Here is a 71279-nt window from a genome sequence, read left to right as displayed (position 1 = left end):
GCCGTAATGTCAGTCATTGGGCTGCACATAGTGGCGTATCTTCCATGATAAGACCCTGAGCGATTGTAAGATAAGATAAAAAGACATTGCATATATGTCTACACCATTTATATACATAATGAAATTTTAATTGCCCCAATGTTGTGCGTAAAATTTTTTCAGTTGTAGTGTAATGGTTCGGAAAGGTTTCAAAAGCTTTAAAGACACCACATCTTTCTTATATACACACTACTAGTTTTCAGTAAAGTCAGTTCTTGGGCTAGTTGGTATTCTTGAGTCACATTCATGGTATTCCAGCGCAACGGCACATAGCCAAAGAAAGGAAGACGGAAAAGAAGAAGGACGAACACAGCGTTGTGTTCGTCCTTCTTTTCCGTCTTTCTTTCTTTGGCTATGTGCCGTTGCGCTGGAATACCATGAATGTAACTGCTAGTTTTAATCACCTTGATAAAGCGAAAAGCTTACTGTGTGAAGAGTGCATATTTTTATGTTCTGTGATATCACAGAAAATTTTTCTCTACATTGGCAAGGTGACATCTGCAATAATTGTTGGCTCATCTGGGATGTACAGCTGTTTATCATCTGGTTCATACTGCACAAAGCTAATGTTACAGTAAAAGCTCGTTAATTTGATTTTTAAGGAACCAAGAAAAACATGTGAATTATCCAAAGTTCGAATGATTGAATGACTCCAGAAAAAAACTGCCGAAAACGGTTCTCGTCACCCTAAAATTATTTGATGAAAGACTGGGCATGGTCGACCACTTTTAGATGAGAATTGCGCAGCAACAACTTTTTTCACACTTCCATCAATGGCTTATTGCATTTGTACTGCTGGGAATGTTGAAACTTAATGCCTGCAAAGTGGTAAAGGCCCCTGAAGAATCATAAATTTACAGTGCGGCATGGTAGCAGTGGAGTCTCTTTATGTGTGGCAGCATCGTGTGTGAGGAGGCTTCATTGCGCAAACATCGAACAGTACTGATAAGCGAACACCTTGACGAGTGCAGTTTCGGTGCGCTCAGTGAACAGAAAAATGCTGCAGACAGAAGCAAGGGAGATGCGCATTGGTACCTGGGCAAGGGGACAACAAATGGAAAGAAGATATACCAGTGATGTGCCAGTCAGCATTCAGATAGGCCCACATCTGGGCTTGGTCGACTGGCCAGTGCATAGGTGGTAGCCACTATCGCCATGGGCTGGTGCAAGGCTCCGAAGAGTGAAACCGATGCAAAGTGGTGATCCAGGCTAGTTTGTTCATGGCTACAAGGAATGGCGGCAGCGCAACGAAAAAAAAGTGGACAACATAAGTCAGCACTTGTGTTTGTTCATTTGTCACTGAGCTGTAGTCGTTCCTTGTAGCCATGAAACCAGGGCCTTCCGATTGTCATCACGTCTGCCATTGTGTGCATGTAGTAGGTGCGCGGGAAACACTGCACCTTGCAATTTAGGCTTGAGAAAGGCCGTTTTGATGGTTGCTTGCCATTCCAGCCATCGCTCAAAGCAGCGTTCCCCCGGGAGCGCATACAAATTAACTGATGCAAGACCCGCAGCATCCAAATTAGTTCATAGACTTATATGGGTGTTCACTGCTCGTTCAAGGCTTTGACGGCTGTCAGTTATTCGCATTTCTAAATTAATGTTGCAGAATTAACAATCTTTGATTGCAGCAGCAGAAAACACAATATCCTGTATCTCAGGTATGCTATCTGGAGCAGCAGGTGACAAGTGTGCTCATGTTCGCCAAGTAGAAATCCTTGCATCTGATGAGAAAATGTGTCCAGAGGAGCTTGTTTTATTACCTCTGTGTTACCACAGAAGTTGAGTTCTATGCTGTCTTCTATGTGCAGGTTCCAAGGCCACAGTTAAGCACACCACAGACACCGAGCAACGAGATCAAAGTGTTCGCAGCAGCTCCCCCAGACTACCTGGGAATCGTGCACAAGTTGGCAGTGGTCTCACCTACACCCCAAACTGCCTTGGGTGTACTCACTGTCGGAGGATGTGTACGTGTTTGCATCTACTTCTTCCTGAGGTCACCAGTGGCGGGGTGCATTTGAGGTGTCTGTGCAGCAAATGACAAATTGTGCATGTCAGAGCACTTGAAAGCAGCAGAAAGCAGCAGAGCTCAGAAAAGCTGCATTGCACAGAAGCAGCCGTGGAGAGGGTACGGCTGACAGAATCATGGTGAAATTGCTTGATTTAGATGGCTGTAACTCTAGCGTTAATGATTTCCTTGCTTCGCAGTTCTCCCCTTTTTCATGCAGTATTGATTCCTTTTGATCTACTCCACTTCTAGTGTTTAGACATTAACTTGTAAAGAGCTTGAAAGCTTGGCAGTTAACATCTCTGCACTACAAAACTAGCCACACACCTACACATTAAAATCCCCACAAATCATGTAACTAGTTGTCTAGTTTCGCAGTGTTCCACACCTGAGTGTGTGTACAAATAGAGCATGCTAGCAGTTCTATGCAGTCACTGACCTTATTGCCATCTCCTGAAAGGGACCTGTTCCAAGCCTTTTGGTTTCTTGTGCAGATGGTGCGGGCCATTGGCTGGAAGGTGATCGCCGTGGCCGTGGGCACGTACGGGGCACTGTGCCTCTTCGAGCGGCTGACTTGGACGAACCGTGCAAAGGAGCGCTGCTTCAAGCGTCAGTATGTGCAGCACGCCACCCGCAAGCTGCGCCTCATTGTTGACCTCACAAGCGCCAACTGCTCTCACCAAGTCCAGCAGTGAGTGGCCATGCATACTGTCAGCTTTCTTTGGCGTTTTGTCTTTGCGCTTTGTTATGTCGAGTTGTAAATGTGAAAGGCTTAGAGCTGGGGTTGTGCAAACATTGCCGAACTGACTACGAAGCAGCAGAACTCAAAATTTTGTCAGCACCCTGAGGGTCATCAACTTTTCTGTGCTCTCGGCTTTGAACTTTGAGCAATACTCACCTAAGAGGTAAACCAGTAGCTTTCTTTGTAAAGGAGATTAAAGGAGTATTCTTTCCAAACAAGGATGAAAAAATAGAGGTGTGTTGCTTGAAAATGTTTGCTCTGTAAAGCGACCACTGAGGACAAACGGTAATTGGCCCGTATCAATAGGTTACTGCGTTTGGTGACAAAGACTACTTTCACCGAAAACGGACCATTTACGTATAAGCTAGAAAAGGCCACAAAATTAAATGCTGGCATTGTTGTCATCAGCCGATTTCGCAAGGACACCATGCATCGACAGTATTTTCTTGCGCAGATCACAGAGGCCTGTCTAACCACCGTTAACTTTAGAATGACGATCACAGAGTCCTTATCGGTGTTAATGTCATGAATTTGAATCAAGTGGAGGGAATATTTTTTAAATGCAATTTTCTGCAGAATAAATTCATCTTTTGTTGCCAGACAATCATTGCCATAGCCAGAAAGAGCGAGATATCCAATTTTTACTAAGAACAATAATTGGATGGAGTTGTCCTCAGTGTTCAGAGCATTGGAAGAAAATATCGCTCTTTGTGGTTTTGGACTGTGCTGATGCTGTAGTTCAAGCTCTTGATATATTTCAGATAGGTCCAAAAGAAGTATATACTCAGTTTCTTACATCAGGTGCAACGCTGTCAAAGCTAGTGCTCTTGTTTGCGCTGTCTGCATCCGCGACCAAAAAGTAGTGCGCTCCTTGTGATGAGCGAAACATAGTAAATGCTTTACCTGCAGGCTTACTATTAATGACACATTTGTCGTCAGCTTGATTAAATGCACTCTTATTGCTGGTGACACACTGTCGCTTTCTCGTGCCTTAGACCAATCGGCGAGAGATCTCCTTTTATTTTTCCGTGCGGACTACTTCCGCACGTTTCACAGCATTGCACCTGATGTATGGGCTGTTTGCTTTTATTTTCAGCGCACTTTTGCAGTAGGACAGACATTATGGCATTACTGAACAGCACTCACTAGTTTGATATGCGAATTTGTGCATTTGTCACGCAGCAGAACTTTCACAGTAGAGTTAGACCTTGCATCTCTATGTCAGCCTGATTGGACTCACCAAAACAAATGTGTTGAAGGCCATCGAGAGCCATAGCACCATGGCCACCCCCACTTGTGGATTAGGTCATTGGGTCATTCCAGTTTGCAGTCAGGGATCAGGGACAGGCAGTGAACAAAGCTGCCAAAAAAGCAAATAGATGCCACTGTTCCTTTGGCTTTGTATGGAAACAGAACTTGCACGTATCGGAGCAGTTGAAATGGGGGCGTGCTTGTGCTTTTGCAGTGTTTTCGCAGCAACTTGTTTCATTCTCCTAAGGTTTTATCATGCTAGAAACTACATTTTTTAAGCCTTAATGGACAAGGAATAAAGTGGATGACCGAAGCAAAAACTTTGAAGCCAGTCTATGCAGCTATATCTCATACAGCAACGTTGTCCATGCGGTGTGTCCCACAGTGTAGTTCCGCTTTTGCGCATTTAGTTGTGTGCACTTACTGCGTTGCAGCCGTGCAACTGCGTCAGCAACCACAGCAAAATGCATGCCACTCGTAAGCATGCGAAGCATCATTTGGAAAACATCTTGAAAGTTTCTCGAACTGTTTCTAAAACTGAATACCTTTTAAGCATGCTCTAGATACATTTGGATGTGGAAGCCTCTCTTATGAACGATTTGAAGCAGCTCAAAATTTGTATGAGGAATTCCAGCATTTTGCTAGCACCAAGGCTCAAACCATTCAAGCGCTGTTGATGTGCTAGAAGAAAAAGCTGCGACTGAAATCACTGTCGTGATTCTTGTTGAAATGTAGCAGCATTTGCAGGCTTGTGGCGGAACTTGTAGTACAGCAGAACCAATATTTAAGGGATGAAGTCGGGAGCGCCATTTTGGGGTGGCTTTGCTCATCTGTTGCGTTGCCTTCACGTGTCATGAAGGAGTGTAGAAGGGGTGGTGCTGATTGCACTTATAGCCTAAGCTACCATTCCTGGTTTGTTATGCTAGTCATCTTGTTGCATTTCAGCAGCAGTGTGCTATGCCATTATCACTCCCCCAGTGAGGAGATTTAGATACCAGGCACTAGAAGGAAGAACCCTTTTTCTTTATCTGAACTGTGGTGAGTCGAAGAGTCTCTCTGCTTGCAGAGTTTGTTGAGCAGCCTTCAGTGCTTCATGAGAGCATTTATATTAGGCCCCCTTGTAATGTAAGCTTACAGTCAAACTGCATTTTTTTCCCCAGAACATAATTATGTTGTCTGAATGCACCCATGCTGCATAGTTCCCACTGCCCTCCTTATGATGATGCCCAGAAGGCAGGAGTGTGCGAATAGTACTTTTTCCAAACTGAGTCGAATATTAATAGTGTAGCTTTGCTGCCGAATCAAGTAGGAATAGTTTAGTTAAAAACCAGTTGAATACGAATAGAATATTTTTATGAATATTTGCTACCAGTGCAAATATTCAATGAGAAATTGTGAGAAACAGTAAAATGTTGCTTTCGTTGTTATAGCTGTACCTGTTAAAATATGCAACATTGATCTCCATTTGGAGGGTCGAACATGAAGTCCGTATTAACTTTATCATTGTCATATTATGCTCAATGGAAAAGTGCCTTTTGCTCTTGATAACGAAAGATAGTAAACTAGCGCCACCTCAGTGCATGAGATGGGCGAGAGCTACGTGTGAGGCATGGCCTCCGTGGTCAGGCATAAAGGCTGGGTTTGCTGAACTTGCCTGGCCCTGCCTCATCATCCAATCTCTGAGGGCGCATACAGGGATTGTGAAGACATCTGCATGAATGGACAGCACCACGGCGCTGAACCCTCTATCCCACGTGTACTGATTGCGGCAGCATGGTACCTGGCATATATGGCCCCTGTTTTTGGAATAGTCGTGAAAGAAAAGTACAACAGGCCTTATTCAAATTTCGCGCCAATTATTTGAAAAGTATTCAAAAACTTGAGGACATATTCAATTCGTTTCAAATGATTTTTAGTACGCACTATTTGGTTTGGTCAAATAATCGAATGAGAGGATATTTCATATTTCCAAATATTCGCACACCCCTATGAGAAGGTCTTAAATGTGTAATAATAATGATTATGATGATGTGTGCAATATTTGCATACAACAGATACGTTAGTTCTGCTTTCTTCTGCTTCTAAAGGGCTTTGTTTCTAGTGTAAGTAATGCGGATGTGTGAGTATTGAAATTTTGTGATACAAATCAAATACAAACAGGAAGAAAAAACGCCTTTGAATATCATATAGAATGTTCAGTATGTGTTCAGTGTGAAAAAAAAATTTCAAAAGAGATAAGAAGGCAGATGTTGTCGTCCTTGAATTTTTTTTAATAGTATAGTCTTAACAAACGTAACAAACAAGTGTAGATTGACTGTACACATACAAAAATTAAAGCGTGTATTGATATGTACACTGTTTGATTACACTGCGTGACTGTATGCATCCTGTACTGTGGTCGTGCAAAATAAGTAAGATAACTCCATGAATGGCATATGGCTGGCATCTAAAAGTAACATTATGTTAGTAAAACCTTATTAAATGGGACTTCATGGGACCAGGAGGAGTGCCCCAATTATCCGAAGGTCAAGTTATTAAATGCCTCAAGCAAGCAATTTCGGTGTCCCGGAAGAGCAACACGCATGTAAACGAGAGGAGCGCACATTTTCGTCAGAACGGCAAGACTGCTTATAAAAAAAAGATATGACCAGCGATGTGCCAGTCGGTGTCTGAAACCGGCACGGCACGCAACTATGTTCGTACGGCCAGCAAATGCATGGCCGATACCACTGTTGCTGCGGTCTGGTGGTAAAGCGCAGGAACAATTAAACTATGTGTCCGTGCTATTTTTTGGCCTACGAACAGGGGCCTTCCTGTTGTCACGGCTGCTATTGCACGCAGGTCAGAGGTGCACAGATTACAATGCACCATGCAACATCAGTATTTTTACGCATTCGTTTGCAATACTGGTGACACCTCGACTCTGCCATCGTGCAGACCCGCCCCCCGCGAATTCTGCAAGGGGGCTTTCCTGCATATCATAGTTGAGCTAAACATGGTGGCTGAACTTACGCTAGAAGAGTTGTGAAGGCAGCAGAATCAGTGCCATGGGTGTGGGTGTTATGTGTGTAACACATTATGGAAGGATCAAACAAAAAAAGACGCGTTGTGGTTGTTCAAAGCAGGTGATCAGTCATCTTGTTCTCATCATGTGTTATATGTGGGAAAGCTCATTTGCGGAATTTCGCATGAGGTCCAAGCCTAGCAGCGTCCTCCGAATGTGATCCATGCGATAAATGACGAAGAAGAAAATGAAGACGCCTTTGCACTCTTTTCCAGCCACTTTAAACCTGATGTTTGGTTTTGTCATGGTGAGGTTTATAAATGTCAGCGCGGTTTTTGATCGCTGCCGTATATTTGGAAATTTTCGGATTTTGAGAGTCCTCGAATATCAGTTTCTCAAATCGGATATGAACCGAATAATTAACATATTTGATTTGTATTTGAAATTTCAAATATTTGCACACCCCTTTTAGCTTTTAGTAGCCTTTCTTTTTAAGTTAGGTTGGCGGATAAGATAAAGAAGTTTGCGGGGATAGGGTGGCCCCAGCTGGTGCTGGACAGGGTTAATTGGAGAGATATGGGTGTGGCCTCTGCCTTGCAGTTTGGCTTCATTTGGGTTCTTTTCTCCTTTACTTCACTACGCAGCATGCTACGAAATACAATAGAACCCCTTGATTTCAAAGCTCGCCGAAGCACATCAAATATTCGAATTAAGCGGATTTTTGAATTTCATGAAAATGAACCAAAACAAAAAGGGTAAGTGCAAAGTGTTGTTCAGCCGCCTCTAGTACGAACTCAGCAATTAATGTATAGCACCCCAGATTTTTAAATAGGCCAAGCTGGGGCAGGCTGCTGCCTCTAATTAACCGACCTCTAATTATTGAGATTTTGCTGTATATTTGTGGTTTTAAAGTTTTGTGTGTCAGCTTTGCTTATGAGTTAATACTTGTGACTAAACTTGTTTTGTATTTCCAGAGAGCTGTCGAGCACATTTGCTCGCTTGGGCCATGTGGTAGACGAAGTGGTGAATGAAATGGATTCAGACATCAAAAAGCTGGACAAGGAGATGGCCAAGATGGAGGAGGCCACTACCAACGCCAGAACTCTAAGGTACTGTTTGTCAGGCTGGTGTGCTGAAACTTTAGACAAGTATTATTTGATTGGGTTTCATACCCTGCGAGCATATGTGGTGATCACTTTCTCTGATCAATCCTCAATTCCTTGTTTTCTTTTATTCTCTTTCAGAAACAAGGCTGGTTACCTGATGAGTGAACTTGAGACGTTTTCCCAACAGTACCTCCAATATGACCAGTAGAGGATGGGAGCATAATTTGACACAGGCGCTTAGTTGTTTGTTGAATCCGGTGGCAGAGACTTTTGTTTCTCTTGTCTTTGTTTTTCCATTCTTTTTTGTTAGGATATTGGGAAGTATGCATGGTGTTCAACCCTAAATTTTGTTTTATTTCTTTTTGCATTGCATGGCCTTGTTGTGATCTGTTGATAATAGACATGATGATGAAATGCATGAATAGAATTTGAGGAATCAATGATGGATATTTTAATTTTTTTTCTCTCAGCTTGCATGAAAGTGTTTTGTTGACTAACCTGTTCAGGCAGTAGCATTTAAAGCTCAGTCTTTGCTGACTATAATTCTTGTCTCTACTCGTACTGGCATGCATATGGAAAAAATGTTTGGTTTGCATTTGTTGCAATGTATGTATTTTGCAACCCATTTTCTTTCCCCCGATTCTGAAAGCATGCATGAGCTACGGAGTGGGGCATGGTTGCAGGTATTTTGCTCTGCGCAGAACTTAGGTTGCTTTTGTTTTGACTGAGACAAATATTTGTTGTTTAATAAAATAATAAATCCATCAAGTGCTTACCTCCTTATTTGGGTACGGTTCACAACTTAAAGGGCCTCAGAAGGGGGCTCTCAGTAAAGTTGCGGTATGTATAAAGGACGCCGCTTCATAAATATCCTCCTCCAGCAAGAATTTTTGGTATGTCTTGTGGAAGCTGTGTTATATGCTGAAAAATTTTAACTTCCGCGTCTTCGCGCTTTTCCCTCTCCCCTAAACAATTTTCACACGCCAAAACAGCAGCACTCCTGCGCCGGCTCCACCCACTTGGCTTCTCCCCTACCTCCGCCTGCTGCTGATGCACATGGAATGGACGTGGCAATGGGAGCTACGTGACGTCTGAAAGAATTTAACACGGCGAACCAATGATAACCCCCGGCTGCTGACGTCACCTGCGCGATGTGACATCGTATGCTAGGTTTCGTGTGAAAGCGGGCATTTTTAAAAATGTATTTTAAATTTCCTGCCCGCTTTTGAGGTCTCCTGCATCGCCTGAATGCTCGGTGGCCTGTACTCTACATAATGCAAGCATTTTAAAACCAAGCTCAAATACCCTTTTCTACGGCCCTTTAGGGAGGTTGTTCATCACAACTTACTGACAACCGGCCAAGAAGTTTATTTGGCTAGGTCGGTTTTTGACAAGAGTGATTTTTTCTACCTCTACAAGATGAAGCAGGCAATTATCAGCTCGAAGTCTGTTGTAATCAACGCAGACTGCAAGATGGGATCTCTGTGCACAAGATGAGTGTAGGTGTTGGAACCTGGACTCTGTGATAACGAATTTTTGTGGTTTCCAGAGTGAAGATTCTGGACTTGAGATAATGCATAATGGATGTACTGTCAGTCACCATTCAGTCCGTCACATTGACAATTTTTGGATTGTGCTGGTGCTGGTAGTAGCATTAAGTGTCAAGCAAGGTCAGCAAATTGAATTTGTTGACAATTGCTCTGCCTGTGTTGCATAGTCTAACCGAGGTGTTCTCAATCTTATTAGCCTTGGGGAACCCCGAAGGCTTTCAAAAGGTGCTCAAGAACCCTGGATTTTTTGGCTTCCATCCCTTACAGCCTGACAAACATGCAGAAAGCAGCACACAGACATACAGCACCTCAAGAAATGCCCAAATTCTGTTAATAATAAGCAACGCCATGTATAACAGGAAGCACTCTACAGAGAGCAGTTGGTGTTATTAGTCCCTCAGTGACATAGGTAAAGGAAAGGTGAGGGTTGAGGCATGCGTAGGTTTAGGTGCTCGGGGAACCCCAAAAAGCACTCCGAAAGAATCCCAGGGTTCTGCGAAACCCACTTTGAAAACCCCTGGTCTAAACAAAACGTAGCTGCTGCAACTGCCCAAGAAGGCCATTGCCCTGTAAGGATTTCAGTAGTGAAACTATTGCTGCACACCTCTAAGTTCATGGACCCTCGGGGAACACCACGGATGGCTCTGTCCAGTGGCATATTGTCTCCTCGGGTTGTGTTGAATTGTGCATATATATATTCTTGGGCTTTCATGAAATTTCTTGTGGTGATTGATGTGCTATTATTTAGTTACGGTAAGCCCTGAAGGTTCTGGGAATTCGCAATGTGGCAATACTAATAGTGCAGGGTTTCACATGCAGAAAAAAAATTAGCATTTATGCAAATGGTGTATTATTTTTGCATATATATCAAACATAATACATACATATGGATGGCTTAATTACTTCCTCGTTGAAATCTCCATCTTTTGGGATTCCCCTAAAATACATATTGCGCTAACTGTGCCATAATGGTACTAATAATGACAAGTAGGTCACTGGCAGTACCAAGGAGGTAAAAATATTTCACCTCTTTGGCTAGCACCGCCTTTCATTGATCACTGTGCTTATGGGCCGCGAGCACGGCGAGTCATACGATCGAAGGAAAGAAAACATTTCTTTCTCCTTGGCGAAAGCCTATATGCGATCGTTTCAATCGCATAACGCCACCCGTGAAGCTTGGTGGAGTCATGGAAGTCGTATACGCGGATAAATTGCGGTAGAATAGTTAAAAGGTTACGCTAATAAATTAATCAGAGGCAAGATTTTAGCGGACTGTAACACGGGTGGAAGACAAGGTCGAACGCGTTTCTTCAGCTCGCGACGAACGCGCATGCTTCGAACGTGCGCACGGGGTCTGGGTTACAATTCTCCTGTCGTCCGGTGCCGCATCACCAGAATGAATGATTTTTATGAGAAGCTCGCACCGCATGTTGACAAAATCGTAATACCTGGAGGTTCAGATAAAATTCACAAGGATGAGTGCGTCTTCTCATTCGATACGCCGGTAAGTTTCCGCGAACTGCTGCCGTCTTTCGTGCGGTCGAGCGTTCGACCGTCGAGAAGTGAATGAGTGCTGTGACAGCGCCATCGTGGCCGTGATCCGAGTTTTCATGTCGGGATAGATCAAACGGGTGGAATCCTCGCAATTTGTAAAGACCCGGGAAGCAGGCGAAGTGTCTACCGATGTGGCCGATATGCGAGCGGCGGCGCCGTCGTGGCGCGCGTCTTTGCTAAACTGGTGAGGTGGCCTGGTGGCCTAGCTAGGCCCTAGGTGCCTCATTGCAATCGTTGTAATTTGTAAAGAGCCGGGAAGTAGGGCAAGTGACTACCGATGTGGCTGATGTGCGAGCGGCAGCGCCGGCGCGGCGCGCATCTAGGCTTAAGTGGTGGCCTGGTGGCCTAGGCCACCCCCTGGGAGCCCCTCTCTGGCAGCGCCTAAGTTGGCCCCACATGATGGCCAAGACTCGGCCCTGGCAAGTAAAACGTGCCACGTGCTTTCACGTAGGGGCAGATTCACTTTTTTTTCGACAGAGGCTTAATAGCTTCCACGTGACGTACCCTCCTGTGTTTTTGTCCTCCATGGCCGCTGTGTGCATGCAGTTATCTAGTGCTTATCAGGATCAGAGGCTGACGTGATGCATGCATGAATAAACCGAAAGCGTAAGGTTCTGCGCCTGGTTATACTCTGGGCCCCGGCCATCCAGGGCTAATTATGTAACCTTAGTCATGGCCTCCTGGAGGTCATGCCTACAGTGGGGCACTACGTGCAAGGATGGAGTTTATTTTCACACTGGTGTGGACCCCTTGTGTACTCCACTGGGACAGCCTAGAGGGGAAATTCATAGTTACTCACTGAAGAAAATGCGATATATATAGCTCGCCACAGATAGGAAAGTAGGATTGTTCTAGGAGACTGCATTTGGCAGTGGCTTATGCGGCCACCGACAGATATGGACCAAGCTGGATCTGCAGTCAGAGCCAAAGGATGACTTGATGGTGTTTAGCACAAAACATGGTATAAAAAAGGGATGCAACTGTAAGTATAACTTCTGTAATGCATCTCACCTCTTCTTCACTTCAAGGCAGTCTATAAACCGGGCTTAGTGCAAAAGCAGTGCTAGTTTGCGTAGTTTCTTCAAAAGCGCATTTGGCCCAGAGGTCAAGCGTGCATATGATGCATGTACACTCCCAGATGGTCGAAAATGCTGTTCTTCCAGACTGTCTCTAGCATGGAATACCATTCATTGTACCATATAGCCCAAACTGCATGCATTAATTGCATATAAGATTATAACATATGGCACATTGTTAGAAAACTGTACTTAGTTAACAACTGTATATGACAAGTATAAGAACCAATAACAAGTAGCAATCTCAAGTAGCAGTACGTGCAAGTGCTCCAGACTGTGCCTGTCAGCAAATTTGTGAAGTGTTCGATATCTGAAGACACTACTGTGTAACTATATGGAACTACAAGTGACAAAATGTCTACAGCTAAAATGAAGAAGTAATGAAATTAAAAGCTAGCCGAAGTGATTATTATTTTTGAGACCTGTGCAAAAATTTATGCTAATCAACAGATTTTGTATGCAGCTCCACTTGTACAAAATTAACTCTGTTGGCAATTACTGCAAATACTGCCAGGCTGTTGTCACAGTACAGAGGCTTTAATGTGTGTCGGATGTTTAAAAAGCCATAAATGGTGAGCACAGAATATTTTTTTTGCTAATAAGAAAGCAGTATTGCCATGCTGTTGAAACGTGATTTCTTGGTAATTCATTATGACAAAAAATTAGGGCATAGAATGAAATGTTTACTGACGAACTTAGTCTTCTAGGCAGTTTTGTTGTGGGAAAGCAATTTCATTTCGTTAAGTTTGCTGGAGTGTTCTTTTTTTAAAACAAGAATGAAAAGCTCGTAGCAGCATATTTGACTAGTACTCTTGCTGTTTGATTTTTTTAAGAGGTGTGTGTCACACAGGGTTTTTGCATATTTGCTTCGATGCACTTACCAGCTTGCTTGACAACTAACTTGGTGGCCCAGTATAGATATGGTCCAGGTCTTGTGGCTTAAGAATAATCTCAAATATTGAATTCATCTTGCAATTACACAGAAATGCAGCAGCACCTCACATTTGCTGGCGATCATGGCAACTAAAAGAAAATTAACAACCATAATTTGCCCATGGCATTGTTATTGGGCTTGGTCAGAGCCTGGTTAATTTGGCACAATTTGAGGCTGAGCTAATTGAAACATGCTTGAAGGGGATAGTACAAAAAGGCAGAACACTAAAAGGGGGTAAACTGGTGTTGTGCAACTGAAACTTCAGCACTGAATATATATCAATGCGCAACAGACTTGCTGAATATATATATATATAATAGGTTATAAATGGACACGAAATGAGACAAAAAAAAGGTGCAAAATGATTTAAAGCTCAGCTAGTTGAAAAACTAATTTCGAGCACTGAATATAACCCCAAAAAAAATGCACACATGAAGAATACAGTAGGCTGATTCTAAAAAGGACAGCACACAAGAATGTCTATAGAAAGGCACAGGCCTGACAAGTGCTGGTGCCATGCCTATCTTTATCTAGTTTTGCATCTTTTTGCACTGTTACTTTTAGCATGTACTATTAGCCTAGTTTTCTATCTTACTTCAAAATGCAAGAGACTCTTAAAGACCATCTCACACAAGGTTTGCAGCTCTCTTTTTAATCAAAACCTCATGGTGGCAATGGTATGTGCATCAGCTAGCCTTATTCGGCATCAGAAGGTAGCATTTTTGAAAGCTGGATGCAATAATTAGTGCCAATTGTTTCTTTTGTTTCATTCTGACAATTGCTCATTCTGTTCTTCGGGTGTGTGTTTGTGCTTTGTATATCGTCTGTGTTTTTGGGATAAAGCTTAGTTGCGAGCAGTTGTGAGACAGTGCTTGTTTGTCCGATTTGTGTGTTCCACCTTTTAGCTCCATGACTCTTCAAATTGCTGTAAGTGTATGTTTATGTGATGAGATTTGTGCATTAACCTGTTGATTTCAGGAGTCTGAAGGAGGGCTCTATGTGTGCCTAAACACGTTTCTTGGATTCGCAAAGAGGCACGTTGAGAGGCATTATGCAAAGACTGGAAATGCTGTCTACCTTCACTTGAAGACTGTGAATGTGCTGGTATGTGCGTGCTGCATTGTGAACTTTTCTCAGGTGATGGCCAAAAGACAGCAATTCTTTGCATTTTCCTTCTAGTGAAGAACTATTTTTTGTTGCTTATTAAGCTGCAACCACGGTGATAAAAAAAAATTAGGATTACCAGCTTGATTATATAGAACTGGAAATCATGTCCAGCTGGAAGACCACTGAGGTTGAAACATCTCCTGGCCATTTCTTGCTAGCTCCAGCTGGGTTGTTTGTTTGCTTCCATCTGGAAATTTATACTTGCAGCTAGTTTAAGCTGAAATCTCTTCAAATTCCAGCTGGAAAATGCCATTTCTGGCTACCCCAGCTGGAAATGTTGGATCTTTAATCTCATGTGGATTTCATTGCTATGATAGTTTTTTTCTGCCTTCATCTTTTCTCTTTGAATTTGAATTGTGCTAGAATAACAATCCTTTAGTCGACTGAGCCTGCCACTATACAGATAGAGAAGTTGGTTTTAAAGTATTCTTTAGCTTTTTTATTGTGCTGCACCAGCAGGGCTAATTACAGGGTAGGCTAATGCAGGTTACTTTCTGGTTGCATAAAGTATTGAACTAGTTCCAGGTTGGCGCTTATGTTGTCCACTTTAACAACTAGTATGCGGTGCAAGGTGCAGTTGGCCAGTGTACCACAGGTGTTGCATTATGATATGTAATAACTGTAGTTTCCTTTTTGTCTACTTCTCTATGATAGACAAACTTTTGGTTACAGGAGCAAACGGAAGTTTCAGACCAAGGCAAGAAAAAATACGAGGACCACAGGTCACTCGTTATACTTCCAGACTTCGATGCCATTCCTCTCCCAGACAGAAATCTTCCTCAGGCAGTACGTTATGGTTATCATTTCTGCCTCACTATTGTTGAGCATTGAGCATGCATGAGCAGAGTGGTCATGAGTGCGTCCATGTTCATTTTTTCCTCTTCTAGGTGCAGCTTTCCATCGCGGCTGTTCTTTCTGCTGACTCTGCCACTGTAATTGCTGAACGAGAAGCCTTGGAAAGAACATCGCAGGAAGCGTACGCTGTGTCATGGTAGGTTATGGGCCTTTTTGCATATCAATACGCATCCATTTGTTGTGGGCTGCGTATATCTACTTTTGGTGTCTAATGAAACGCATGCAGGGTAATTGTTATGCAAACACGAGAAGACAGATATTAGCTGTTGGAAAAGAAATACAAGCAGGATCTGCTTCTGTGCAGTGTCTTTTGCAACTGGAGTATAAATCAAGTGCATTAGTATTGTCTCGCTGAACTCATCATCATATATATATATCATCATAAATATATATCACCATCATAAATACAATCATCATCATCACCATTTTAGTTTTCTTGTTTGCACTTCACTTGGTGCTGATGGTTCATGCCATATGATACTTCTGAGATTACGTACTAAGTGTTGATCTAGATACGAGCAGCTGATATGTTCTTTGCATAACTTCTTTTCCTAGTCTTTCTGAGTTTTGAAATTTTTATTGTTGTAATCTTGCAGGTGAAATTTATTGCTGAAAAATTTGGCTGAAATTCTTTAGGTAACATTAGTGTTAAGAAAAAATAAAGGATATTCCAGTACGGTTCCCCGTGTGATGCTGTGAGTCACACAAGGCATTCTTGATGTTTTATTATTGATCTCAACATACAGTTTTCTGTTTGTAAAATAAGCCCCAGGACGTCATGTGGAATGCCAGAAGTCACGTGGGGTGTACTTGAAGGCTATTATACTGGTCTCTGTATAGTTTTCTCCATTTTAAAATAATTAAGGTTCAGATCATCTGATAACTCTGAAAGACTACCCTATAGTTACAAGTGTACACAGAAATTTGGGACAAAATATCCTACTGAATGCAATACTGTACAATACGATGCGATACAATTTGTTTATTCAAGCTTCTGGACGCGTTGAGCAGTTGTGCTCGGGGCACATTGTTTCTCAGTGCGATTTTTGGCACCATAGGTCAGGGTAGAGAACTGTGATTAACAAAGTCACCTTCTCCATACCCACCGAGGTAGAATCAGAATAAAAAAACAGCACAGTAAAAAATGCAATGTTAGAAAACAGTGAGCTCGGAAGAATGCATTACTCAAACCCAGAATAAGGTCCTAAAATGATATACTATTAATCTGTCTATGCAAGTCAAGTGCAGAAGAAAAATAATGTACGGCATGTAACAGGTGGCATGCCTTTCATAAACCCATGCTGGACAGTACTTTATGCTAACACAGTTTCATGCATGTATTACCCAGCCCAGTGGTTTTGTGCCTATGACATTCGACCGCTGAGCTGAAGGACGTGAAATTAAATTGCGGCCACAGTGGCTGCATTTTGATGGAAGTGAAATGCAAAAACACCAAAATGCTGTGTGATGTCAGCTCATCTTAAAAAGATCCTAGGTGTTCGAAATTAATCTGAAGACCTCCACTAATGTGTTCCTCAAAGCCTGTGTACTGCTTTGGGACATTAAATCTGACATACTGTGTCACCATGTACAAAAGTTGCAATGACATGTTGTGACAGTTTACTACAATCGCTTGTAATAAATGCAGAGCTACAATTATGTACTAATGAACATTCACCTTTTTATGCACTGGCACCATGCAAGCCATCCTCCACTAAGTTGACACTGTGGCTATAGCTAATGCTAAACTAGAGAGCTCAGATGAAAATAGTGCTGAAAAAATTAGTTCATTTAATCCAAAACATAACCTGCTCCAGCTGCTTCTTGGTGCTAGGTTTCAACATCTTTCTCTTGTTACCATGATATCATATGTTCACAGATCTGTTGGGATCCTTTGAGCAGGCTTCTGAAAAAACTTTGAAAACAACAGTTGAAGGTTTCTGCAATTTTAATTCCATCCATCACAGTTTTGTGGTAATGCAATATATTTTACATATTTTGTGTAGTTTCACTTGTGCATCGCTAAATTATTTCTGAGTATAACATTATATAATGCAATCCTCAGGAAATTTGATCGAATTGGTTTGTTAAAAAACATATCTCCAGCCTGTTGTACTGTTAATAGCTTATATCATACGCTCGGTATATGGCAATGCCTGTGTTCTGTGTCTAGTTTTTTTTAACCATGTGAGTCCATATTTCATGGGCAGAAATGCCTAGTAATCCAAAAATTTCTATATCTCATTTTCGTCTTTCTACTGGGTACAAAGTTTCAAATGCGATATTCTACGGCGTCATGAAAAGTATGCAGCGATGTATCATCAGTACTGTTATTGTCACTGTGAAAGCACATATCTAAGTAATTATATATTTAGTGTTATCAATTAAACTAGTTTTATGACTAGCTGAAATCTTTTGAATCCTCAACCTTAGTCTAGCAGAAAGGTACACATATTGCTGCCATGAAAAGTCTATGGCATTCGCAGATCTGAATAATTGTTACATGCATGGTTGCCACCAAAGCAGTACAGATACAAGTGAACACTTCTGATGTATGTGAGCACATTATGCTGTGTGTTTCATGCTTTGCTTAAAAGAAAAAATGCATGGCAATTATACTTGACTGCCTTACTATACTGACGGTTCAGCCATTCGTTCTTTGTAATCTGCAGGTACAGTGAATGGCTGGAGCAATTGGACAATGGTGTGCAGGTGCCATCCAAGGGATGGAAATGCGAGCAGTGTGGTGCGGTTGAGAATCTGTGGATGAACTTGACTGATGGCTCTATACTGTGTGCCCAAAAGACCAGCTGCGACAGCGACCATTTAACTGATCACTTCCAAAGGACTGGATATCCGCTTGCAGTCAGACTGGGAACTATCACCCCAAACAGTGCTGGTGAGCCAAAATCTCGTACCAATCAAGGAAATAATTACTCATTAGCATCTACCTTAGTGCAGCTATACAGCTAAAAAGTGGAAAAGCTGTTAGCCCAATGCCAAAATTACATTGGACTAAAAATTTTCCCGCTTTGTTGATCAGTGCACCCTCATCTGACAGCTGCTAGCCATTCATATTAGTTTTGTTTGTCGAGTGGCTCCTTCGACAAGTATTGGTCTCTGGTTAAGTCCCAGAGCAGGATAAATGTTTTCAACTGTGAAAATTCTGACAAAGTAATGTAACCTTATAGCTGCACTCAGGTGGCTATTGATAGGTAATTACTCCCTGAATCGAAAATATGCTCCACTTTACGAGGTTCTCCTGAATGCTAAATTGGACTAACTTGAGTATGACACTGAGAGGTGTGAGAATCCAGCACATTTTAAGTAGCAAGATAAGTGCTTGGGACATGCACTGTGTTCATTTCACTGCATCGTTTCTTATACTCTTTCAGATGTCTACTCATTTATTGAAGAGCAAATGGTCATAGACACTAATCTCGCCAAGCATCTCAAACATTTTGGCATTGATATGGCTACTATGCAAAAGGTACGGTCATTTGCAGCTTGTTTTTAGCCACCAATGCTTTTCCACATACCACAAGTGTGCACTGGTTCAATTGGAGAAATGACAGGGACAAGATGTTAGGGCCCGAGATCCATCATTGTAACATCATTCTGCATCTGTTACACCTCCACCACATTTTTTTGTGTTTCTAGGATGCTGTACTGTTTTATTGAATCTCAGGAACAATATGCCACTATTGGCTGGTGTCGTTGCCGGCAAGTAAAAGCATATTGTCAACTTTTTCTGATAAAGACATTGTGAGGGTCAGTTTCCTGCTGTGTGATTGGCTTGCTGTATTAGCAGCAGCACAGGTGCTTTACTATATATAGGCATGCTTTTGTAGCTCGCAGCATGTTAGCATTGTTGATAGAAAAGAGAAAGCATCAAGTGAAAAACAAAATTTACAGGCGATCGGTGGGTCAATCCAAGGGAAATGCATGGCATTAGACTTTCATTTTCCTTAGGATTACACAACACATCACAGAAATGGGAGGCGGTTCACAGGTGCTTTAAATTAAGAGAGCTGTCCATTTGTGTGATGAGTGATGTGTGTTCACTCTTCACCATGCAACTGCTCACAGGTTTTCATTCGTAGTTCTTGCTTGTGCAGATCTTTTAGTGTTTAGTAACAACACTTAAATGCATGGCATCTGCATTGGTAATAATAGTAAGCAAAACTTGATAGCTGCCCTTAACGTACAAAGCAGTAATCACCCAGTGCAGCAGCTGTTGTAGTGCATGCACTTCATTCATCCTGTGGTTTGAAAGAGCTTGCTTCTGACATCAGGTATAACAAGTGGGCCACAGTTAACGAGAACATAGTTTAGTAAAAGGGCAGCTGCCAGTGTGGAGTCACGAACAAGGTTTGGGTTGATGATGGCGGAATGCAGACAGAAAAGACAGCCTTGGAGCTACACAACGAAGCGAGCAACGAAAATGAGGCAGCAATGATCCAGGCAGAGTTTGGCCAAGGGTTGGAGCGACCATCTGGTCCCGGCTACACGGGCTTGACAAACCTGGGGAACTCGTGCTACATGAATGCCATCATACAGGTCATCATGAGCATCCCGGACTTTAAGAAAAAGTGAGTGTTTTCAGTACAAAGTGCTCAGTGGTGGCTCCTTGCATGTTTTTTAAGAGGAAAGCTAATCGGAACAGAAGTGCATGTCACTCATAATTTGTGCAGCCATACTCTACAGCAGAAAGTTGGTAACCGGGCTTATCCAATGCAGTGCCCCATGTGCTGTGTGATGTCAAGGCACATTAGGTAGTTGAAATTAATCCACAGCCCCTCCTCCACTGCAACAGCTCTCTCACTCTCTTTCTCCTTTCATGCCCTCCTTCATACTTTCCCTCATGCCAAAGTATGAGTGTTCACCGTGAGACAATTACTGTACCTTTCCTTATAACCACTTATTATTAATATTATTTTGATGAGTTCTAGTAGTGCTCCTTCAATTGATTCCTTTAGATTTCATCTGCTTGCCTCCATTAAATGTGGCATAAAAACTGCTACAAAATTCTGTACATTTTCATGGACTCAAGCAAAGCTTAAAGCGACACTGAATATAAATTGAAGTTGCCTTGGGTCAATAAGGTACTGGGCACTAGTCACAGAGACTACTCTCACCAAAAAGTGGAGCTTTTAGGAGCTAGAAAGGACCAAAAGACGAAATAGAGGTGACGCCTCACTGGCCGATTTTGCAAGTATACTGCTTGCATCGACGCCGATATTTAGAAGCATAATTGCCGTGGTGGCTCAGTGGTTATGGTGCTCGGCTGCTGACTCGAATGACGTTGGTTGGGTCCCGGCTGCGGGGGCCGAATTTCAATGGGGGCAAAATTCTGGAGGCTCGTGTACTGTGCAATGTCAGGGCACGTTAAAGAACCCCAGGTGGTCAAAATTTCCAGAGCCCTTCACCACGGCATCCCTCATAGCCTGAGTCGCTTTGGGACGTTAAACCCCATGAAACCAAAACTTTTGGAAGCAGATACCAAAGGCTAGACTAAACCATCATTTCCCTCAAAACGGTGTAAACCAGTCTTTTCCTGTGTAGGCATTGCATAATCGAGTGGCGGAAGAATTTTGTGATTCAATTTTCTCAGCCGTAAATGTGCCTTTGAATCTGCACTTTTGTCTGGGCTAGTTGATGCATTGCTAATTTACGGAAAATATGGCACGAAAGAATATGGAATTTATGAAAAATGCAGCACAAAAGGATGTGGATGAGACAGCGCCCATCCTGTCTTGTGTGTTCTCTCTTGTCCACATTCTTTTGTGCTGTGTTTTCCATAAAATGTCTTTTGCCGCTGGAAAAATGCGAACATACCCCTAAAAAGAGCCAGGAAATCAACATTTACTGAGAAAAATAAATTGATAGAGTTGTCCTGAGGGTCTCTCTAACAAAGCCTATATCTGGACAAGTTGGTTGGTGTCTAATAAAAACATATAGCGTGACTTTTTGTGATTCACATTAGTAGGAAAAAAAGATGACCATCCCCACCTCATGTTATTGCTTTTTCGTCTTTATTTCTATGCGTGTCAAATTAATTTTTGCTATTGTGTTTTTTATTAGCAGAGTTGCTGAGTGAAGCTATCAGTTTTATTTCAATTCTATCTCAGGGAAAAGGAAAAATATCAGCCTTTTCCTGTTCTTTAACTGGTATTGCCTTCCCAATTCATATAACTATTCATATAACTTTGGCTCAGACATGTTTTAGGATACCCTTTCCTTTTTGTGAGGTGCACAATCCCTCATGTATGACTGCTAAAAAATAGTGAAATATAAGACTAATAATTTAGCAGTGCCGCATTGTCTTTCTAGTGGCACACGCTGCAGTGATTTGAAGACATTGTATATTTGGCCTTATTCACATGCTTGTTCGGAGTTCATACACTTACCTGAAAGGTGCTCAAGCTTGTGGTGTAAAATATCACATCACCGCACAACTTCGAGCATAATGTCCTAATACTGGATTCATGTATGTTGGTAGACCTCATCCTTTATAGCGTATTAATTTTTGCCACCCCTGTACTTCACCTCAACCAAAGTTAACATAAGAGGGAAGCTGTGCAGCTCTCTCACTGCTGGCTTACAAAGGCCATGTGCATTTTCATGTAGTTTGCTCAGGCTTACTTTGGTAGGTGTATTCTGCATCCTATCAAAATGAAGTGGCTTCATAGCATAAAAAATGATAATTTCGTTCTCTTCTGGCACACACGTAGCCATAGAGAATCAACTGCTGCAGGCTTTTTAATGATTGTTTAATCATTGCTGTTTTCAGTCACAAGGTACTGCCTATAAACAGTAGCGGATGGTTGCACATCATTCCACATAAAATGCAAGTCACTCATGTTGTCTCACTGCAGTTTTCTTGAGCCAGTTTAGCTTAATTGTGATCTTTTATTTATTTTATTTATTTTCATAGGACTGCTGGCTTTGATGCTAATCTTTGAGCCAGAGTGAGGCCCAAGGCAACATGTTTTGTAAAAAGAGAAAAAAAAATCTGGAGCCCTCTACTATGGCATGCCTAGTAGTCCCCACAATTTATTTAGTTGTGCCTCAAGAGCATTCTATTCAAATATGGCTCACAGAGAAAAGCAATTTTCATACACTTGAGTTCAGCAAAAAAAAATTTATCACTTTTAAGGTGTGATTGATCGTGCTGATTGTGTTTGCATGACACAGTTTCAAAGGAGTTGTTGATAGCATGCAAGCATGGAATTCAAATGTACAAAAATTCTAGCAGAGGTTCCATTGATGGTCTTGATTGGGTGTGGTGCATTATTTCCAGTAGGGATAGTTGACTTTGCCTGCAAATAACTATGATGCTGAGCATTTAACCTGTTAGAACCTCCACAGGTGCAACTCATGTTTGTATTGCTGATTATAGTTATTCATTCCTCTTTGTATCTAGGTACTATGACGCTGCAGATCAGGTTTTTGACAATGCTCCATCTGACCCAGCTGAGAATTTCACCGTTCAAATGTGAGTGCTCTCTTTGGCATATTAAGGCCAGCTAGCCTCCACGTGTTGTCGAATTGAACCTAAACGTCATGCGTAGGTCAGGGGATGTTTGGTGCTAGAGCTTCTGACTCAATGTTGACATTTTGTCTTATTAGCCAGGAGCAGTGACTGCTGTTTTTCTATAAGTTCAGTTTATGCATCAAAAACATAAAATTCTGGGTATGCTTAAATCACCTTAAAAGTGTAATGCCGTAAATTTGCAAACTAAGTGGTATGAGGCGGCCACACAAAGCACTTAAACTATCGCACTGAATGAATGTTCCTTTGTGGCTTTAGGGTAGCACACCCAGCTCACGACCCAAGGTGCAGCGGTTCGAGTCCTGCCTCGACCATTTTAATTTCTTAGCAAAATTGCTTTTCTTTCTTCAGGGGCGTACATAATGGTGGTGGAATGATGTCACAAGCCTGTAAACAAGGGAGGAGTTGTGTAGTGATGTCATCGCTGTTGTACTTTGTGATTGTTGTGGCGTGTTTATATTGCCCGCACTAGGCCATATGATTGTGGCGTTACATCGTCATCGGCAAACTGGAATTTCGTTCCGACACCACCGTGATTTTAGGAAAATGTGCACTCTAACACTATTGCATTGAAATTGCTGATTTGCATTGTCATTGCAGCATTTATTACTGTACATAGAGTCTGACCATTGTTTGCATCAGTCTTAACTGTGGCCTAAGTAAGCTGTGAATGGCCGTTATTCAAACACAGCAGCTTGGAAGTTTTCAAAAGTGGTTACCTCCGTAGCTGCAGATTTATTCCTGCTCTTGTTCACTTCTAGATTGTCGTGCTTGTTTCTTAAAACATGCAAATAAGTTTGAAAACACAGTAACACGAAACAAGCATGATTGCTCATTCTGAAAGTGTGTAACATAAGGGAAAAGGCACGATGGGGAAAAGGATTTGCTGTAGAAACAACGATGATGATGATGATTATCATCATCATCATCATCATCATCATCAGCCCGACTACGCCCACTGCAGGACAAAGGCCTCTCCCATATCTCTCCAATTAACCCTGTCCTGTGCCACCTGCGGCTGCCCTATCCCTATATTGTGGTTTTGATTTACTCTGCAGCCCAAACGTGCATGTGTACAGTTGCAATGCTCTTACTATTACACATAAGTTAAGAATGCTGGCATTGTTACGTGCTTAATGTGTATGTAAATAGGGAAGGAATGCAGGCCAGTTTTGTCACATGGCTTGCAGGCTTCATCCCAGCAAGCTGTTGCTGCTGTTCCACAGTTTCGCTGTCTTAGTGTCAAATACTATTGCCCCGAAATCTTGGAAGTCTACTGAAATTGTTGTTCCACATAGCTGGCTTCTGGGGCTTACCTTCGACCTAACTGATGTATTGACATGTACCCAGACATATTACTTATATCCCTTTAAGAACTCTGGTGGAAACACCTTGAAAGGTTGAAAGCAATATACTGCCATGAAATAATATATTTCCATGAAATGAAATATATTGCCATGAAATGAAATATATTGCCATGAAATATATTGCAGGAAATGCAAGGTAAAACTGATAAAAAATAAAATCTTCAAAAGTTTGAGGTTAATCAGTTGTAATGTACAGCTTTCATGTGAAGTTCGTTCATTTTTTATATGTGTATTAATGCATTTAGCATAGCTATCTCTGTGTATATGTAAGACATCCTGCCATTTGAGTAACAGCAATTAACTGATTGCACAATTTTAGCCACCATCATTCCATGCAGCACTCTGTGTGATGAAGGGACCCGTACAGGCTCCAAAATGTCGCGTTTCCTTTGCCTTTATAAGAAATTGGCTAGTGTATGTTTACTATTTCTGCAATGTTTGTTCCTCTCTAGATGGTATTCCGTCAAGCCCTGGACTAAACTGAGCACAGTGGCAGGTGGCAATTAATGATTGGTTGCTCGGGAAGAGCGACCTGGGTTGAGTGTGTGCTTACTATACTATTTCTGCAGTATTTGCTCCTCATCAGACGGTATTTCGTCAAGCCCTGAACCGAATTGACCACAGTGACAGGTGGCAGTTAATGATTGGTAGCTCGGGATTACAAGCCCCACCGGTGGCAGCACCTGCCATCGCTGGGCTGTGGCGCATCACTTAGCCGCTGCAACACTGCTCAAGGAGCGGTATGACGACTCCCAGTGGTCTACGAACATAACTTCGAGAATGACCAATTTTGCATATATGGGCATTAATTGACCCATTACGCTATTATGTCATACCCTTAAAGTGGGGCTCAAGTGCCCTCTCCAATTTTTTTTGTGTGAAGGCTACAGAATTTTATCATTTTATACAACATATCGAGACATACTGGCTAGATTTTTTTTTTCCACAATTCTGAGCTACATTGAATTCTTTACCATTTTTGTTGTTCTAGCTGCAAAAATTCTGACTTTCAAGAACATTGAATGTTACATGATAAAAATGTTGCATCATTTTGGTTTAAAGTACATGTGATACATTATAGCTGATGAGCTGCAATGTGTGCCTCAAGTGCATTTTTTGAAGTGTTAGCTTGAACACGAAAATTGCACATAGTAGTTTTTCTGCTTCTGAATAAGAAAAGTGAGTGTGCAGGGGCTAAAAAAGTCACTTTTATCATAGTAACTATATTCCGAAGTAACTTTTTACTATATAGTAACTATCAAATGTACTTTCACTAAATTTGATAATCGCTCAAAAATTATTCATTTTCTGTCTTCCTTTTTTCTGCAGGACGAAAGTGGCAGTAGGCATTATCTCTGGCGAGTACTCAAGGAGACCGCCTGCTGAAGGTGATAATTGTTCAGATAAACTGAAGGTAAGCACAGTAGATATGCAATCTGCATCTGAAATTTAACTACCTAGCTCTGTCCAGGTTGGGTTGCTTGGAAAGTTATCTGGAACTTGCCTGACTAAATTCCGCAGCAGTGATGAGAATGCTGACAAATTTTATCAAGCACTTGGCTCTATGTTCCACACTGCTTCAATTATGTGAAACACTAAACTATCTCTTCAAACTGCGCAAGCACCTTTGCAACATGTGACAAACGATATATGTTGAAGTCATGCTTGTCACCTGACAAGCATCCTCCGATTCTTCCTTCTGCCAGACAGGGATTCTATATCACTTGCAACTTCTGCGCATGTAATATTTTAATAGAAGCCTCATTGGTGCGAACACCCGGCGACCACCATCATCACACCTGCCTCCTGCCACCTCCTCCTATCTCACCTGCCATCTATGTCTCCCTGCTCCTCTCCATTTGAAGGGGAGAGGAGAGACACTGGACTATAAGAATGCCTCAGCTCATATTAAAAGGACTTAAGACTGATGCAGCAGACATTAATAAAAGAATAGAATTGGAATTAGAGTAATCAAGAGCGGAATAGAATGGTAATATAATCAAATTTGGAATAGACCGGTGAAAGAAAAATGCTATCTCATTTTCTCTGCATCAGTCCAATTGATCACCCAATTTTTTTTTCTCTCTCTGCTGATCTTAGCAAAAATTCATAAAAAGAAAATGACATGCAATGATTAGCTAGCCTTCTCTTAAGCAGTTTTGGCTATAGTTAACCGGCTGTTGCAGTAGTACTCTGCTAAGATTGTGAGAAATATAAAAATTTTAATTGAAATTTGTGTTGCAGGAATGGAAATCACTGACGTTATGCTTTGTGCAGGTGAGGTGCAGTATCAAGCCACTTATGTTCAAGGCTCTCATTGCCAAAAACAATCCAGAGTACTTGCCCATGCAACAGCAAGACGCTCTTGAGTTCCTTTTGTGCTTGCTAGATCTTGTTGAGGTGAGAGGCCTTTTCAGAACATACTTCTCTTTAAAGCGTACCTAGTTCTTATTTTCTGTTTCCTAGTCCATGCAGAAGTTCTTTGTCATGCGGACATTGAAATTTGTGAGCTGAATATTTGAAAAATTTGGCACCTCTAGAGTATTTAAGGCATCTGCAATGAAATGAAATATTAAAAAGTCATCTCGACTAAGATAATGGTTTTGCTGAAAGAGCTTTCGCTGCATTCCCAAATGGACGTGACTACAGACATAGTAGCAAAGACTGTGTTGGCTGTTGTGAAAGCCATTTCCTAGGTGAGTACTTGACAGTTTTTGACAATACCATAGTATACTTGACACGCATAAAGATAGCTCACTATTTCCAGTGTTCCAGTGTATAACGGTTTTGTTTAGTATACTAAACTTGTGGTTACCCAGCTTATTCGAATCTTCTCACAGGACTTTTTAACTAATAATTGAAGTGTGATGTCACCCCTCACATTATAATTTTGTAATGACTTCATAATGACATCCTAACGTATGCAAAACCACCACACTTGCATCTTTCTTACAGCACTCACGCCATCTTGCTCTGTTTTAGATAGAGTTACAAAAGTTCGTGCTCTTCTGTTGAAATAATTTTTATTTATTTATAGATCTACATTTCAAAGAACTAAAATTAATTTTTCATTGGCATTGAAAGCTTTTTCATCACTGTGTGGATGCAGTCAACAAAGCATTGGCCAAGTATGCTGGCCAAGATTATGGAGAGCAGTCATAAATTGAAGAGAGTTAGGTCCGGTGAGTAAGTTGGAGGCTGGCAAAAAATGATGCAAAAGGGACCTGTGATGAGGGTGGTGTCTGTGTTGCGGTGAGCTGCATGCTGCTGCCTTGAAAGAACCAGTTCGTTACAATTTCACTGGGGATAGCGTGCTCTCAGTTGGTCAAAAACTTCTTTGTGGCATTTCACAGAGCACACTTTGGCTCCAGAATGGCAGCCATATTTGCATCCTGATTGAAAAAAAAAAGTAATGAACGTCATTTTTATGGTGGACTTCACTCATCTGACTTTTCCCGGTTGTGGATCTGCTTTCCCCAACCAAACCATGCTTGATTTCAAGGACTAACGTGAAAAAGAAAAATTCCTGTCATACTATGTTATGGTTTGTCACATGATGAAAACGCGAGAGGTAAGGTTTAAGAAAGATTCCCCATTGACCATTAAAAAGTAGGCGTGTTTGTCGCACAGCCCAAAAAAGCAGAGTTGAATTGAGTTGCTTGAAAATAACATGTCACCATCTGGTCATGACTACACCATTAATTTCCACCTGTAGTTGTTGCCTTGGTGTTCAGTGGACAATAATGTTTTATGTTGCAGTCATTCTGATGCCACAAGGTTAATGTTGTCACCTTATTTCTGATGCACCATGTATGTTGCAGAAAAACTGTAAAGGTAGCACAGATCCAACAGACTGTTTCAAGTTCGAAGTGGAAGAATGCATCCAGTGCACAGAATCGGGGAAGGTGTGCTACACAAACCACACAGACCTGCTTCTTTCACTGCCAGTGCCTTTGGAAAGTGCCCTAAATGCAGGTAAGGTCCGGCTTTCTCAGCGGCATCCACACACGACCGTTTCATCCTCTGCAGTTCATAGTATGTTGCAGTAGCAATGGCTTAGTGGTCCGAGGAGTGACCTCATGTCTAGGATCTTTGGGGTTCGATCCCTAATTCTGGAGGATAACCAGTGGTCTTTCAGTGGGGACTAGCTTTCTCCTTGCCTTGTGATCAGCTTCACTGGGGTGGAATGCTTTGGAAAACAGGTCTTTGGTGGCACCTTGTGCAGACCAGTAACTCTTTAGCCCTAGTGTTCACTGCCAAGCTACCCTTGCGCCATTAAAATGAAATACTGATCAGTTTATGATGCGCATATGATTGAGAATCAGGTTATTGATGCAACACTCATAGAAGTATATATAGTCATGTGCTTTTAAAACGTGTCTATCAGACTGATTGATAAATGTAATTTTTGCATGCATGATTGCATTAGTTGCAGTATCGCTCAAGTCATTTGCAGGTTTTACAAAGTCTCAAGACAAGTTAGCGCCAGCTTTTTCTACAACATAAATGTGTAGCAGAGACAAAAGCTGACACCAAGAGGTTTCAGTTCCACATTCAGAAGCTTGATGCAGTACCGAAGCATTTTTTCTTGAGTTCTGCGCGAATGCACCCTGCGTACCTTTGGCAGAGTTGCCGTGTTTCACAGTCGTTGCCAAAGCTCGCCTCAGCTGCCTTAACCATGCGACACATGAAGTGGTTCTCCTTAATACATTTTTTTTTTACTGAGTCTGTAGGGAACCAACCAAAACTCTCAGTGATCTTGTTATCCATAGTTTGTATTGACCAAGTTCATTATTAATGGGAGTCTGCTGTGCTCTATTCGTGCTGCCCTAAAACAGCAATGCAGGCACTAAAAAAAAAATGCTGCTGAGCGCGCCCACTAATTTGGCCGTGATCTAAACAGGGTGCCTGAAACACACGGATTGTGTAGTTTTTCTAGTGCACCTGCCCACCTTTCAAAATTTTGGGATATGTTCTGAAGTCTTGCCTCATCAAAAGGTCAAACGTTACAGTTTAAGGCTGACGGCATCAGTCACTCAATGGTTAGCACAGCCCCAATTTTGCTGTGATGGTGGTTAGTGACACTTTGATCAAATTCCATGGCATTCATAGGCATATACGGTTTTCACCCTTCTCACCCATAATGCTGCCTACCTCATCTTTAGCCGTTTACTTGTTCACCGGCGCTATTTGATCATCATTTCAGTACATCACAGAGAGGCCACAGTTCTGTGCAGTCTATCTGAGGAATGCAAGCACAAGTGACAACAGGTGCTGATAAGATCTTCAGATATCTGTGTGAGGAATTGCAAAAAAACATGTCTATGTTACCAGTAAATTGAAGAAAGTAATTTCACACTAGGTTAGTGGCCACTAGGCATTAATTGCTGGTATTTATTTTTTGTTACCATCAAGGTCATGGCTGTTGGAGAGGGGAGGAGGTGAAACCTTGTAGAACACCGAACTCCAGGAACTGTGATATAATCGTAGTTAAGTTTCAGTAAACCATGCTGCTCAAAACATTATTAAATGTGTTGCGATTCTGAACACATGGTTGGTCCAGGTAGGCGTTTCTAGCTTTGGGAGCTCACGGCATTGAAGGACCTAAAGAGTAGGCTCTGGTGTGGCAGGATGGTAACCGAACCTTAGAAGTTGAGCAGGGAGGAATTGTAATAGGAAATTTAATGAAATACAGGCAAGTATAGATGACATGGATCAGACAAGGCAGCTGTGATAAGGATTTTATGGACATTACTCTAGCTGTGTCCACCTGAAATTAGGACGGATGATGTGCGCAGCACATGGAATAATCAATGTAAAATGAGTTTTATGTTCTCATTTACATCCGTTTGGTATTGTTGTGCTCATTTATTATGGTCATGCCACACAAATTTTTTATGCTGTCACTTTAGAGTTATTTTCATTGATGAGCTGTATCACAGTGTTCAAGAAAAGTATCATTTAAGGGGCTCTGAAAGAGGCTTTCAATAAACTTGCAGTATGCCTGGGATGTTAAAGGACGCCGCTCTACGAATATCCTCCAGGAAGAATTTTTTTAATGCTCTTTATCAAAGCTGAGTTATCTGCAGTCAGAATTTGAATTTTAGTATCTTCGTGCCTCTCCCTCTCCTCTCGTTACTTTTCGCACGCTGAAATGTAAGCGCTCCTCCGCCGGCCGCATTGCCGATGCGATGCGTGCATGAATTCCTCTAGAGGGCGGAGCTTCCCGACTCGCCAGAGTGACTCGGCCTACTGGCCGGGTCACTCATTTCTTGACCTGCATATGCAGTGCAAACATGAAAAAGTCACTGGGACGGACTCGCCAACTTTTGATGGTGATTGTGAGTTTTCTACTGCGTGTAGAAGTGTATTATTTGGCTCAGGTGTTTAAGACAACACAATGCAGTGATTGAGTGAGTTATGTACTTTTCTCGAAAGATGTTTCAGAGCCCCTTTAATGCCACTTCACAATTATTTTTACGCGGTGAAGATTGTATGGTAATACCAAAAGCTGGCAGAGCTATAGGCCTACACCTTATGCAGTGATGTAAGTGCCCTATAAACCTTAGCAATGCTTTTTCTAATGAGGCTTTCTTAAGTAGAATATGAGCATCAAAAGTTTTATAAAAACATTTAATAGAATTCAATAGTCTGCTTTGCGCATAGACGTATTGCGAAAGAAAATGCTGGAGCCCTCAGGAATGGCAAAATTAATGAAGTGTTCTTTTCTGAAAATAGCCTGCTAAGTGTGCATGAATTTAAGGAACTTTCCTTTTACCTAGTTTTTTTCTTTTAGTATATATATGTACTAGCCCTTGTGAAAATAAGCTTTGTAATATATATGCTTTTGCTGTCTTAAAAAGCGCCATGGGCCAATGATACTGAAGTTTATTTGGCATTTGTGGTGATTGTCTTATACGTTTAAGAATGGCTGAATATTGATAATTTTTAGCAAGTTATTAAGCTAATGCAAGTGCTTAATTCCTCTTGCACAGTATCTCTGAGCTTTTTTGCTGATTTTAGCATATAGAGACCCAATTTTTAAGTATAGACCTGCATTTATTTTCAAAGGATTTTGTACTTGTTATAGATAATAATTTTGAGTGGCAAAGTAACCTCTCAGTATGATTCAGTGTTATGCTTGCAGTGTTGACATTTCTTCCTTTCTTGTTTCCTCTCTGTGTTTTCATTGTGCAGAGGATGTGAAACGAGATCATGTTATGAGACGTCATCTTGTGAAGATGGGAGTGAAAATGCAAGTCTTGCCTCATTCGAGCGCTCTCTAAATGCTTTGGATATATAGTGTGAACTGAACAGGAAAGAATGTTTGCCATTGTAGGCTTTTGTAAATTTCTTGCTTTAAGTTGTGGCATAATGGAATTTGATACACCTCACTATGCAGTAAAGAAGCTCCTGCAGTCAAGTACAAGCTTCCTCTGTCAGCCTGCCTGGATGCCTTTGCAAGCACTGAGCAGATCAAAGACTTCTACAGCACAGCTGTAAACAGGAAAGTGGATGCAAGGAAGTGAGTGCTGTGTTTCACTTTTGACGCAGGCATTTTCATCTTTGTTGGAGAAACGTATACTGTATGAAATTCTTTATGAAAGTTGTCTATATAGAGTATTGTTGCGGCTACAACTTGTAGCATGGAGAAATTTTTTCTTAATGAAAGTGATAAGATGGCATTGGCAGCTGATGTGAAGGAGGATACAGTATCAGATGCAGATATTCTTTTGTCCTTTTATGGTCAAGTTTTAGACTATGCTTTGCATCAGACAAGCACTTTATTTCTGCAACAGCGCAAAAGATGATGTATAGAGTAAAGGGCAATAAAATATAGTGCTATGTTGCCATCCCTTTACTTTGTCAGTGGCCTATTGTGCTGCTGCGACAGTGTCAAGTTATCACCTACTTGCCATCCTTACAAATCACTTTATTAGCTGTCATTCTTGTGCTATTCTTCATGGCTATCATGCGCTTTACTTTTGTGGTCCTAACATTCATGATCCTGAAGGGTCACTGAGAATAATTAAGTTTGCCTGTATTGATAGGGTACTACGTCCTGTTTACAAAGAGGTCCCTCTCAGCGAAAACAAATTTCACTGGGCTAGAGAAGACAAAAAACGAAATACAGGTGTTGCCATCACCGGCCAATTTTTCAAGTAAAGTGCGGTCATCAGCACTGGTTTCTAGCGCAAATCAAAGAGGCTACACTACACTGCCATCCACTTCAAAATAGGAGCAAGCCGTCCTTTTTGTTATGGACGTCAAGAGTTTGAATCCACTGCCCGGGGAGACTCTTAAATTTTCTCAGAAATAAATGCTTGTTTTGCTGCCGGACAAATGTCAATATATCCACAAAGAGTCAGAGGATCAATTATTACCGAGAACAACAATCGTATGGCATTATCCTCAGTCCTCAGTGAACTGGAAAATTACTATGCTCTCAGAGACACTCACCTGACTCTACCAATATACTTCTGGCAGGACCACGAAGCTACGCACCTTTCCAGACTACCTCATGGTACAGCTGAAGAAGTTTTTCCTGGACGATAACTGGAAACCACATAAGTTAGGTATGTTGTTAAGAGGTCCTTAATGTGTGAATGCACAGCCCTTCACCGTGAGATTTCTGCAGTTCATTTCTTTTTCCTTATAAGAGCACTATTCTTCTTCTATTTTTTTCTTTTCATTTGTTTTAGACGTGGAAATGCTCGTACCTGATGAGCTTGATCTGAACTTCTTGCGGGGCAACGGTCTTCAACCTGGAGAAGAACTGTTGCCCGAACCAGAGGAAAATGGAGGCCCCACTGAGGGTCAGTTTTGTTCTCACTTGGTTGCTACTCTATAAATTTAGTCAGCAAAGAGTCAATGTTAGAGCAGTGCATCTCTTTCTTATTATTCCCTGGTGTTTGTAGTGGTGGCAAATGATTTTACAAGAGTATTAGTGGCAATCACTATGCTGGAATAATTAGCAGAATGATTTGCAACCATTCTGCCAATCATTCTGAGGGCTCAGGGCAGTGTTGGGTTTTTCTTCATCGCTAAAGCTGAACCGCATTTGCGGGGGGGAGTGGGGGGGTGGGGGAAGAGGGGTACAGGCGTATCCAGAAAATAGTTACAATGTTCTGTTGTCAGAATGTGGTGTGATGCGGAAATCCTCATTCATGGTGTGCAAATCTCGCATACTTTATCAGATACCACTGTCATACAATAGGTTTTATGTAGAGCAGACTGGTTGCTAGTGTTCGTTTAGACACAAGAGTTCTCTGAAGACAGTGCCTTCTTCACATCTTCTGACACATTGTACCGTGTTTGTATATGAACCGTTATTTCACGAAACTGCATTTATTGCCATTTGTTTTCGGGTAAAACCCGATTCAACCCGATTCTTGCACTCTGAACATATTCCTTTAATATCGGGCTGAACCGGATTTCTTCCCAAAAATCAGCCTTCTGGATGATATTGGCTTTCCAGTTCACATAGCTAAAGACTCCGCAACAAAATTTATGAATGTCCAGTGCGTATTCCAGAGGCGTGTCTTCGATGAACTAGGAATTGAGGTGGATAAATTTGAAGATAAGTTTGAAAAGGGTGATTTAGAAGCAGAAGGCCAAAACATGGCTACCAACCGGAGGTGTTATCGGAGTCGCTGTATGAAGTGCTACCCATGCTAACAACACCCTGATCAAAGGACCTTGTGCATTGAAAATTGTCTCGGTGATGCTGAATGTTCTTGCACTGTGCAAATAAAGGCAAGCCAGTCTTGCTCAGCCATGGAGGTGCTCTGCAGGCAACGTGTGCGACGAAATATTTGTAATAGATTATGAAAAAACCTTAATTTGCAAAAAATTTCTTTAGTGGTGCCCGTGATTTTCTTGTTGTTGCAGAAAAACAAATGTTATAGTAAACTGTCTCGTGCTACAAAAAATGGCCTGAAGAACCCAAACTACGGAGTTTTTTATGAATAATCTGATTTTCACCAGAATTTAAGCTCGAAATATCGCTTGATTTTTACTCCCCAGATCTTGGAACAAAATAAAACCCGGAAACGAAGAGCCCTAACTATATTGTGCTGTCATTACATACAGATAAATTGACCCATAAAGTAGTACCAAGATTGAGTTGTGGAAAAAGAAAGACATCCTTGTGAGACAGCCGACTCTACAGCTGCTTGAAATGTAGATCAAGTTCCTGGATGGCATGTAGGGTTTCAGTTTTAATTGTGAGGTTTGCTTTTATTTGAACTTCTTATTCATATTTTTATGCACATATACTTATTGTCAGCTTAGAATCCTGTTTAGCTGTTAGCCAGTGCACACCCTGATAAACTTGTTTTTCTTGTGCTCACTCCTTTGTTATGTGGTGGTAAATACTGCATGGGACCTCTTTGCTACTAGATACAAGGGGAGTTCCAAGAGTCTGTGTACCTGTATAGATGAAATAAGCATACCTGGAAAACTTTTATGCTGCTTTTACCTCAGCTACCTAACATGTTTCGATTAATTTTTTGTGCTCGCAATTCACTATGGTGATGAGTAATGAAACCAAAGGGACCCGTAGTGTGCGTCAACGTGTAAAAGCACCCCCCCCCCCCCCCAACCGGGAAAAGCTAGATGAGTGAAGTCAGCCGTCAGAGTAATATCCGCTATCTGTTGTGTTCTGCAAAATCAAGACCAACATGTGTGGTAAAATTGCATAGATTGAAAAAACGTTGCCCATTCAGTGATGGAAGAGCTTTCAATACCAATAAAAACTTACGGGAGCACTTTCAGATGTAGATCCACTGTTTTCAGTAGTGCGATGATATGAAGAGTGTAAGAAAAATGAAGAAGGATACCAGAAACAAAAAATTTTTGTAAATGAGAAATTTTTTCAATATAAAAGTTCACCAACCTTTGGTACTCTTCTCATATGAGAGATTGAAGAATATCATTTTCCTTACAAGATACAATATACTGTGCTGCTTCCGGGTATTTTTCTGGCAGGAATATCATATCCGTTTTGTAATTGAAAGCAACATTATTGGGCCTGCAGTGCTCAGTGTGTACTGAATGCAACAGTGCAATTTAAATTTTTTTTTGTGTGTTTTATCTTTTTTGCATTCTCCTCAAGATCCTGAAGTTAAGACTGTTGATGTCAGCAAGGGTGAAACAGAGCCACCTGCTGGCCCGCAGATAAGAGATGGACCTGGCAGTGAGTCATCTTTCCATTCCATCATCTGAATGCACTCTCATTTGGTGTTTTGGCTGTCAAAACAAATGTTTGCTAATGAAGTGCCTCGTGTAATCAATGTGCCCCTAAAATATTGTCTCAAAATTTTTTTTGAAAAAACTGCGTTATGAGTAAATATAAGTACCTGACCAGTTCTGTAGAAACAATAGTAGATAGTGCAGTATAGTTTAATTGCAGCAGAAGAAGTGTATTAAATATATACCCTGCTTTCAGAGAAGATAAAAACCCTGGAGACATGGCATCTTAGCTGACAACCAGCGGTATGCTCTGCGTGCAAGTGGCGTTGTTGCTATGAAGTCTATACTAGAGGCAATGCTGACCTTTAGAAGTAAAAACCTTTTCAGAAGAAAAATTAATTTTATTTGCAAAAAAGTTTTACTGTAGAAGCTTCTAATATCCACTGCTAAAAATATTTGAAGAAAATCACAGGTCATGCTCTGTATAATGCAGTATATGTATAATGTAGTCCCCTGTGGAAAAGATTGTCAGTGCGCGTGGCTCACGTTCTGAGAAGCATAACTTAACCCTTTACGGGGTACATTTATTTATTTATTGTGGGTAATTAGTTGCATCTTTTGAAGACACTTTCGAACTCTTTGTGCATGAACAGTACGTGCTGTCTGCTTGCAAGAATTGGAATGCAGACCTCACACATACCATGGTGTTCCCATTTATAGTAAAATACCATGTATATAAAGTTAATGCTCTCTAATGATTCACTTTTACATTATTGACTTCTGATGCAGACTACCAGCTGGTGGCGTTTGTCAGCCACATGGGCCGTTCCGCCAGGCATGGCCATTACATGTGCCATATACTGAAGGAAGGCACTTGGGTCATGTTCAGCAATGAACAAGTGGCAATTTCTCCACAGCCACCCAAGGAATTCGGCTACCTGTACCTTTACCGCCGAATACCTGACGATTCATCAGAAGAAGAACCTTCCCCTAAACGAGCTAAAATTTATGACAGCTTGGAATCAGTGCCATTGCCTAGTAGCGTTGGCCAATCATAATCAGCTTGGGACTCTAATTTTAAATTAAATGCACGCGTTGAACTGGCAACTGCAGAACCACTATTATTGTTATTTAAAAACTTATTACTTCATATGATTACTTCGTATTGAAAGAGTCAACCATATTGGAAGTTGACTGGCAATGAACTGTAATTTCATAGAAATTTTGTATATTATTTTGTATATTGCATTTTGTTGTTTTTATTATTTCTGTATTATTATGTATTGTTATTTAACATATCATTAACGTTGCCTCAGTAGTGATTATTTGATATTGAGAAAGTGCCAACATTACTGAGTGTTGACTAGCCTTAATTGTGACCTTATTGAATTACTGAATGGTAGAAATCAAAGTAGCGCATAGTTGTACCTATTTGCTTGTGCTATACTGCATTTGTCCAGTTTAGCCTTTTTCACCTACAATAATGATGGCCACAAAGGTAGCTTTGTATATTCTGCATATTCTGAATGAATAACATTTGTGCTATAACATAGATATTAAAGCATGAAAGTTTTCACTCTTTATTTGAACTGTCAGCTTAGTTAATATGTTCTACCACTTACTGAAACTAAGATAATCAGATTTTTATATAGCAGCTTTGTTTCAGCTCGGGCTAGTTTGTTAATTCTACTCATGCATGAGTATAGGTGTACAGCAGCCTCCCGTTAAGACAAACTCTGCTAAGACGTAGTGTCGGATAAGATGAACAGTGTGAGGCCATTTGGTTGGTTTCCCCTATAGGACTCTGTGTAAAAACATTGCTTAAGACGAACCCCTTCGCGTGTGCTTTGGTTAAGACTAACTTTTGCAGCGACCGCAAACCACAGTGGCACCACGCAACCGCACTAAAGGGGCATATGGCGAGAGAGCTAGAGCTAGGGAGCGTTGTGTGGTCTGCTATATGGTCCGTTGCCCCCGGTCTCGAGTTTGTTGCAAGGGCGGGGATTATAGCTCCTTGCTCGTTGTCCCCTTGTATAGACTGCACCAGACTGAACTCAGTCACTGTAAGCCTGCCCTAGCCGATGAAGGTAATGCCATTCCCGAAACTGTTGACGAAATAAACCTTAAAAACGAACAGGCGTGTCTATGTGTTTCTTCTGTCCCTGTGCTTTAACGCGCTGTCAACAAGAATGGGTAATATATGTGTGTGTGTGTGTACACATGGTGACATATGTCTTAGAATAAAGAGCATTGTTTTTCCACCCTGTGTCAACGATTGCATTTGCACATGCACGCACACACACATACACACACAGTGTTACATAACAGTTTACACAAATTTGGTGGTGGTGGTAGTCGTTTTTATTAAAATAGCAAAAAGGAAGGAAAAGATTTTTGCTAGCCCTGGCATCCATCGATACTGAAGCACCTGAGCTGGGGCAGCAGAAATAAAGGATAGCAGGCAGAATGGAGAAATGAAGTGAAAGAGGTGAGGGGACAGGAAGAGAGGATAGAAGGAGAGGTAATATATACAAACTATTTGCACAATAAGGAAGTACACAAATTTAATATAGGTTTTTGGAAAAAGGAAATGGCGCAGTATCTGTCTCATATATCGTTGGACACCTGAACCGCGCCGTAAGGGAAGGGATAAGGAGGGAGTGAAAGAAGAAAGGAAGAAAGATGTGCCGTAGTGGAGGGCTCCGGAATAGCTTAGACCACCTGGGGATCTTTAACGTGCAGACATCGCGCAGCACACGGGCGCCTTAGCGTTTTAATTTGCCTCCATAAAGACGCAGCCGCCGCGGTCGGGTTCGAACCTGGTAACTCCGGATCAGTAGTCGAGCGCCCTATAACCACTGAGCCACCGCGGCGGGTTTTTTAAGTGCCATCACACTCGGTGTTCCCAGGTGGTCTCCCTCCCAAGCTGACCGAGCCCAATGCTGCTTAGCTTCGGTGATCGGACGATTACAGGCGTATTCAGCATGGTATTGCTGATGGCCACAAATTTAGGAAATAGGCTGTTCGAGTTAGAAGAGCGCTTTTTTCGGCATAGTGTTGTCAGTGGTGTAGTAAATCGGAATACAACTAAGATGTGCTAACCATCAGGCTATAGTTAAATAATATTCAATAGTTACCTATTACTGTTAGGCTCCTAAATTACTGACAGGTGTGTAGACCACCTAATTATAAGTAATATGCAAATATGGTTACCCTCGACGCTGTGGCCAAACAAATTGTGGCTACATCGCGCCAAAAAACATGAGCTTTCCAAAAGCTTGCAGGTAGCAACCTTTCCAGTGCATGTTGAGTGCACGACCGGCTTTCGATTGCATGTGACTCGTCGAAATAGGCTTGTGACGTCATCAGCACCGCTAAATTTGAAAATCTGAGGGCTAGAACTATACTAAAACGTTCAAATACATTCTATTGGGTTATTGTACCAATCCGGCCCACTCTTTTCCTCACAAATATACTTTAATCACCAATTAATTCAACTCAATACACCCACTAATCCATCGTAATCCATTTTCTGGGGTGGGCCGTCTTCCGAAATAGGGGGAGGGGGGATTCTTTGGAATACCATTGTAAAGTAGGTAATGTAGGTGGCGTAAAAGTGCTACGTATTTGAATCTGCTTTTGGAGGCAAGTAGTCTCATAACCTCTTCGTTCAGTAATTTATTTTTTCGGAAGAGGGAGAGGAAGAAACCGGTTACACCTGCCAACACCTCGTGCCGTTTGGGCTGTTTGTGCGCTCTCGTCTGGCAACAGGAAGTTTTAGAATTTGCTCTCTAATCAACATGGCAGCGTTCTGTGAGAAGCTCGCACCGCATCTTGGCCGAATCCGAACTCCTGGACAGGGTGATAAAATTTACAAAGATGAGTGCGTCTTTTCGTTCGACACTCCGGTAAGTCTCCTGCAAAATGCCGTGCTTTTCAACGCGGCTGCGCTTCTGTTACTGTCACGGCGTGCGTCAGATACCCGGCCCTCAACTGTGCAGAGCGTCGGTCGCAGGCGTTAATTCGTTTAACTGCATGCCTTTTGCTTTATATCGTGGACGACGCATTGAGATTAACAGGGTGCGCCCTTGACATCTTTGTTCTCTTTATGAGAGGCATTCTTTTCGATAGGTGAATGTAAATGCTAACGGCGCGGCTTGCGTCTCATGGTTCGACTAGTTCGGCACGGGTGTAGCATAGCTGCTTATTTCTTTTTCCGGTGTGAGCTAACGTTAGGGTCATTCGCAAGGTGGTAGTAGTAACAATATACCTTACCAAGTTGTGAAGGCATGCCAGTTACTTTCCAAGATATTAGTGCGGACCGGGGTGGTAATGCCTTCCTTGCGTTGGTAAACGCTGACGTGCGGTTGCTGCGACATTGTTTTTCATTTCAGGAATCGGAGGGCGGGCTCTATGTGTGCCTCAACACCTTTCTTGGGTTTTCGAGGAAGCACGTTGAGAAGCGATATGCGAAGACTGGAAACGCCGTCTATCTTCACCTGAAAACTGTGAAGAAGGAGGTGTGTGCCGCCAGCTCTTCTTTCTGGCGTTGAGACAGCTATCGCAGAAGTGACCCGTTCCTACGCCCTCTGTGCTTTTCGCAGATTACGGATGACAAGCCCGCTGCAAAGAGAGCTGCGCCGACAAAGCTTGCCATCGGTGAGCAGCCTGCGTGGATTTGAAGTTAGGCTGTCGTCAGTTTGCCGTAATTTAATTTTACCTCACCTTGTTGTCACTTGTGTCCAACTCTTTTTCGTAGGTTTGGAAGGAGGCTTTGATTTGGACCAGGGAAAGAAATATGAGTATGAACACCACAATTCTCTCGTCATACTTCCAAGCTTTGACTCACTCCCACTGCCAAGCACTGAGCTTCCCGAAGCGGTATGCTATATTTTTCTTTTTTTCATGCTACCAATACAAGGCATGTGTTTTGTGCACATATCATGCATAACATGCTGCAATGCATTCTCCTCCTTCTAGGTGCAACTTTCCGTTGCAGCTGTTCTTGCTGCTGACTCGGCCAGTGTGGTCAATGAACTTGAAGCTCTGGCTGGAACATGGGATGGAGAGAAGAGGGCTGTTACCAAGTGAGCATTGTTTCTCAGCACTTCTATTTGATTTCATTCTCTCGCATACTTAAGCTGCATAGGAGTGCTTAAAAATGCAAAGTCCTTTACTGATGTTATGTGATCTTATTTAAAATTCATTCCTGTTATAACGCTCGGCTGCTGACCCGAAAGACACGGGTTCGATGCGGGCTGCGACAGTCAAATTTCAGTGGAGGAGAAATTCTAGAGGCCCGTGCGCTGTGCGATGTGAGTGCACGTTGAAGAACATCAGGTGGTCGAAATTTCCAGAGCCCTTCACTACAGCGTCCCTCATAGTCTGAGTCGCTTTGGTATGTTAAACTCCATAAACCATAAAATTCATTCCTAGTCAGGAAGTGTGACTGCAACCCTTCTGCATGATATGAATGTTGCAGGAATGCCTCATGTTTGTTATATTGGTTGCAGGTACTGACACATCCCACTTCGTGTATTAGAGCCCATGTCCTATGTCTTCTTGTAATACTGATGTCGTTGTCCGTGTGAATCAGCATGGCACAATAGATTTGTGCAGTGGCAGCTGAGAAGGGGAAGGAGACTGTTGGTTTGGCCACGGACCCATATTTCTGGGTTGTGGTGTGTTTCGTGTTGGTGTGCTTGGATTAGGCCTCCAGCATGGCTGTGAACAAAGCACTCATTGCCACCCACACCCCTTCTGATTGAGGGTTTTTGATCCACCCCCCTGAGTTCATGCCACCTTTCCACGTGGTTTCATATTGCATGGCAGTGCTCAGTCTACTTAGGCAGTTTCTTGGGCCCGACACCTATCTGGCCAATATATTTTCTCCGCCAATATACTTCACTTCTTTGCCTACCTTAGTTTGGCAGTGAAAGAAACATTGATTGCTGAAAAAATTGGATTAAAATGTGGAACACTGTTTTCTTTCTGTCACTCTACTAAAATTCGCAACATCTAGAATGAAAAGTACTCCATGATCATGGTTTGAAAATGAAAGGCTGTGTAGCCTAGCATTGGAGCTCCGTGCACAGAAAAATTTTCCTGATGTCACCACAGTTTACTTACGAAAATGGCCAGTGGTGGCAGTACTCACATTTCATTTTTTACGTTTTTTTTAGTTTGTTATAGCTCCATTTTTTGGTGAAGCAGCCGCAATGTCATTAGAACACAATACCCTATTGATACAGGCCAACTTAAGTTAGTACGTAATGTCCCTTTAATGCATGCATGTCAAAAGCTTAGTGCATGTGGAACGATCAACTGTGCATATACATTGTAAGCAGCCAAAGCAGAATGCCAGTCTAGGAATGTGTAGTTAATCCGTTGTGCTGGATGAATCTAAAAAATGCTACTAAGTTTGAGAATGGGCTTGCAATATTGAATGAGGCTGAAGGGACAGAGTGGCTGCAGTTATCTAAGGCTCCACAAAAGAGAAAAGAATGATATATAATGCCATTGGTGCATGCATCCAAAATTTTTAAACATTCCTTTTATATACATTGTGACTTCTGTCTAAGCCTATGAGCTCATGGTCTCACTGACTGGGTGTTGGGAGGTAGTCTGTGTCTTCTGCTTCTTAAGATGAATCTTTATATTCGAAGGGATGAATTGGGTCACTTGCCTTATTTCTCAGTGCCAAATTCTTGCTACAAAACAAAGAATAGAATGGGCAAGATAAAGAACTAAAAAGAAAATTTGCGAGCACTGCTACAAAACAGTGGAAGCTGCTACAAGTTGACTTCTTTTTGCGTGCTGCAATGCCTTGAATTGATCATGGCTGTTTCCACCACTGAAGATTTGAAGTGCATATTAAAGGGAAGTCTGTTGGTCTTTATCAACCATATATTCTTTGCAGCAATCAAAATCACCTTGCCAAAGTACCTGGCTATGTGGCTCAGGTTGTTTTAAATCCTATCAGTAAAATAAGACTGGTACTATGTATAGGTACCAGCAACCGTTTTTTTTTTTGTCTGTAGAAGTGATGGCAGCCTGCTTCTTCACAACACTTTAAGAAATGGTGAAAAACTGTTTAATCCAAGCAAGAAATGATGACTATAGTTGCAAGAGAAAAAAATATTAAGGCGTCTGAAGTTCCTTCTCAACCAAAATAAGCCAATGTTTTGTGCTCAGTCTCATTCATGAAGTGTAGCATGTCCACTCTAGGCAGCGTAACGTGACTGCCACCAGGGCGCCGAAATTTGACACAATGTGGCACCACCATTGGCTCTGCCCAGACGTTCTCTGGCAATTTAAAATATAAATTTCTGCTAAAATTGCACGACCTTACATCGTTATTGTCATGACTGAAAAAGGTCTACAATAGTATGCCTGTGTTCTAATACCTGTCTCGAATGGTAGACTATCCCTTTATTGTACACAATTTGTCTGAAATTAACCTGGAGCTCATTATGAGGTTCCTAAGAGGCCATAGTGTAGTTTTGTGGTGTAAGGAATGTACTATTTACCATGAAGTTATGTAGCGGTGCAAGAAGCTCTTATTTTTGAGCAGCATACATTATTAACGCTGGTGGCGTTGGTGTTTAGAGGTTTCGCTAATCTTTGCTGCATTCTGCAGGCACAGTGACTCATTGGTGCAGTTGGACAATGGTGTGCGGGTACCACCCGAGGGCTGGAAATGCCAGGAGTGTGACCTCACGGAGAACCTGTGGCTTAATCTGACTGATGGCGCTATCCTGTGTGGCCGAAAGTACCACGACGGGACTGGTGGCAACAACCATGCTGTCAAGCACTATGAAAAGACTCGCTATCCACTTGCAGTCAAACTGGGCACCATCACGCCAGATGGCGCTGGTGAGTATGGCCGCTGTGCCACATGTGGTGATGAAAACAATGATGGGCCTCAAAATGTGTACTGCAAAGATGTCTTATCTCTCTGGCCTTAATGACATTGTGCAGCTGAGAAATCATTCTCGTTTATTTGCTGTAGGCGACCTACAGTAGTACTGCTTTGGCCTTGTTGTTGCAGCATGTGGCAAAATATTTTATACGTTGGTTCAAGTGGCTGAAACTGGCTGTGTGGGTGGATGCTGCCACATCTTTTGTGCATATGCTTTTCTTGGTGCATGAGCTGTGTGCTGCTCATTCTCTCTTTTCAGATGTCTACTCGTATGATGAAGATGACATGGTTGTTGACAGCAATCTTACCAAGCATCTTGAGCATTTCGGAATAGAGATTGCAAAGATGCGAAAAGTGAGTAGCCTGTTTCATGATCCTAGTTTTGGACTTCATTTTCTTTTAGTAAAGCGAGTGTTTCTTTGGTGTAAGGTAATTGTTGAAATGTCGTGTGGAAAGTGCTCTTGAAAGCTTTGCGCCAGGGAGTCTAGACGTGTTTGTAAAGTGTTTAAAAAGAAGAGCAGGAACATGAGAATAAAAATGCTATGATTAACAAAAAAAAAGAAATCAGAGTGAAGAAGCAGAGTGAAAATGACTGTGTAAAGTGGTAAAAATGGCGGTGGATGGGCAGGCGAAAGCTTTGTGATGTACGGTGGTGGTGGAAATGCAGACTGACAAAACAATGCTGGAGCTGGAGATTGACCTGAACCAAAGGACGGGCGAGTGGGCTCTGATCCAGGAAGCAGGTAGCCAGTTGACTCCACTGTTTGGCCCAGGCTACACAGGCCTGGCCAACCTTGGCAACTCGTGCTACTTGAACGCTGTCGTCCAGGTCATGATGAGCATCCCAGAATTTCAGCACAAGTAAGCAGCTTGCCTCTTTTCATCTGTGGCCTACTCTAGAACTGTGCCTACTGTAGAACTGTGCCTTCTGCGCTAAGGTTTGATTGAGCCCAAGGTTTATTTTGTTAAATGTAACCATAGTAAAAAGGTCAGTGACAACACGACAGTCTCATTTATTTGTTGCTTAATTTGGTTGCAATTTAGAGTCCCAGCAAGGGCACAGTGAAAAAATTCAAACCCATTAGCTGCTTGGAGAACTTGGTGAAATATTGAAATGGTTGAGGGAACCGGCCTGACTAGGTGTTTGCTGCAGGGTCGCATCTACTGACACGTGCATGTAAAAGTAGTTGGATTGCTTTCAGGCGCTGTAGGTCAGGCCACAGCGGTGGCCTCTTATGCGGGAGCTGCGGGGTTCGATCCCCAGTTCTGCCGGGTACCCACCGGTGATACAATGGGTGCAAGCTTTTCCCTGCCTGATGCTCGGCTTCTTAGGGTGAAATGCTTGGGAAATGGGTCTTCGACCCCACCTTGTGAAATGAAAATTACCTTGTGCCATGACGCTCTTTGGCCAAAGCTGCCCTTGCGCCATAAAAAATCATCATCATCATGCTGCTGTCATTTTTGGCAGAGTGGTCGTTTTTTATGTTTTTTTCTTTGTTCTGGTAATTCCAAATGGTTTTTAGTGTTCTTTATGCCCTGGGAAATGCAGAAAGAGTCAAAGGAACTATTTTCACATGGGAGAAGCACTTTAAAGCTGTTCCTAGTTACTGCATGACATCATGCACAGAACGCAATTTCAAGACTTGATGCTTACATACACATTGTCCTACCACAGTCTTCTAGCAGTCTAGCGTTAAGACTGGTAACTGTGTTGCAGTTATTCTCTTTTTGTGTTGCTTCTAGTATTCTAAATCCCAGGTGTTTCAATTTTTAGACTTTATTCTTATCTTGTGCTGTCTTGTTTTTGTGCGAACTTTCATCCCACGTCTAATTTTGGTTTTCGCGTATTTGTGGTGTTTTTTGCTGTTTGCTGCATTTTTTCCCAGAAATTGTCATTATTGTGTGTTGTATGTACCTACTATGTAATATACTCTCCAAGAGGGTCTTTAGGGTATTTGAATAATTAAATAAATAAATAGAGATGGGTGCAATGTACTGCATTTTGAATAAGTTACAAAATTTGCATTCTCAGACAGCAGTCATATTGTTAAACACTGAACAGGTCTTCTTGTGATCAAAACAAAAAGAAAGCATTGTGTTTATCATAGTGCCCACTTGCTGAGACACTAGTGCCTGCAACACTAGTTAATGTGGTTTTGTGATAAGGTGCTAACTGCTGTCTTATTTTTTGGAATTAGGTACTACGATGGGGCTAACCGGATCTTTGACTCTGCTCCACCTGACCCAGCCGGGAATTTTACTGTTCAGATGTGAGTGTTCTTCCCAACCCTAGTTGGTTGCACTGTTAGAAGGTTGCTTCATTATTTGTTACATTGTGAGGCTCTCTGTAGCTGTCCTTGGAGCTGGCAAAAAAAAATTGACAAATGCGATAGTCGGTAATGCAAAATTCGAACGCGGCTCTTCACACGCCACCTGCCACTGCTGGCAGGTGGCCTGTTACCCTTCTAACTGGGCGATGGAACAAGCATTGTGATTATTTTTCACTATTGAAAGTAGGTCCTAGACATTTTTTATTTTTATTTTTTCTTTCAGCCTTGTTGCTGGACCACTCTTTCTTTTTGTTACCAAAAAGAGCAGGCCTTCAGAGAGAGGCACTGTGCTTGTGTCACTGTTACAAAGGTTTCTTCTCTTGTGTAGTGCGTTTCATGTCTAACTAGGGGTTGGACTTTTTGGTTTAAACCAAAAAATATCTATAAAAGTGCACTGAATTCTTTCTTTAATGCAGTAGCACTACTAGTAGTAGTAGTAGCAGTAGTGGTTTATTAAAATAATAATAAAAAGGAAGGATAACATTTTTGGTAGCCCCGGCATCTGCCAATCGATACTGAAGCACCTGAGCTGGGGCAGCTAAAGTAAAGAATAGCAGGCAAAATGGAGAAATGAAATGAAAGAGGTGAGGGGACAGGAAGAGAGGATAGGAGGAGAGGTAATATACACAAACTATTTACATAATAAGAAATGTGTCCAGGTTGCGCGCGTGACTACTAGCTGCATTCTTTCAAAAACCTGATGTCTGAAGCCGACCTTTCCACACGCGCCCACGGGCAGGAGGAGGGGGGAAAGCACAGCGGGTACACGGAGGAGCCAATCAGAGGCACTCACCATACGTGGCATCACGGGCTGCTCCACTGCAGCTGCCGTGCTGGACAACAGAAGAAGAAGAATCTCGCCTCACTTCGCATTGGCAGCTAGGCGTGTTTGAACATGTACTGCCTTAGCTCTGTCTCTCAGCTTAGCATGGACGCTAAACCGAGGCCGTCCAGGTTGTCTGTTGAAAGAGTATCCTCGTGTGTCTGTTGGAAAGAGTATCCTCGTGTGCGACAATGGGAACAATGGGCAAGTCGGCAGCGGCGATCAATGGAGGCCGATGTAGTAGCTAAGACAAAGAATTGGAAGCACACAGGCAGTGTGGACAGAGAAGTCATCGGCAAGAAATCGATGAAGAATGGCGGTTGCGATTGGATGCAATGGTGGCTTACTGAAAGAAAGCTTAAAAATGCTGCAGCAAGGAAAATCTTCACCCGTGAGTTTGTCGAAAATCATGCTGTGTGTGTGACAGATTTTGGCATCAACGTGACTTGGAAATTAGGACGCCAGTCTTTAATAACTGAGACACAACAAGCAGAGCCGTGTAAAAACAAATTGCTACCGCACAATATTTCATGATTAACCGAATTAAACCATTTGTAATTTTTTTCAAAAATCGGTTTGCACTGAAACTGGTCAGTATATTTATGTCACAAATAGATGTCTATTTAGTACCAGTTACAGTAGGTCTCGGAAGAAAAGTAAGAAAGTGCGGGAACAAGGAGCGAGGTGAGACAAAGGTGTACTTGGAATTTAGTACCATGTTTGTGAATTTTGAGGCATTCATACATGTCAGTTAGTGTAGTGCTGTCTTCTCATACTTATCACTGGCTTATCGCCGCATGTAGTGACACTGATAGCCTTTGGAACCGTAACAAGCAACCATCAACATGAAATGATGCACAAACAAAAGTGTCTTATTCTGGCTTCCGCTATGGTTTACCCTTTATAAAGCACAAGCTCTGTGCATGTGTCACATCAGTCTGTATAAGACAACTTGGATTCAGAATTAAGCATTGCTTCAAGCAGTATTATGGGACAATTGACTGTTGGGAAAGGCTCAAAAGCTCAACGGTTTTTCGCGTTTTATTTTTCCCGCCAAGATGGTTCTCATCGAACTCTGCACCTGTGCTTTGAACACTTAGGAGCCCTTTTAGGGAAAGTTAAAACGCACTGAATAGTTTGTTTGATAGTACAGTCGACGACCGAAAATTCGGATACCTGATTTTTCGGACATGCTTAATTATTCGGACTTTTTCGCGGCACCGCGACATGACCCATAGAGCCAATGTATAAGAGCGCTTGAAAATTCGGATGCACCAGAACAGACTGCTCGATTTTTCAGACCTTGTTCGCACTCGCCGCCAATACCCAAGCTGCCACATACCGTATTTACTCACGTAATGAACCCACTTTTCTTCCAGAAAAGTTGACATCAGCTTGTGGGGAGGGTTCATTACGCGGGAAAAAAAAGGTTTCCAACAGATTTTTTTGGAAGGGTCGAGTTTTCATATATCTCCGTCCGCCCCTCCAGCCATCAACAAACACACGCGGTCAGACAGGTTTGTGTTCATGCCACTGATGTCAAAGCATCATTCACTTTGACGCGATCCAGCAATTTTGTGGCAGCCTGCGGCGCCGGCTATTCGCGTGGAGATAACGCAAACGTGCTGAACACCGGCCCTGAAGTTCAGGCGCGCGTTTTGTAGGCGAGGTTAAAAAAACACACAGGACGCGGTGATGAGTGCGTAATGCAAATGACTATGCCTTAGCTTACAGCATACAACGTCTTGGCGCTCTGCCAAGTTCGCCGAGTACGCCGCGCTCTCCCCTCCCGCCTCCCCTCTGGCAGGAGCTCTCCTAAAAAAATAAACAACTGGTGGTGTTATCGGCGGCAAGCAGCATCTTGGCTCTAGTCGCTAGGTGATGAAGGCCAACGCCGACGGAGCGCTAGCTTCGGCTGTTTCTCGGTTCTTATTGTTTCGCCATCTTCGCGTTCTCGTTCCAGCCCCATCGTACTGCGGGCACAGCGCAGTTCCCGCAGCGGAACTGCGCTGCGCCTGCAGTAGACTTTATCCCAACCCGTGCGTTCATCAGCGACGTGCCGCGGGCAGCACAGCCCGGCCGGGCTCATGAAAGCGGTCGCCATCCTCGTCCGTGCGCACGTCGCGTGGCGAAATTTAGTCTTGAGGAGCTTTAGAATGTGGGCAATACAACTGATGCCTTCCTCCGGCATATTGGTAATAAGTTCGTGATTTTTTTCGGTGAAATTTGATTTTCCGGACTGCCTGATTTTTCGGTCATTTTCGGGGTCCCTAGAGAGTCCGAAAAATCGGTCGTCGACTGTATTCAGCACATTAAAGTATTATATATAGGCGCACCGTTTCCCGTTTCCTGGCACTTGAAGCAAACGGGACACGTGTCGTCAGCACCCTGACCGCATGATGTGCGCTCCTCGTTTTGAATGCAGAGCTCAGCCAGAACATGACAACAAAGTTTTTAGAACTAAGCTTTCACATATGTTTTTCTCTCAGAGCTTGATCATTTAGCTTCGACATTTTTTGTGTGCTTTTTACTGCTACATGTGCTTTTCTTGCTAAATAAAGGCTACGATAACTCTATGTCACTTTTGACCTCGCAGGAACATTCTATATTTCACTGGAAAAAACAAAAACTAATACGCATAGAAAGTATTATTCGCCAAAAAAAAACAAAGTTGTGTTCTGAAATAAACGCTGAAAGAAGTCGGCCAAATTTTCACAAAAATAAAAACTGAAATGTCGAACCCCTATCTATAACCTGCTATGGTTGTTCTTTTGTTGCGTTCATGCTGTGGCCTCTTCATAATGCTCTGACTGCAATTCCAACTAAGCAGCCAAGCCACGCAGCTCAGTGGACTTATTGCAGCTCGTTAAAATAAATCTTAGCAGAAAAGTGTGATACCAGGATGATAAACAACGAGTACATCTCCATGAAGTGGTATTTTGTTACTTGAAGTAGAGCAGTGTGACATGGTTGGGACGTAAAGCAAATTATTCATGCAGACAAAACAAGCAGTCGGAGCGCTGTTTGTTTGAGTGTATTCTTTTGCTGGTATGTAGTTATAATTCACTACAGTGCTTAAGCCAGCCTTCCTTATAGTTGGATTGACAACAAATGTGTCAGCAGTTATGTTGCAGTTCCTTTTTTTTTACCTCACTTGACAAACACACCTTACATGTCACAGCTATGGTTCGGCTGATGAAACTGAAACCTAAACAGTGTGAGAGAAGAAATTCAATTATAAATTATGCAGCAGTCATCGGCAAATGCCTCACCTTCATGAATGATTAAAGGGAAGAAAACGTGCAACTAAAATTAGGCATCTATTAGTCATTTATTGAGTGAGGCTGAAAGAATAGAAACAGCCCAGACACAAAGGACGAAGGGAGCATTGAAGGCAGCACCTTGCATGTCTATGAGCCAGTGAAGTCATGCAAAGGCATCGTAGCATGCCCATCTCTTTACCCATTCATTTTCCTTCCACTTGCTCCCTTTGCAGCTTACTGCCATTGCTTTATAACCCTGTTTCCATTCCTCTTCTATGTGTTGTGGCACACACTACAAACAAAAAAGTACTTGTGGCTTCAGTCATGTGATTTTGTTTTGGTAAATTGATTTTTATAGTCTAATTGCACAAGCGTAAACTCAGCTTATCACGTCCAGTAGCTACCTTTGCAAAGCTGCAGAAGTTAGTCTGTTTTGTTTAATGGTCTCTTTTCTTCCTCAGGACAAAATTGGCAGCAGGCATCCTCTCTGGTGACTACTCAAGGGAGCCATCTAGTGAAGGCAGTGGCCAGTCAACCGAAGTAAAAGTAAGCAACCTACAAAAGCCAGTGCATGATATCTTCTTTGTGCAAATTCTTCTTCTTGCACTGACTACTTTTGTAGTTTGCTGCGTGGCATGTGTCTCAGGTCATGAGAGAGGTGCGTTCTTGAAATGATGTTCAGTTTGCAAGGCTTGTAGCTTTGAACAATGCCAGCTTTGAATAATTTCGCTAGTTTTATCTTCGAAGTTGAAATGCTTACTGTTGTGTCTAGGAAGTACGGAACTGCTCCAAAACAGCAGTAAATTTGCATTGATGCTTTTGTGAGAAGCGCAGTCTGTATTTTCTGCTACAATCGCGTGTAGTTCAATTGTCATGTGCTCCATGAGTGTCTGTGCAAAACTTCTTTGTTTATTCTCAGTAAACATTCTGGCACCAGCTTCGATGTGGCAGCCTTGCCTATGTCTGTGCTTTGAAAACTTCATTCATTGCCTGTTATGCATAGCACTTTGCCATCATTCTGTTTCCCTTTGTGGTGGGTCACTTGTCTGCATGCTCATGACGCTTGAAGCAAGTAGTCTACAAAGTCGGTTTGTAGCCACAGGGCAGTTTTTGTTGTTTTTGTTGTTTTTCTCCACTATGTCTGTCACAGAAGCAGCAGCTGCTGGAACAGAAATTCATACTGCTAACCCTTCTGCAGCAAGCAAGTCCACCATTTAAAAACTGTTTTTATCACACCAACTAATTGGTTGCCTGCAAGAAATTGGTGTTATAGGCATGTCGTATGAAAGGGTGTTGTTAAAAGTGGTGCCGTAGTTTGGTATGTAATGCTGTGTGCAACTCTGCTGAGCGTGAATTCAGGTCGACATTTTTCTTTTTCTCAAGTGTACAAATTTGGTTGGCATTCACTTTGAGAGGGCACACGAAAACAAACCATGAATAAGCGCTGCCTTAACACTGATCATTAATGGTGCATGCAAACTGCTGGAAAGAACAAGAGCCATGGATTAAATGTACTCTGTGCTGTCATTGATTAATTGGTGGAGGATGTTCGGAGGTGCAAGGATAGGCACGCTGTGAGTCAATAAATTAAACCGAGTGTCTCTGGTACACTCGATGTAGCTAGGAGCTGAAGATGTACTGCTCTAGGTTTATTTCTGCAACCACGCACATTTTCCAGTCTTATGAGTTTCATTGTAGTTGCACCTTTGTTGGCTGAAGTTGGTGCCTCTTTCCAGCTTTTACAAGTCTATCACGGTTGCTCAGTAGCTGCCGTGTTCTGCTAGCAGAGGTGCAAGTGTCAGCTCTAATTGTCGCATTACAGTCAAGCCTTGTTGTTACGAACACAGATATGAATTATGGGCTGTATCAAACTGTTTCTAATATAACAAAAACGTGCATTTCATATCTTGTATACTAAACGCATTTTGTGCCAAAAACAGACATATCAAACTGCTGAATGGCAAGCTGTGCCCACTCGGATGGCAGGCGGCAGGCTTTGCCTCACTACACAGGATTACTGGTGGTGGTGTGGCAAACATTTGCGCCACGGTTTATGCTCTATCTCACATTTGCCAACAGCACCACAGATGAATAGCTGCAAGAACAGCTGGTAACCAAGTGATAGGCACCCGTTAGCACCTCTCGCACTCGTCGTTAATGCCCTGGAACCAGCGACATGGTTGGTTCTTGTAGTAGACATCAGCTGCGACGAAGGGGAGATGGTGAAAACAGCGATAGCTTTCATGTCCTGGCGTCCAATTTTTTTTTACTCGACACTGCTGTAATGGGAGGAAGCCATCCTAGCTGTCGTTTGACCTGCTGCCGCTGCATGGTGTGATGCTGTGCGGGGAAGCCAAGCTAACTAGCGTTTTCGGCCATCTTTTTTTTTTGCCTCCGAAATCACCGCCAGCAACTTCGAAACAGCGCTAAAGCTACGGAAAAGGTCACTCCCAGTTGCCATTCTTTCATTGGCTAAATTTCGCTTATCCAGCTTCAGTTTTTGGCAAAATTTTATATTACAAATTTTGGCTATATTGAACTATTTTACAATTTTTTACTTCTTCACAATAACAAGGTTTCACTGTAGTAGTAGTAGCAGTAGTGGTAGTGTCTACCTTAGTGGTCCTTTTTATAAGTGAATCCTGTAGAAACAAGTGCATGTGGCTGTCATGGCTTTTTTTAGCTGTAATGTCAAACTGGGCGTTTTGAGTTGTCTTGTCTTTCCACCTCATTTTTTTTTGTCATCTTCATTCTTTGGTAACTCCAAAAATGAAAATGCTTAAAGCTGTCATAAATGCTAATCTTCAATGCAGTTACTTGCAAAACTTGGAGCTAGCAGCCAGCTTGCTGATCATGCTTTTGTTTAAAAGCAAGGAATGGGGCGAGGGGGTTTAGGGCATCTGAAGTGACTGATCATTACTGGAAGAAATGGCAGTGCAGGCAACATGACAAATGAAGACCCTGTCCCCTACATTTTTCACTGGGGGAACCTTTCTGCAGCATTTAGAAGCAAAACATGAATGTGGATATTCCCAGGAACAGCCCGGAATCAAGCCACTTATGTTCAAGACCTTGGTTGGCAGAAACCACCCCGAGTTCTCAACCAAACGGCAGCAAGATGCACAAGAGTTCTTCTTGCACTTGCTTGAGCTGGTTGAGGTGAATTGCTTTGAGTCTTTTTCCTTCCATTGCTTTCTATTAATTAGCCTGAAGCTGCTATGCTAGGTGAAAATGTAAATGGAACACCAGCAATGCACTAATCACCGCCTGGAATGGTGCTCAGCTAGGTTAATGTGGCAGGCTGATGAGTGGGCTGGCGTCGCCGCAGGCCGGAACGAAGCTGAAAGAGTGAAACTGAAACTAAGCGGTCAAACTATTCTTGTAGACGGGGCCGTCCATTTTTCGTCGCACCTGCCACCATGCGCATGTCAGGTGTGTGAAGCGACTCGGCAGCATAGAAACAATACCTTGCCATGCCAGTCATATCTGGATGCAGCATCTCTTCAGGAGCGCGTTCGAATTAACCAGTGTGAGACCCATGGCATCCAAATTAGCGAGCGTTCGACGCCATAGACTTCACTTGGGCATTGGCTCAGACAGAGTCAGCAGTTGAAATTATCTGGAATTCCGAATTAACATGGGTCGAATTAAAGAGCTTTTGCTGTTATCACTGCTGATTTACGGCATAAAACACACATTTTTGTAATAGGTGTTGCTTACTGTTCAGTTTTATTCCTTTTACTAACTAGTAATTAGTAATTATAAAAGCCTCACCTTTGAATTGGACAAAAGGTGACGTACACTTCCAGTGTACACTGCCTTCACGGAAAAATGACCCTCGTGCTAAATGTCAAGGTCTGAAAGCTTTCCACTAAAGTTGAAAGTTTGTCGTCTAGCTTGTGCCTTTCTTACATCATTAATTTCAGCTGCTGCTAAGCTCATGGCACTTGGAGTTCACTTGGGGCCCATATGGACAGTGTTAATTTTGCAGTGGGAACTGCCATTAAGCTTTTAGAATTGTGTTGAGTAAGAACTGTCAGTTGCTTTTTAAGGGGACAAGTGATGAAACGTAGCTGCTAGATCAGTTGACATTGAGATTGACTTTTGCCACTTTTGTTCTTAAAGAACAGAACTTTGATCTAGTATCTATCTCAAACACAAATTCTCAACCTTCACTAAGCGCCTTGCTTGTAAATGCTCACACTTGAAGCAGCTTCACAAAAACTGGGAACATCTGATTATTATGTGGAGTTTCCCCAGCTCATTATGCTAAAAAGATTCAGCTAGTTAAAATGTGAAACCTTGACAGAAGTAGCTGTTTAAAGAAGTGAGATGTAATAATTGTATAAACAAAAATAAGTGTGGACTTGTTTGTCCAAGCACTATAGTGCCTTGATAACATGACTGCAAAGTCGAGCTGGGCTGTGCAGAAAGGCTCACGTGAACACAGCATGGCAATGCAGTTTAACGATAGTTGAGAACCTGCTATTGACTGCAGTAGCAGCTTATGCTGCTTATGCAACATAGGCATGATGCTACTAGTAGTGATCCTGATGCCTGGCATTGGTCATTGAGCATGCAGTGTTTATTCACGTAGTGCACCTTTTACAGAGGAACTGTCGAAATGAGTTGAACCCAGCGGACTGCTTCAAGTTCGAAGTGGAAGAGCGCATTCAGTGCACAGAGTCAAAGAAGGTCCGTTACACCCAGCGTACTGACTGGCTGCTCGCCCTGCCAGTGCCTCTGCATTGTGCCACCAACAAACGTGAGCCTCTGCAGCCCTTACATTGCAGCTCCCATCAGTGTAGGCAGGTTTAGGTTTAGGTTGGGCAGCCTGGAAAACAATGAAAAATAATAATGTCCAGCCCGTACCACTTAAGGCACAACGGGCTCTTCAGTATAGACAAAAGGATGGTGCAAATTGCTGGGCATTTTAACTCCATTCAAATTTTTCTGGGCCTTGAGTTTGCTCTGTCATATTGTTACCCAGCACACAACTTAAGAAAAACAGGAAACCCAGTTGTGAATGTTTTGAAGGCATAGTGTCAGTAAACTATATCTTAATATCGTGGGGAAAACTTAACCACTCCAGAAGAAGTATCCCTCATTTTTAATAATAACAATCCTTTTCACCTGAGCTTGCTGCTAGAAAAAGAGGCACTCGAAAAGCCGTCTCTTGTTTTCAGGTTAAGAGAGAGACTAATGTGTTGAATTTACTGTAGTGTTTCTGGAACACTGTCAGTTTTGGCTGCCGGGCAAAGGACAGTATCATTCAACCATGTGTTTGGCACGTGTTGACAGTAGTAGTTGCTGCGCTGCGGTGGCTGAGCGGTTACGGCGCTCGGCTGCTGGCCTGAAAGATGGGTTCGATCCCGACCGCGGCGGTCGAATTTCGATGGAGGCGAAATTCTAGAGGCCCGTGTACTGTGCGATGTCAGTGCACGTTAAAGAACCCCAGGTGGTCGAAATTTCTGGAGACCTTCACTACGGCATCTCTCATAGCCTGAGTCGCTTTGGGACGTTAATCCCCCATAAACCAGTAGTAGTTGCTTATCTGTCAGTAAACCCTATGGAGCTATCTCAGCACACTGATGTTCATTGCAAAAGTGTCACTTGACCCGCTGTGCAAAACGGAAGTGAAAGTGGTTGCCTGCTTCATGTTAATGAGCAACATGTACAATCAGTATGGAAAGTGCTTGAATGAAACCCCCCTCATTCCACAGCTGAACATCAATATTTACACCACAAACTTGCAGCTAAAAACTTCTTTCACTTGTGATTTTTTATTAAGGAGGGACCCTGGTCTCTGAGTAAAAAATTTTTTAATCAAGTCATGATTATGCAATCTTCAGGGAACATGTATTTTTGTGGGGTCATCCTAAATATGTCATTCAGTTTCATGCAAAGCAAGTCCTTGCGCACTTAGGCAGTATATTATGGAAGTTTTTGAAGAGAGCTTTTAAGAAATTTTGCTACAAGGCAATACAATTATTTTTTCGTGAATACGTTAAGGGTAAAATCATCATCCTGCCTATCGTAGAACTTGAGTCACGGGGTTTTTAAGTTGCCACTCCAGAAACAGGGATACAAATTTTTCTTCTCGTTTCTGAAGTGGCAGCTTCAAAACTCCATAACTCAAATTCTATGATAGGCAGAATAATTTTGCCCTTATTGCATTCCTTGATTCAAGACAAACCACTGGCATGCATTTCTGCAATTTCCATGCAGAAAAATTTCTTGAATGCTCTCTCTAAAAGACTTGCATAATACTGTAGAATCCCATTACAACAAACTTCATGGGACCGCCGAATTAATTCGTTATTTGGAAATATCGTAGTACTGAAAAACCATTATATTCATGTCAGTAATGCATCACAAGAACTAAAGTTACGTACCTTTGCAGCAGATTTATGTGTTGGTAAGTAAATAATAAACGATAACGCTGGGCACAGTTTAACTACAATTTACTGCTTGAAGAAGTCTGTTATCTTCTGGTGAGTAGACGACAAGCGCTGCAGGACGAATGCCTCCACATCCTCGGCCTTCCTGTGCATGTCATCGGGGACATCTTTGCAGCGCCCGAGGAATGATCGGGTCTTCTCTAGAAAGACTAGGACATCCGAGCCGGAAACAATCTCTTCCTCTTCGTGTGCTGATCCAGTGTCCGCATCGTCTTCGTCACTACTACATTCTTCTTGTTCACGCACTTGATTCACGATGTCCTCGGTGGTGAGCTCCGCGGATGCAGCTGCCGCGCTGTCGCTGTCCACATAAGTCGCTGTCCACGGTAGTTGCCCAGCCGCAGACGTTTTCTTGAGGGAAGCCAGCTGCGACTCTCGTTGTAGTTTAATGATCTTGTCCCGATCTTTGAGCATCGTTGCCATTGTTGACGGTGTGATGTCAAGCTCCCTGCACAAGTCCACTTGCTTTTTTCCAGCATTCAGCTGCGACAGAATGTCCGCTTTTTCTTTAAGCGAAAACTGGCATCGCTTCTTTTTAACGCGGGGACCAGGAGAACTCATTGTCAGCAAAGCTAATGCACAACACAATCACAGCGCCAATAACATTGCAGATCCTACCGTTCGCTGTCAACGTGGTGACACTGCGCTGAATAGACTACGGTGCAGTACGCGACCATACGCTGGATGGATGATAATGGCCTTACCCTTTGTATCGGGCGGCAGCTGCGCCGCCTAGCCTATATTCATTCAACGCGATGATTCAACACTCGCATTGATGCCGATGATGCTGGGGCTGTATCCGTTGCAACGGGTTCCCCAGCGCATAGCTGCTGCTTTGGATGATGATGATAGGCGTCAACTTCAGGGATTTGGTACGAAACTTCGACGGAAATTCGTAATAACGATGCGTGTTGCGACGATTACATACGCTATTCTGAAATATTTGGTAATTTGAAATTCATAGTACTGAAAGTTTTTCCATTGAAAATATAGGCATTTTGACGGCGATTTAAAAAAAATTCGTAGATCTGAAAATTTCGTTAATCTGATGTTTGTAGTAACGACATTTTACTGTATATTGCATAAGTGGACAAGGACTTCTTTTACACGAACTCAACTGACACACTATTTAAAATCAGGACACAAAAATATTTTTCCCCTGAAGATTTCATAATTGTGACTTCATTAATAAAATTTTCCTTTTCAGAGACCGGAGTCCTTTCTTCAAGAGACAGTTATTTTAAGGACCCCATTTTTTTGGCACAGCAGAAAGCTTGGATGTTTAAAGTGGCTGATCCTGCAGTGGCTGCATCAAAAACATCATGGCACGTTTAAAGAAAAAATTGTGCAATCAATGGAAACACCTGCTTTTATGTTTCCCTATGTGATAAACGGGTGCAATGGCAATCGAGTTGCAGCTGGATCGAGCTGCTGAAAACAAAGGGTGCACTAGCGTCAAAAACGTAATTTTTCACTCCCTCCTTTATCCCTTCCCTTACGGCGCGGTTCAGGTGTCCAAAGATATATGAGACAGATACTGCGCCATTTCCTTTCCCCAAAAAACCAATTATAACCAATTATATAATTATATATAACAATACAACAAGTAGCCTTGGCATGGGCTGCCAGGTGTTTTGCGTCATTTATACATTTAATGTATATATGCCTGTACGCATGGCCTGTATGCAGTCATGCGTACCAAAGCGCCATTGCATGGTGCCATGCCATGATGGCTGCCACCGCTTTGCCATTTCACTTCTTGACTTCAAATCAGTTCTGCTTTTCAGCAGAAACTTTCCTTTCTTTTTTTTTTTGCATTAGGAAACAAACATTATTAGGCACAAGTCGTGTCTGTTACCAGATTGTGATGGGATGGAATATAGAAGCAAAACCAGGCATCGCCATTTTTACTCAAGACAGCAATGTGCACGGGGGATAGAGTAGTGCTGAGAAACAGGCACTGATGCATTTGTTTACAATCAAGAACTATGCGCAGTGGAGAACAGTGTAGGGAATTTCACAATACTTATCATAGCCCTTGCCTTTCTGTATGTCTTCCGGCCAAGAATCTAGGCTAGGCTAATTGCTTAGAAGGCAAAGACATGTAGCCAGCATATTTGAAGCATTGGTGTTTGTCATTGTTTCTTGTATTCTGTGTCATCTACATTATCTTTGCCTGCAAAATACACTGAAATAGAGCTGAAACACATTGGACCGAACGAGTGACTTTGTTGCTGCAGCAGAAGGTGATCCACCCCATTTTTTATACTTGCTTGCAGAGGAAGTGGATGCTTATGAAAGCAAGAAAGAGGAGCTTATCAAGAAGGGAGAAAGAATGTAAGTGCCACTCAGCCGCCATGTTTCTTTTTGTGTGTAAATTGACAATTTCAGCGGTTGTTTTGCTTCGGCATTGAGGTAATTGTTCATAACAGACAGGCTGTGACCACTATGGCTGCAAGCGCATGTGTCAAAGGGGTTATTAAAATAATAAGTGATGTCCTCTGATTTGCCACTATGGATGTGTTCTTTGCTATATTTTGAAATCTGGGCTAAAGGATGTAGTACTGTGTATATATTTGCGTAAGGGCTGTACCTTTTTCGTGATTCTGATGGAGTGCTGCTCTTGCATCAGCGAAATATTTTAGACTGCAGTGAAGACACTATTACACGCAGTGTTTTATGTGGCAACACGCATATTTATAACAGATCAGCACAGCTCCGACAAATCCGTCAAATACATAATGCGTTCAAAATATGGATGATACGATGCGCGCCTGACAACCAGTGTGAATTAACCGCCAGTAGTAAAGCAGGTGGCTAGGTTCTCTTTACTGGAAGACGTCACTTCGTCCTGAGTACTCCAGGATCCTCCAAAGTCGTCCAGGATCCTCCAAATATCCTGTGCTTGACTGACAGTAATGACTGCTTTGTTGACGGTTAGGAGCGATGCTCCATGCATGTGATCCGTGGCTGTCTTGTGTGAAGTGGCTTTCGCCTGGCCTGCTTTTCCACGCGCTTCGCTGTCAAAGGTGTGGCAGAAATGAGTTAAATATTCATTTTAATGCGGTATTTTTGTTTGATGTTAAACTGGCAACAAGGTTAGACCTTTTATGATAAACAGTGACTGCATTCAAAGCTGCCTTCGCTGCGTCTTCTATGTCGAGCACACTAGGCGTAGTGACACTGGGTGAACGGTGCACAACTACGGCGTGTATTTCGCCGGTGCACGAGCCTGGCGGGCGGCGTGTCGCTGCATGGAAATGCACACTAGCACGGGTTTCACCCCATGCCGGCTTTAGCGCTGAATAATGTTCTGCCTTTCTGATGCAAATGCCAAGTGCACAAGATGATTTAGCAATGTTTAGGCATCGTTTGTTCGTAGTTCCAAGTGAACTACGGCATGTGAGACGACGTGTCTGTGGTCGCACATAGTGTCACAAGCAGTTATTTTTAGCTAGCTCCCAGTGGAACATACCATCCAGGAAAAAATTGTGCTCATGTCACGTAAAAGAATTGTTTGGCTGACTTTTTTTTTAATTACCAGCTGCCACATTTGGGGGCAGGGCCCTTGCATGAGTATATATGGTATGCAGAAGAGCTCATTCTCTCATTTCACTGCAGCAGAATAAAATTTAAAGGCTTGTTTAACCATTAAAAGCTTCCCTCTGGCATTATTGATGTACCCTGGGTGCTTTAATGCTGGCTACAACACAGGATTGGTACATAGGCAGTGTGGTGACGTCAGTCAGTTGGAGCGCAACACATGAGACCTTTTCATTTCATTATAGGCTCTCATTCTGTGAGATGAATAATTGCAGGTTATGTTTTGACATTTGTGACATTGTGCAGTGACCCTGACTCTGTGGTGAGGTCTAAGATACCGCTGTCTGCCTGCCTGGAAGCCTTTGCCAGCACTGAGCTGGTTAGCGACTTCTTCAGCACAGCTGTCAACAAGAAAGTGACAGTGGAAAAGTGAGTGTCCTGTTTTACTTTAATCTGACAGTCTTAAAGACGTGCAGACAGAGAAATCAATGAAGAGCATAAACAATATGGAAATTTTACCTGTTTTGCATCATTCTGTGTCTGGTGGCGTAGTGTATTGTTTGCATGAATCTAAGAATTATTTGGTGCCATTTCTCCTCGCAATTTCGCAAATTATTGTACAAATATTGTCCATATTTGCTTCGCTAAGAATTTGTCGCTGTTTTGTCTGTCTGCCTGCTGGATTTTTCCCATATTAAGAGCAAAGAAAAGCACTTTTAGTAGAGGAAAAATACTTCATGTATTTTTTCTATGCTTTTGGCAGGACCACTCGATTGCGCACATTTCCGGACTACTTGATGATTCAGCTCAAGAAGTTTGCCCTCGGCAAAAACTGGATTCCAACGAAACTGGGTATGGGGAAATTAAACAGTCTGTTCACCATGTCCTGAAAGGTCGAGAACGGCACGTTTCAGTTTTAAATTGGACATTCTTTTGTGTATCCCACAGACGTGGAAATGCTGATGCCCCAGGAGCTTGATCTGACCTTCCTGAGGGGCAGTGGACTTCAGCCCGGAGAAGAGCTGCTGCCGGAACCTAAGCAAACGAATGAAGGCTCCACACAGAGTAAGTTTCTTTCTCATTTTAATTTTACAGAAAAGAACGAAAGGTGCTAACTTCTTAGCTGTTGCATATCACCTGCAAAAAAGATTTTGTGCTAGTTTGTGCAAATATTTTGAGTTTGTAATGTTCTGTTTGCTCTATTTGAAGTAACTGCAACCGCTGGGAAGGGTTGTCTGCCTGTTTGCTCAAGAATTATGTTCTTACTTGGCTCTTTAACCACTTATTTTTTCTTGATTCTTTTTTCTGGCCTAATGCTATGTAGTATTGTGTGGGCTGTGGCCATAACTTGCACTAGTTTAGCTGTAAAAGTACACATTTGATTGCATTTGGGGCTGATTAATTGTATGCAGTTTGTGTGCAGTTAAGCAGTGATCGCTGATCTCATAATTGAATAGTCGGAATGGTGGTCTCACTAGTCTATTGGCCACTTCTAGTGCCGTTATTAAAGCTATTTGGAGTATATAATTTTTGGTGCAAGAGTAATGTGCAGACTAGTGAAGGAATTTTATTGATTTGTTTGGATTTTTGCAATTTTCTCTGATTTTCTCTGGCTTGCCTTAGTTCTGTAAGCATTGACTACTACCACCTTCATGTTTTTTTAGCTGTCTTTGTCACAGGCTTGCATTGAATTGGCAGCACTCGTCTAAACCTGTTCCCTCTTCTGTTACTTAAGAGGGCCTTGAAACACCTTTGTTGGTTTTTTTAATGTATTTTGCTTGCTCTCATTCCTGATGACATAATAAATAAATAAATATTACTCATGTCTGTCCAAATGGTTGAGCTTCAGGAGCATTGCATGTCCTGGAAAGATACTAGCTGATACCGAGGACACAGGGAAGGCTTGAAGATGGAAGAATGGCATCGTTAATGAAAGGCATTTCAGAGCCTTGGTTGCTTACCAACATGAAACATGAATGTCCTTTTGACACTGCTGAAGACTGTCCATGCGTTTTCTTGTCAGCTGTGGAGCTCGATGCTGCTCTGGTGTCCCAGCTGTGTGACATGGGCTTCCCATTGGAGGCATGTAAGAAGGCTGTGTACTTCACCCAGAACGCTGGCATCGAAGCTGCCACCAACTGGGCCATGGAGCACATTGCTGACCCCGGCAAGTGGCATTTGCTCGTGCTTATTTCACGTGAAGGAAGTTTACTTTTTTGACAAATGCACTTGAATTGACATGACCTTATGTGCGCAGTGAGAAGCCTGCTCTTTGAGATGTCGCGGTCACTTTGCACATGCTGATGATCACTGTGGTGAAGGTCTTCTTGTTAGCACTCTCTAATGCTTGGCTACGGAGTAAGAGTACATAGATGGGGAGTGCCTAGGAGGGGCCTTTTTTTTTTTTGTCAGGCGGTCATTAATTAAGGCTTGCTCTCAGTGAGTGTTCTGCAATTTCTGAGTTTTTCATTTGAGGTGAACCTGGACGTGCTTTGTTGTTTTTCTGTTTTGTAGCTTGAAAAATTTTCTTTTACTGCGTTCCTTGCTTTTATTATTTTGTTTCCTTAGCACTCAACCCTTCTTGTGAACAGGCATATTTGCATATTTCATGCCAGGCAGACATTCATCGTGGCCGGCTGCCAGGGAATACTCTGCTTAGATTTTTAAGCTTTCTCGTTTTCTTTTTCTAATTTTTATGCACCTGAAGACTATGCGGCCCCCTTCGTGCAGCCCGGTGCCTTCCAGGCTGATGCAGAAGCAGTGGCTGCAATTGAGTCAATGGGCTTCTCCCGAGATCAGGCAATGAAAGCTCTCAAGGCTACAGTAAGATTTTTCATTACGTTTGAAACTGGTTCTGTGCATGTTGAGTTGTGGTTGTCGTCTCATCTTGCCTGCATGCTTCTTTTGATGCAAGACCAGCAGTGATGATGTGCGTGAACATAGATTATAATTTGCAAAAATTTTCCAAATGCAGTACGCATCTGGGTTTGATTTTAGCTCTGGTGAGAAATCTTCAGCCTAGATAAGTTCACTGCAGGGTAAATGCTGCCCTCCGACATGTGCATGGCAAGAAAATGGGCCTAGGGCATTACAGGCAGAATTACATGTTTATTCTCTTCTTCTCTTAGGACAACAACCCTGAGAGAGCCATTGACTGGATTTTCAGCAGAACCGATGAGCTTCAGGCTGAAAATAGAGATGATGCTATGGACACTGATGTTGTTGGCCCTCACATCAGAGATGGCTCTGGAAGTAAGAGTTTTTGCTGTACCTTCCGCTTTCCTATCATACCTAGTTGAAGATTCCATCATCAGCACTATGTTGGATCATCATGTGGTTAGGAACACTCACATTTTTGCGTGTTCTCTCGCTGATTTTTACTTCAGCATTTCAGACGAATAGCTCGCATTTCAGACGAATAGCTCCACAGTCATTGAACCTTACAGACCAGGGGACCTTCTGCAGTCGACGACTGATCTTTCGGACTTTCTAGGGTCAGCGAAAACAGCTGAAAAATCAAATTTCACCATAAAAATAACTTTACAGTTGAAGGGTGGTGACCCCTTTCATGAGGTTATCATTTGATGGCTCTACTGCGGTTGGCACATCCTGTATGATATACAGGCTGGGACAAACTCCAGATGCAAGAGCTAACCCGCCACTGTATAATCTGTGCTTCACCCGCCGTACATAGGTTGCAAAACAAAAGGGCAGTAGAGATAACAACCCACAAACGGCTGCAACAAGCATGCCGTCGGAGTTCGCCTTCATAATTAGGCCCAGTGACTAAGCTGAATACCGATTGCTAAACCGTCAATGTACGTGTTTTTGTCCGCACTCTACTGTGGCTTTCGTATATAATGAAAGGCATTTTGCCTGTTTTGATGGTGTTGTGATTGAACAGTTTGGGCTGCTGTGCGTTTTCTCACCTGTACGAGCTCCTCGTTTTGAAAAGCGGCACCATTTTTTTGCTCTCACCGTCACCTTATGCCCCCCACACACTTTGCTGTTGCATCTTCACATATTCAGAACCAAAGAACTCGGCACAGATGAGTTCCACGAACTTTGAGTGCTATTCAAGTTATAGCAGCGAATGTTGTCCGAGAACGCTACCAGTTCGCCGCCATGCATGTGCGGTGTGCGAATGCGTGGAGAATATCAGCCCCGCCATTTAAGAGGCTCCCCTTTAGTTTGAATTTCGCTTTGTTCAGTCAAGTTCTTGATCCCTTTTAGAGTCTGAATTGACGAGGTACAATTATACACATTACGTGGCTGCTTGGCTGTTGGCGAATGAAGTCTGAAAAATCGAGCAATCACTTGTGATGTGTCTGAAATTTCAGGCACTCTTACGTATGCGGTATGTTGTAGTGGCATGAAAACCTCTCGGGGTGGAGGGGGGGGGGTCTGAATTTTCAGTCTGCTGTATATCATCACATATGTTGTAAAAATACTGATTTCATTTGTTGTTGCATGACTGTAGATATACCATATTTACTCGCGTATAACTCGCACCAAAACTTGAAAAAAAATTCGTTTCAAAAGTGGGGGTGCGCTTTATCTGCAAATTATTTCTCTTTTGGGGGGGAGGGGGGGGTTGTTGGCTTCACGGCAATGCGCGGCGGCCTTCCCCATGTAGTCCGCCATCCCCATCGTCATCAATGCTTGTTCAGACCAACGAGGGGCCAATGAAAGGCATAGCCAAATCCACGTTCATAATTTGTTTAATCTTCCCCACGTCATCGGCCACATTTTCTTCGGCCATCGTAGTTGAGCCTAGTGTCAGGCACTGTTTCGTGTACTACACCCCAGTTTGCACTGCTTGCGTGCTTTGTTTTGGCGTCATCGGTGCAACTCGGTGGCGGTGTTTCACAACGGGGCCGCCACGTTGGCTGAGTGGTTATGGCGCTCGGCTGCTGGCCCGAAAGACGCGGGTTCGATCCCGGCTGCGGCGGTCGAATTTCGATGGAGGCGAAATTCTAGAGGCCCGTGTATTGTGCATGTCAGTGCATGTTAAAGAACCCCAGGTGGTCGAAATTTCCGGAGCCCTTCACTACGGCGTCCCTCGTAGCCTGAGTCTCTTTAGTACGTTAAACCCCCATAAACTATGTTTCACAGCGAAAGAGAAGCTAAAGGTTATAGCCACTGAGTATGCAGTTGTATCTGTCTAGCGCTCATTTTTTTTTCTTTAGGTAAACGTGCGAGTTATACGCGCATTCTTTTTTTTTTTTTTTGTAGCGATAGCTACATTACGGTAGCATTACGAGCCTCCAGCGTGGCGGCGCAGCCACGGCGCGCCACCCTATGGCTGCGCCGCCACGCTGTCACGTGGTTTCATCTTGTGGTGCGGAGCAGCTGCTGGCGGCGCGGCGCCGTGGCTGACCACGTGGTTGGTCACGTGACCAAGTTCAACTCGGCCAGCTCTAGCTATCGCGTCACTCCTGGTTTAACCAGAGCTAAACTATTTTCGTGGATTTCAAAGTTAGGGGTGCGGGTTATGCGTGAGTAAATACAGTAGCTGTGCTATGGGTATGTGGGCAACTGTGTAGGCTATTGTTTTGCCTCGCTTGTACTGTCAATCCGGCTGATTTTGAACTCGAATATTTCAAAATGTTGTTTCTTATTAAACATCTGAACTTTCTACTAGAATATATCGTACGGGAAAGCACTGCTGTAAATCTCCGGTAGCCGGCACACTCCCTTTACCCAAATAGTGTGCCGCACAGTGCTTCGTGAGGTGTACGCTTCCTAGGCACTTGTAACTTTGGGATGCTTGCTTGAAAAGTAGCTCAAAGGCTTGACTTCTGATGGTAGTCTTGCCGCCACTTTCACCACTTGATGGCAGTTAATATGCCCGGACTGTATGAAAAGCGGAAGGCAAACACACCACAGGAATTTTCTGTTGAGCAGTTGGCCACTGTGCCGCATTCTTATGGAAAGCATGCCTGAGAATGGCCGATGTAAACAGTTGGTTCTCAGCTTTAGCCCAGCTATATATAGACCTCCTTCACCCCGCGACGTCACGAAGATGCGGTGGCGCTGATGTCAGCAGCGACTTTCGCATGGTAGGCAAAACAGCTACGGCCAGCCGGTGCCTACCGCAGCTGCTGCAGCTACCGGCGGCTGCATATCATGCCTGCGCACTGCAGAAGCAGCATGTATTGATCAGCTGCGTCACTGTTCGATCCACGTAGTAGCATAAAAGGAAATTTAAATTAGCACCCATAGGCTTTTCGCGATAAATACCGCATTAGTAAACTGGCTAACGGGGAATGGGCCGCGGTACTAAAGCGTGAAGTCTGGGAGTCTATCGGCACTGCTACTCAATGTACTTAATAGCATGTAAGTTACTGCGTTCATTCACCTGAACATCAGCACAGTACGCTTATAACTGCGCAAGGGAAAAAGCACGTATGTAGCTGCGCACGCATTTATCACCTTGAGCCGATGTGCACGGGGCCCCCGCCGGCAGGTTCACTCGCCCCCAAGGAATGCGTTCTTTTGTTAATAGCGCAGCATGTTTTATGGCATTTGATATTTACTAGAAAGTGTTTCTTAATATGACAGATGTAATTATGTGATTCGAGTAGAAAGAAGTCTGGTAAGTTCATGCGCGGTCACGTTGGCGTGCTTAGAATAGTGTACCTTAAGTGTGCTAAAAGCCACATGCTTTTTCATTGCATCATGCATGTGTCATGTTTCATGATGCAGTCCATGACCGCAAAGCTTGTTTGGAAAGAAGCAGCCGCAGGCGTGCTACTAACAGACGTGTGGAGATTGAGAGGGGGCGCAGCAATGAAAAGTGTTTTCGTTATTTATGCACGCGATATGAAACTAAATTTGGTGCAAATATGAAATTGCTACGCTGGTTTCAGTAATGCCTTTTATTTTTAGCTACACCTGGTGCAGTTCTTGGGTAATTATAATTAACACCCTCGTCAAGTCACCTCAAGGTCTTAAATAATTGAGTAGAAAGTGCTCAAATTTTTTATGCCAGCATGTTCACAGCCCTGTTCTCTATATGCTATTACTTCTTTTTTTTAGATGATCATGTACTTATGCATGCATAGTGACTTGAAAACGTTTCTTACAAAAATAACGAACATAATACTGCACTTGTAGGAAAAAAATCGAGAGATAAATTACACTCCTCAGTGTCTCAGGAATCGTTTGCGACAAATAGAATCATTCTATTTTCATGCATTACGAAATTACGAAGATGTGAGTGATGCCAATCGCAGAAAATGTGAAAGTTCAGAAAACGAACCTTATAATTAACGTTTATTTCCTCGTTTTTTGGCCTCGTCGCTTGCGCTTTGGTCCAAGAAATGTGGCCCTGACCTCGAAGAAAGCCTCAAAGGAATTACCTCACAATTTTCGACGACCCCGCATCTCGAAAGCGTACTTTATAAATTTCTATTGAATATATTGCTATAATTTTTCGTCACGAAACAGAACACCCCAGGGCTAAGAAAGAAAATTCCAGAAATAAAAAATTTTCACCAAATCGAACAGTTTAACAAGGGGAGAGGTCGGCCTGGCTGGTGCGTGATCCTGCGGATAAAAACAGCGCTTAAGCGGGACAGCTAGAGGAGAATGGGGACACGACGCTGTCCCCACTTTTCGCTCAGCGCGACACATACGTATGTCAGCAGACGGTGAGCGCACGTCTGCTCTGCCGAAAGATTGCCAGCACATCCTCTCACTACTGTCCCGAAGTAAAATCATTCTGGCTAGAGCAGAGTGTCAAAAACTTCCTATTTTATTTAATTCCTAGCGTAGAAATCAACGGCAGAAACACTTTCTGTTTACTACTAACCATATATACAATACACAGTGGCGAACTATTTCTCCGAATACGCCGCACGTGGCCAACGCGAGCTCGTGTACGTCAAGAAATTACTAAGCTGTAAACATCAACCATTGCTGTGATTCGCAGAAACTGAAAACGCGCCTACAATCCTTGAAAACCCGCGCTCAACACCTCTCTGCGACGACACACCGCCCCTCCTGTTCTAGAGTTCCTGATCCATTCGCCTCCGAACGTTGACCTCGCGATCCTAGACTGCACATGTGCCGCAGTGTCATCATTTCGCGAACGATGTGTCTCGATGGCCAGGCTCTCTTTACTGTAACCGTTTCTTTATTAAAGACGTCTTTACTCTAAATGAAAAAAAGTGTACAATTGTCAATGGGAGGCAAAATGATACCGCAGTTTCACTTTACTACATCAAAGTTTTCTGTAGGAGGGTTCTACTTTATGTAAGGTCATAGAAGGCTCTTAATATGACAGAGGTACCTGCCTGTAGTTTAAACAAAGGCAGCACTAATGTCTGTCTGAGGGAAAAATACGGGTTGATGCATGTTCATTGTCTGGTTTGAATGGCCAGTAGTCTGCTTCATCACTTTGCCTCATAACTCAAGAAATTTTGGTCAGTTCAATTAACTCCTGCTTCAGGGTCAGTTTTCTGTTCCTTGGCCTCATGTATGTCTCTTGCTTCTGCAGAGTATCAGCTTGTGGCATTTATCAGCCACATGGGTGAGTCCACCATGGTGGGCCACTACGTGTGCCACATCTTCAAGGACGGTCGGTGGGTCATTTTCAATGACAACAAGGTGGCCGTGTCTGAGCATCTGCCCAAGGAGTTCGGTTACCTGTACCTTTACCGGCGGGTGCCGAACTCATGACTAGATGGACCTTCGCCGAAACGAGCGAGAGTCGACGACACCATCGCAGCACCTGCAGCGGCATCAAGCAGTGCAGTATAGGCTGCAGGCACGACAGCTGCACTGCCACCGTCATCATCAGAAATGTTGCAAGTGGTGAACTTGCCTAGTGTATTGAAAGCTTGCGTGTGTAATACGAATCGATCTTGTGGTGCTGTTTGATCAGCGTTTCTTGTCTTGAATTTGGGCTTTCTTTTCTACTATAATGTGTCATGAAACTACCTTACAATGGTCTTGGGAACATCACCTGTAAATTCTCACAGTAAGCTAAAAACACATTTGGAATGGTTGTCTAATGCTGTATTATCATAGGAATTTGTACTTGGTATACTATAGTTCAGCAGCTTTTGTTTGAATATTTTTTTTGCACTGAATTTAATTTTTGAAGAGTTCTGTGTTTATTTATCTATATATGGAGAACGTGGCAATGCGTAGACCCTTAAAATGTGTTGAAATTGTGCTGGACGAATGGTTACAGGATTGAGTTTGTGCCTTCTCACAATGTCATAATCCATACTTTGGTGTATGCTGGCATACTTTGAACTGAGTAAACTTGTTAAATACCACAAAGAATACCCAAAGAGGATGTGGGTTATTGTGAACATGCCTTACCCTACTTGTACATATGCGGGCATGTGTTCTGCATTGTGTTCTTATTCTGATCATTTGTATGGAAGCGTTCACTACAAATTTTTGCAGCATTGTAGGTGGAGTCATCACTGGCCAGCTGTAAGCAGCCACTGCGTTGCAAACATGCAGACTCCAATCAAATACACACCATTATTTTCTAGTTCTACAGCTACCTCCAAGACCATGTAAGGTTGACTGCCAAGTAAATAAACCAAAGTTTCCACATTACTCTCTGCTTTTTACAGGTTTTTTGATTGTCTTATGAGCATACCCGTGGTACAGCAGTGGAACGGGGAGTCCACCTCTTTGGACTCATCTACTATCTGTCTTATGAGCAATAAGTGCAAGGCTGGTTGGTTGGAAGCACAGGTGGGTCCCCGGGAGTCTAATTCCATTGGCTAGATCCACCACACATACTTCCGGAGTCTGAAAAACCGCGAAAAACACTTCACGGTTAGTAGCTGGGCAGCGATTCGCAAGTGCGAACCGGACCCCTAAAAGTCGTGGAGGAGCGCGAGGCAGCTGCCCCGGGTTAGGATTTCCTGTCTCCGAGTCGGAGCTATTGCGTCGTTGGGTGGTCGGGCATCCCGTGAGTGGAGCCGCACCATTGGTCAACATCGACGCCCTCCCTGTCCTGGCCAGACAGGAGTCGAGCAATGCCCCTTACATCACGCCAGCATCATACATTTCTCATCGCACTAGCCACACGCTTCAAGTTTTTCGCCCACGTGCCCGAACTGTTACTTTTTCAGCCTCCTTCTTCCCACGTGCAGCTAAGGATTGGAACGGCCTTCCCCAGCACATCGTCGACATCACCTGTCCTTCATCATTTGCAAACAATCTAAACAACATTTTTTGTTCATGATCACTAATGGCATTGTTTTGTGCCTTTTCCTGCTAATCCCACCCCTTATGTAATACCCCGCGAGGGGTCTTTAAGGTAATAAAATGAAAATGAAAATGAAATGTCTCGCTGTCCCCAGTCCCATCCTATTACCCATAAACCCATAACCCTTCCCTCAGTCCCATTCCCACAACCTACGTCCCACCCCCTCCGCTACGTCCCAGGGGAGATCAGGGGAGTCTCCCCGGGCCCGCTCCCCCGGCTGTGGGTCGCTTTGTAGCATTAACCCCCCTCATTTTTTTTATTTTCCCACCTACGGGTGGCAAAAGCACAACTTTGCCTTCGGGCCTTTTCATTTATATCACATTGGGTTAAGCCTGTTATATTTAGTGGCACAGGCAGGGGCCTATTGGTTTACATTCCTTTTCTTGTTGCCCCACCATACTTTGTCTTATGAGCTGTGGTTCTTGCACACTATGGAAACATACTGTCACAGAGCTATGTGTATTACAGCCAAGACAGTAGGTATGCTCGTTTCCTTCCAGGGATTACCCCTGCGTCTTCATGAGCAAACCACTTTTTTTGCTTTTTTTCAGTTGTAAGATAGCTACAGAGAGACCGGGACTTTGCCTATTTGGCTGGCGACGACGGAGCTGATTGTCAGCATGAAGGCTAGTCGGTGCAGCCTCTCACTGCTCACTATTGGGATTCATTATGTTTACCATTGCTGTTGCTTTTAGCAAGCCCATGTGGTGCGATTGAGGGTGGGTCTCCGCACAGGGGACACGAGTCTTCATTGTAGAGGGGTGGATTTTGCTTAGTATGTGTAGGTTAGAGTATGTGCTTGTCTGCAACTGTCTCCAGGCCACCGACAGTTCCCTGTTTAGGAGAGAATACACCTCTCCACACATGAGTGTAAACGTGAGGAACGAAAGGCAGACTTTACAGCATGCATATCATTTCACAGCATGGACTGCCTTGCCTGGCCAATGAGGTTGAAGGTGCCACAGTAGAAAGTAACCGCATACAGAAAATGTTGACATGCATTAACCTCGGCATGTACAGTATCTATACCTCGTGTGTGCACTATATCTAAGTGGCTATACACCTCAATTATGCCATATCTACAGCGACAGCAAGAAAACAGTCGAAGCTGAAAGAATGGTAGTATATTTCCAAGGCGAACAGGTGCAGTTTGCTGCATGTAGCGGAATGTGATGCGTTTATTTGTAGCACTGCCAAACCGAGATGCGAAGGCTATGGCTCAACGAGTTACGGACTGCTGAAACCACGAGCGGCCTTCGAGCCCGAGCATTTTTTTTTCATTTAATTAGACACT

At 42.8% G+C, this 71279-nt stretch overlaps 3 protein-coding genes across 5 annotated transcripts in view; all 3 read left to right on the top strand.

Annotated features, from left to right (window-relative positions):
• Positions 1-8918, top strand: part of Marf (Mitochondrial assembly regulatory factor) — a 24912-nt gene extending 15994 nt beyond the window's left edge. For both annotated transcript variants that reach the window (XM_077653459.1, XM_077653460.1), the window contains exons 13-16: positions 1851-2006; positions 2542-2738; positions 8019-8153; positions 8289-8918. In XM_077653459.1, coding sequence (XP_077509585.1) covers positions 1851-2006; positions 2542-2738; positions 8019-8153; positions 8289-8358 — 558 coding nt within the window. In that variant the 3' untranslated portion in view covers positions 8359-8918. The remainder of the gene's footprint in view (positions 1-1850; positions 2007-2541; positions 2739-8018; positions 8154-8288) is intronic.
• A 1881-nt stretch (positions 8919-10799) lies between these two features.
• On the top strand, positions 10800-37588 carry LOC144119580 (ubiquitin carboxyl-terminal hydrolase 5-like). Its single transcript, XM_077652159.1, has 17 exons — positions 10800-11204; positions 14243-14368; positions 15086-15217; positions 15319-15422; positions 17959-18185; positions 18682-18776; positions 19685-19878; positions 22713-22784; positions 25538-25622; positions 26486-26608; positions 28030-28183; positions 28434-28437; positions 31611-31733; positions 32696-32784; positions 32911-33024; positions 35325-35405; positions 36191-37588. The coding sequence occupies exons 1-17, from the start codon at positions 11031-11033 to the stop codon at positions 36457-36459; spliced, it is 2166 nt and encodes a 721-aa protein (XP_077508285.1). The 5' UTR covers positions 10800-11030; the 3' UTR covers positions 36460-37588.
• A 1421-nt stretch (positions 37589-39009) lies between these two features.
• Positions 39010-69324, top strand: Usp5 (ubiquitin specific protease 5). 2 transcript variants are annotated; one of them, XM_077653458.1, is made up of 20 exons: positions 39010-39309; positions 39796-39921; positions 40006-40060; positions 40161-40282; positions 40382-40488; positions 43041-43276; positions 43582-43676; positions 43990-44183; positions 45521-45592; positions 50200-50284; positions 52775-52897; positions 54350-54503; positions 58479-58536; positions 60049-60171; positions 60506-60594; positions 60691-60807; positions 61766-61909; positions 62450-62565; positions 62871-62994; positions 68246-69324. In XM_077653458.1, the coding sequence occupies exons 1-20, from the start codon at positions 39202-39204 to the stop codon at positions 68425-68427; spliced, it is 2430 nt and encodes an 809-aa protein (XP_077509584.1). In that variant the 5' UTR covers positions 39010-39201; the 3' UTR covers positions 68428-69324. The 2 variants fall into 2 exon arrangements, with proteins under 2 accessions (XP_077509584.1, XP_077509583.1); XM_077653457.1 differs by having other exon boundaries at positions 39109-39309; positions 52739-52897.
• Positions 69325-71279: the final 1955 nt, after the last annotated feature.

The sequence above is a fragment of the Amblyomma americanum genome, chromosome 2 (genome assembly GCF_052857255.1).
Source record: "Amblyomma americanum isolate KBUSLIRL-KWMA chromosome 2, ASM5285725v1, whole genome shotgun sequence".
NCBI lineage: Eukaryota > Metazoa > Arthropoda > Arachnida > Ixodida > Ixodidae > Amblyomma > Amblyomma americanum.
The sequence above is the reverse complement of the archived record's forward strand: the minus strand, read 5'-3'. Positions and strand labels throughout refer to the sequence as shown.

Excerpts from the sequence above, each read along its gene's own strand:
- LOC144119580 (XM_077652159.1), top strand. The coding sequence starts at position 11,031 with ATGCTTCGAACGTGCGCACGGGGTCTGGGTTACAATTCTCCTGTCGTC. Across the intron at positions 15,218-15,318 it reads ACAGAAATCTTCCTCAGGCA|GTGCAGCTTTCCATCGCGGC; the intron begins GTACGTTATGGT and ends TTCCTCTTCTAG. Across the intron at positions 33,025-35,324 it reads AAATGGAGGCCCCACTGAGG|ATCCTGAAGTTAAGACTGTT; the intron begins GTCAGTTTTGTT and ends ATTCTCCTCAAG.
- Usp5 (XM_077653457.1), top strand. The coding sequence starts at position 39,202 with ATGGCAGCGTTCTGTGAGAAGCTCGCACCGCATCTTGGCCGAATCCGA. Across the intron at positions 58,537-60,048 it reads ATCAAGAAGGGAGAAAGAAT|TGACCCTGACTCTGTGGTGA; the intron begins GTAAGTGCCACT and ends GACATTGTGCAG. Across the intron at positions 60,172-60,505 it reads AAGAAAGTGACAGTGGAAAA|GACCACTCGATTGCGCACAT; the intron begins GTGAGTGTCCTG and ends TGCTTTTGGCAG.